General features: G+C 44.0%; 1 protein-coding gene across 5 annotated transcripts; it reads left to right on the top strand.

Annotated features, from left to right (window-relative positions):
* Positions 1 to 27,103: 27,103 nt before the first annotated feature.
* On the top strand, positions 27,104 to 71,871 carry NREP (neuronal regeneration related protein). 5 transcript variants are annotated; one of them, XR_003494543.3, is made up of 6 exons: positions 27,149 to 27,366; positions 27,631 to 27,671; positions 29,050 to 29,112; positions 53,812 to 53,895; positions 62,460 to 62,635; positions 63,540 to 66,757. XR_003494543.3 is itself a non-coding variant. In XM_072030490.1 (5 exons), the coding sequence occupies exons 1-5, from the start codon at positions 27,309 to 27,311 to the stop codon at positions 62,478 to 62,480; spliced, it is 267 nt and encodes an 88-aa protein (XP_071886591.1). In that variant the 5' UTR covers positions 27,156 to 27,308; the 3' UTR covers positions 62,481 to 66,757. The 5 variants fall into 5 exon arrangements, 3 of the variants coding, with proteins under 3 accessions (XP_027304689.3, XP_071886591.1, XP_071886590.1); XM_072030490.1 differs by having other exon boundaries at positions 27,156 to 27,366; positions 62,460 to 66,757; XM_072030489.1 differs by having other exon boundaries at positions 27,163 to 27,366; positions 57,816 to 66,757.
* Positions 71,872 to 72,089: the final 218 nt, after the last annotated feature.

Below are 72,089 nucleotides of genomic sequence, written 5' to 3'. Positions count from 1 at the left end.
TTTTTCCCTTTTTAAAAATGGGGGTTATGTTTCCCCTCTGTACTGAGGGATGCCAGTCTCCTCAGAGATCATCCAAGAGGGACATTCATCACCTTCTGGCTGTCCACCTCCTGCTCCAATATTTCTCCTCTGTCCCCACGTGCAGGAAATGCACAAGTACAATACCTGGATCTTCACCAGGGTCTTCAAATTCCATGGGAACAGGTCGCAATGGCACATCCCCGCCCCTTGGAGATTCCTAAACCCTGCCCTCCCTGACTGTCAGCTCTTTTACAGCCTCATACTAGTACTTCAGCCTTAGTTTTTCCATACCACAGAAACACTAATGACTGCTGGTCAGGACTGCATGTGTTAGGCAACTGATGAATTCTGTTCTCATATCCCAAGAAGTTCACTGGGTGCTTGGATCAAAGAAGTGAGAGAAGAATTTGGCCTGAAGCATGCAACATGCTTTGGGGGTAAGGCCACTGATGTTAAGCAGCATGGCTCTATTAACAAGTAGGCTTTATTGAGTACATAAATATGGCTAGCAGCCTGCAGAAAGGGTCAGACTTCCAATGCCAGCATGCTGCTCCAATGGTTCTGTAAGTCGACAAACTCAACATCCCCTGAGCCACATAGGTTATTGTGCTTCCCATGGTCCTTTCACCCTCACCATTCACGCCCAGGCTCATGCATGACCTTACCTAGTTTGGATTCCTGAGAAACATTCAGGTCCCAGACTCAAATACAAGCAAAATGTTGGACAAAACCTGCACTCTCTTTGGCCATGACCTGTCTCTTCCTGGGCAGTTGGCATACATGTAAATGAGGTCCTTAGACAGCTCAGAAGTTTTCTTGGCTTAAGGGGAGCATTAGCTGAGTTAAGGTGTTAGCTAAGTCAGCCTTAGCAAGCAGGAGGTTGGGAGTCAAACACAGTTTTAAAACTCTTGAGCAGAAATAGATTCTGGATGGTGTTTTTTTTGTTTGGTTTTGGTTTTATTTTTTTCTTTTTAAATTTATACACCCACACAATAACTCAACCAATACTTTACATTTAACCCTTCTGTATTTTATTTTTTTCCCTGTAAGCTCTAATATCAAAAAAGTCCAACAAAGAAGTCCCAGCATTCTTCCCCCCAAAACAGACCCCTCCCTAAATAGGTGCTCTCCACTGAGGAGCACAGAGCATTTCCCAGTTAGAAGAGGGACTCAAAGCCCTTCACCTTGTTCATTTGCTAGTAGCAATGTTTAGAAAAACAAACAAACAAACAAAAACTTTTCTCTCTTGTTTTTTTCTTCTTAAACAGTCTGAGTGGGATCTTTCCATGTGTTAGCACTATGTCTCTAGGCTTCAAACACTGACATTTCTGGAAATAGGTCTTAGCAGCTGACAGCATCTACGTGATGGCAGCTGGCTTCCCATGGCTAGATGAGCTCAGTTTACTTGTTATCAGCAGTTTCCCACAGCTGCTAGGAACCACAGCCAACTGAACAGGTGGCAAGCGGACACACTGAAAGGGCATCAGACCACCTGTGTCTAAACCAGCTTCAAGAGGAGTGATTGTGTCATAGCACCATGTGACACCAGAGATGCTCAGACACCAAGCAGAGGCCAGGCTTGCCTGAGTATCAGGGAGGAGGACAGTACATCCTGGCTGCTGCCAGACATGGCTGCTCCTGGGCACTTCAGCTGATGCAACACTGTATTCTCTGCTCTGCACGTCCTGCCACAAGGCACTCCACATGCCCTTTGCTAGCAAGCTTCAGGGCATGAGAGGAGACAGCTGTATTTAGGCTAGCAACGCTGAAGCTGCTAGCTCAGAGTGAGGAGATGGAGCAGAAGGAAAATAAACCTCACACTTCACATATCAGATAAGGCTTCAGCAAAAACAGAGATACTTTTCAGAACAGCCAAGCAACTTCTAGCAATGTCAGAGGGTGTCAGACTGCCAGAAGCAAGCACTTGAAGTTTCACACCACAGCCTAGATTAAGACATAATCCCACAGACTCCAGCAGTGCTAAGATCCCAGGTTTGGGACTGCTGACAGTGAGACAAAGTGCTACTGAGCCCACATCTGGATTTGAACTGTTTCAAGCATCCCCACAGAGTCAGGGCTCCCCCCAGCAGGTCCAGTTCCCAGAGATGAACAGCCAGGCTCAAGCAGACAGCTCAGCCTCCTCAACCAGGACTGCCACACCAGCAGTGCCAGTTCTCTAATGTTGTGGTGGTTTTACTCAGCTGGGCAGCCAAGCTCCACCATGACCGCTCTCTCACTCCCTCTCCTCAAAGGGAAAGGGGGAGAAAATATGATGAAAAGGGCTCAAGGGTTCAGATAAGGACAGGGAGATAACAATTATTGTCACAGGCAAAATAGACTCAGCATAGGAAGATTAATAAAATGCATTGCCTATTACTAACAAGCTAGAACAGTGAGAAACAAAGAAAACAAACTACAAACACTTTCCCCCCATCCACCCTCTTCCACCTCCTCCCCCTCAGCAGCACAAAGGAATAGGGAATGGGGGCTGCGGTCAGTCCATAACAGTTCGTCTCTGCCGCTACTTCACCATCACTCTCTTCCCCTGCTCCAATGTGGGGTCCCTCCCATGGGATGCTGTCCTTCCCGAACTGATCCCATGAGCTTCCCACAGGCAGCAGCTCTTCAAGAACTGCTCCAAATAGGGGTCTGTACCAAGGGGTCCATCCATCAGGAGCAAACTGCTCCAACATGGGTCCCCCACGGGTGGTAGCTCCTGCCACTTCACCTGCTCCTGCGTCATCCCCTCTCCACAGGCTACAGAATCTGCTCTGGTGCGGGCTCTTCATAGTCTGCAGCCTCCTTCAGGCTAGATCCACCTGCTTCACCCTGGGCTCCTCCATGGGCTGCAGCGTGGAACCCTGCTCCCCCGTGGTACTCCATGGGCTGCAGGGGGACAACCTGCTCCACCATGGTCCTCTCCACAGGCCACAGGGGAACTTCTGCTCCAGTGCCTGGAGCACCTCCTCCCCCTCCTTCTTCACTGACCTTGGTGTCTGCAAGGCTGTTTCTTACTCCTCACTCTCCCAGCTGCTGTTGTGCAGAAGTTTTTTTCCCCTTTCTTAAATATGCTCTCACAGAGGAGCAAGCAACATTGCTTATTGGCTCGGCTTATTGGCAGGAGTGGGTCCCTTTGGAGCCAGCTGAAACTGGCCCTTATCTAACATGGGGCAGCTTCTGGACGCTTCTCACAGAAGCCACCCTTGCAGCCTTCCACTACCAAAACTTTGCTGCGTAAACCCACTACAAATATCCAAATGCAGCCTGAGATGACCAGTTCAAGGTTAGGCCATGAAGATGAAAGTGATGAAGACCACTCTCTCAGCTCTTCCCAACTGCCATAGTGGCTGTAGCTATTCAGCAGGACTCTCCTTGCCTATATTTCAGTTGATGAGTTGGCCAAGCTGTGGACAAGCTTGTAGCAGGCAGAGAGGGGATGTCAATATTCCAGACTGCAAAAAGAAACTCCTCTTTACTGAAGACACTCACTCCCAGCCCAGGAATTTGCCAGGCAGGAGGAACAGGATGGGCCCACGACTCCATCAGTGATAAACATCATCTGCTGATTAAATGTGCAGAAGACATACATGTAGCACAGAAGCTATAAAATCATCTCTCCTCCGATGCCCTTCTGCTCTCCTCTTCCTCATTTAGTGATATTATTGGACAGAGGAAGGTCTTCTAATACACTGCATAGGTCTGACTGTTACCTTGCATGAACCAGGATAGGTGCACTGCAGTCAGGTGGAGTGAATTATATTCATCTGTCACAGACAGCACTCTGCAAGATACCCTGAGGATGGATTCTCTGTGCTGCTTCCCTCTAACTCTCTGATATTTTTCTCTCTGCCTATTAATAAAGCAAATACAGTACAGATAAAATTCCCTTGGCACTTTTTGGTTTACTATTCCCTTTATTGAGCACAAGTAGTTTCAATCCTTGCTCATAGTGGATGTGGTAAACACACCATTAATCAGTTGATTTACAAATTAAGAAATACCCTGGGGATCACAGCAGGAGGGATGCCTCCAGTTAGGCACTGATGAGCAGACCATGTAAGCAGCAAGATATGTTCAGACAGCTATGCAGAGGAGATCCATGCAGACTGCTGCAACCAATAAAATATCAGAACATCTGGATGAGCTTTTCATAATCTTACAGCAGCTGCTCCCTTGGTGTATGCAGACAGGGTAGTTCAATATTTAACTGATCGCCAGATTAAAAATGTTTCAAGATCCAATGTGAAGGCATTTATGCAAAACTTAATTCTGCACCAAGAGAGATTACTGAAGTATTTTATAAGAAGACTGTAAAAGGCAATTACATGAGTCAGCAAGTAGCTCAGCTCAACATCTTGCTAAGCTGCTCTGCACAATCTGGCCTTTGAATGAAGGCTCACACTGAAGGTCCACCAAACCAGGCTATACACTTTTTGGTATCCAAGCAACATGACAAAGCCTGTCAGCACACAAATTATAAGCAGTAGTTTATTTCCAGAGACAGAGAAGGGAACCATAGGTTAACATGTGCACAGATATACACAGCTCAGGCATATGTGAAGGCATCAACTTGACACTCAGTAGAGGGAACAGAGGGTAGAAGCAGTTTTACTGTGCTATGCAGCTGAACTCTACCACAACCGCTCTCTCTCTCCCCCTCCTTAGAAGAGGAGGGGAAGAAGTAAAGGAAAGAACAACTCATGGATTCAGATAAGGATAATTTAATTAAAGGGAAAAAATAATTATTAAGGAAAGATTATTATTACTTAAACAATTTAACTAAAGGGAAAAAAGGGAAAGGGGAAAAGGGAGGGGGGAAAGGGAAAAATGTCTACCATTGTTTTATTATCTTTTTCCCTGGATTTTTTTTTTCACAATTCCTTATCATTTTTTCTGAGGACTGTCTTTAGGCACAGTTCCGGGGTCTCCATCCCCATTCTGCTGTTCCTTGGAGACCTTATTCCCCAACTTTTCCTGATGTGCTGCTGTGGACTTCACTGCCCACAAGGGGTACCACATGCCTGTACATAGGGTAAGGAGAGAGGTGGGTCGTACTGCCAAACACTTTATTATGCCCGGGGTACCATACACCTAGAGTCTCCTAATTCCCTGAGACTCTTTCACTTGTCTATCTTTCGCTTCATCAGTCTCTGGCTGTGCCCCTTGTGGGACTATGGAACTCTGGACTGGGACTCCACACTTCCTTCACACCATAAGTGCGTCTCATTCACACTCCACACCCCCCAAGGTAATACAGTAAAGCTTGTCTTACTTTGGTCCATGCTTGGAATTACCGAGTCCATTTCAGTAATTCTGCCTGTTCCTACTGTTCTCCCTTCTCCCTAGTTCTTCATAGAGCCTGTCTTTAGTTTAACAGTCTCGGTTCTTTGTTGGCCATCCAGAGACAACCCAACACCCCCAACGGGACAGGTGAAATCAGCGGGTTGCACCTTTGTCGCATTAAGGGGTGTAGCCAATTAACCGTTATGGGCCCGGTTGGATTCAGGGTACTGAACTATCACAATCACAGATTCACCAAGAACGCATTAACCGTTAGGGGTCCAGTTGGATTCACCAATAACGCATTAACCGTTAGGGGTCTGGTTGGATTCAGAGCACTGAACTACCACGGTCACGTTTTCACCAATAACGTATAACCACCCTAACTCTAGTCGCATTTAATGAGAACTGTCACGACTAGGAACAATGCAATCAAGTGCAATTTATTACAGCAACAGGTACACAGGTTCTTTGGATTGCCGGCGATAGTGACTGTCTGCAAAAGCAAGCTAGCATGCATGAAATACACAGGTGACACAGGTGCGCAGCCTGGAAATTAACGCGTTAAAAGGCACAAAGACTCTATAGAGATTTCTAAGTTTCCACGGAGACACACAGTATAACCAAGTGTTCAAATCTCACCCAAAGGCGTCCCAATGGGGGGAAAGAGAGGCTCAGCCCGTCGACTGGTCCCAGGAGTCAGGAAGTCCTCGGGATGGTGTATTCCCTTGGGATGGTATCTCCCCTGACGGTGGTATCTTCCCTGACATCCCCTCTCTCTTAGGCCAATTTATATTATTTTCTATCTTTCAGGTGGAGCTTGAGTGACTCTAGTCAAGCACGGCATCGCTAGTAGGTCGAGGGAGGTGATTGTCCCGCTCTACTCTGCGCTGGTGCGGCCTCACCTTGAGTACTGTGTGCAGTTCTGGGCACCACAGTATAAAAAGGACATGAAACTGTTGGAGAGTGTCCAGAGGAGGGCTACGAAGATGGTGAAAGGCCTGGAGGGGAAGACATACGAGGAACGGCTGAGGGCACTGGGCCTGTTCAGCCTGGAGAAGAGGAGGCTGAGGGGAGACCTCATCGCAGTCTACAACTTCCTCGTAAGGGGGTGTCGAGAGGCAGGAGACCTTTTCTCCATTAACATCAGCGACAGGACCCGCGGGAACGGGGTTAAGCTGAGGCAGGGGAAGTTTAGGCTTGACATCAGGAGGGGGTTCTTCACAGAGAGGGTGGTTGCACACTGGAACAGGCTCTCCAGGGAAGCGGTCACTGCACCGAGCCTGTCTAAATTTAAGAAGAGATTGGACTGTGCGCTTAGTCACATGGTCTGAACTTTTGGGTAGACCTGTGCGGTGTCAAGAGTTGGACTTGATGATCCTTAAGGGTCCCTTCCAACTCAGGATATTCTATGATTCTATGATATCTTATGATTGGTGAAAAGTTCTCCCATCTCCGTTTAAAATCAGTGAGGGGTGGTTGCACCTTGGAGGTGGATAGCTTTTGGGGTGGAGGTGTGTTTTGGTATTATAATGATATTATAATGAGCTAAAGTACACTTGGGGACAGCATTTGTCAAAACATGACAGGTCCTTGGCTCAGGGTAGCAAAAAGTGAAGCTTATTGGTCTCGGTGTGCACAAGAACAATCGAGTCCCCACCTGGTCACAGAGCCTAGCCGTGGTGTCTCCACTCCACTCCACGCTCCATACTGTTCCTTAGAGCTAACACACCAGGTTCCCCCAGAGCGATAGCATCTAAGATTGGAAGCCTAGGGAACGCTCAGGTAATGCAACTATGCCCTACCCTGAAAGCCTCTTCAGTGCTGTACATTTTCTCTAAAATGTGAATGTTAGTTTTATTTTCCTAGTTACTTTACGCAATTGCACCACAACCTTCCCATTTGTGGTGGCAAGAACTCTCTGGTAGGTGACAACATCCTGGATGAGCCCCCAAATTGTGAGAAATACCTCAATAATTTTCTCAGACAGGGTCTTCTGTGAAGGTATTTTATTTGCAATTGCAATGGAGGAGTGCCCAGCAAAAGTATATCATCACCTATTACCCAGTGCTCGATTCCTCCCATTTCCTCATTGGCTGAGTACTAAAGATCACAATCTAGTCGACACCTTTCTAAACCATATATGTACAATTTTATTTGACCAACTGTTAATTTCTTCTTTTCCTTTTTTTTCCCTTTTTCTCTTGTGTCTAGAGGGCTTGTAATTTTTTGTTTTTCCTGATTTCGCACTGCTCGTCCTGTTTTTCTTAGCTATTTTCCTTATTCTGAGACAGTGGGACCTTCCCCTTATCTGTTCAACATACTACAGAGTGCTATGCCACTTTTATGCCTGCAGAATCACTTTTGAATACGCAAGGTTGGTGGAATTTAAAAAAAAACAAACACATTGTACTGCAAAAACACAGCTTTGTTTGTCACACTAGGCACCCACAAATCTATGGGCCCTGATGGGATGCATCCAAGGGTGCTGAGGGGTTTGGCAGATGTGATTGCTGCACCGCTTTCCATCATCTACGAACAATTATGGTCATCTGGAAAGGTCCCGGATAATTGGAGACTTGCTAATGTGACACCCATGTGTAAGAAGGGTCATAAGGAGGACCCAGGGAACAACAGGCCTGTCAGCCTGACCTCGGTGCCAGGAAAGGTGATGGAAGAGGTCATCTTGAATGTAATCACGCAGCATATGTGGGACAACCTGGGGATGAAGCCCAGTCAGCATCGGTTCGTGAAAGGCAAGTCCTGCCTGACCAACCTCATCTCCATCTATGACCAGGTAACCTGCCTGGTGGATGAGGGAAAGGCTGTTGACGTAGTCTACCTAGACTTCAGTAAAGCCTTTGACATGGTCTCCCACAGTCTTCTCCTGGAGAAGCTGTCAGCCCATGGTTTGGACAGGTACAATCTTTGCTGGCATAAAAACTGTCTGGATGACCGGGCCCAGGAAGTAATGGTAAACAGAGTGAAATCCAGCTGGTGAGCAGTCATGAGTGGTGCTCCCCAGGGGTCAGTGTTAGGGCCCATCCTCTTTAATATCTTTATTGATAATTCGGATGAGGGAATTGAATGCACCCTCAGTTAGTTTGCAGATGACACCAAGTTGGGGGGACTGGGGGGAAGTGTCAAACTGACGGAGGGTAGGAAGGCCCTGCAGAAGGACCTGGACAGGTTGGATCCATGGCCAGTTGGATGAGGTTCAACACGGCTAAGTGCCGGGTCCTACACTTTGGCCACAACAACCTCATGCAACACTGTAGGCTTGGGGCAGAGTGGCTTGAAAGCTGTGCAGAGGAAAAGGATCTGGGGGTGCTGATTGATGTTCACCTGAACATGGGCCGACAGTGTGCCCAGGTGGCCAAGAAGGCCAATGGCATCTTGGCTTGTATCAGGAATAGTGTAGCCAGCAGGACCAAGGAGGTGATGGTCCCCCTGTTTAGTCTGGAGAAGAGGACGCTCAGTGGAGACCTTATTGCTCTCTACAACTACCTGAAAGGCAATTGTGGGGAGCTGGGGGTTGGCCTCTTCTCACAGATAACCAGCAATTGTACTAGAGGGAATAGCTTCAAGTTGCACCGGGGAGGTTCAGTTTGAAAATTAGGAGACATTTCTTCTCAGAAAGAGTAGTCAGACATTGGAAAGGGTTGCCCGGGGAGGAGGTGGAGTCACCGTACCTGAGGATGTTTAAGGAAAGGTTGGACATGGTGCTTAGGGACATGGTTTAGTGGGTGATATTGTTGGTAGGGGGATGGTTGGACCAGATGATCTTGGAGGTCTTTTCCAACCTTAAATGATTCTATGATTCTAAAATTCTATTCTATGAGTATGTTGATTCCCCACAGCCCTTCAAAATACTCAGAAGTTACTGTAATTAGCCCACAAGGAAAGAAGAAGGAGGTACCATTCCTGATACCATCTGCAAACTGACTTCCAGAGAAGGAAAATATGTGAGTCTAGTTTTGAATAGTCTCAAAAAAAATAGTTTCCAAATTACATAAATGATAACAGTGCAGGGCTTGAGTACCAGAATAGGCTCAAGGCCAGTGCTTTATAGCACAGGGAATTGAAAAACCAAAACACAGCCTTTAGAAAAGTCTCTGACCGGGTATACAGGAGAAGGGAGAAGATGGCACGGATCATATAAAAAAAGATCATGAAGAAAAATATTAACAGCAAAGCAGACAACATGGTGACTATCAAGTATGTTAATTGAAAGCACTTTAATCAAATCTACTGTTATCTCAACCCTTTGAGCCCCATGTTGGGTGCCAAAAAGGACTGTGGTTTACCTTGCTGGGCAGCTGAACTCCACTACAACTGCTCCCTCACTCTCCCTCCTCAGAAGAAGAGAGAGAGAAGAAACTATGCTGGAAAGAAAACAAACAAACAAACAAACAAAAAAAAACCCTCACAGGCTGAGATAAGGATTATTTAATTAAAGGGAAAAAGAAGTGGAAAAGAAAAAAGAAAAGAGAAAAGAAAAGAAAAGAAAAGAAAAGAAAAGAAAAGAAAAGAAAAGAAAAGAAAAGAAAAGAAAAGAAAAGAAAAGAAAAGAAAAGAAAAGAAAAGAAAAGAAAAGAAAAGAAAAGAAAAGAAAAGAAAAAGAAAAGGCCATGCGGAAACCCAGAGAGAGAGGAAAAAATTATTCTCTACTCCCATCAATGAGCAATGTTCAGCCACGTCCCAGTAGACAGGGCCTCAATATGTGTAGCAGTTGTTTGGGAGGACAGACACCTTCATAACAAGAGCCACCACCCCCCTGCCTCCTTCGCCTTTCCTGGGGTTTACGTGGCAAGGTTTGGGTAGCGGAGGGACCATAGTGGTGGCCTCTGCGAGAAGAATCCAGCCGCATGTTAGATAACGGCCCCACCGCTGGCCAGAGCCGTGCCAATAAGTGATATTGTTTGCATCTCTCTGAGAGCATATTTAAGAGGGGGCAAAAAAAAAACTGCTGGGGAACAGCAGCTAAGAGATTGAGGAGTGAGAAACAGCCTTGCAGACACCAGGGTCAGTGAAGAAGGAGGGGGAGAGGTGCTCCAGGCGCCAGAGCTGAAGTCCTGTGGTGAGGACCATGGTGGAGCAGGTTGTCCCCCTGCAGCCCATGGTGTACCATGGTGGAGCAGGGTTCCACACTGCAGCCTGTGGACGAAACCACGGTGCAGCAGGTGGACCTGCCCTGAAGGAGGCTGCGGCCTGTGGAAGACCCCCTGCCAGAGCAGATCCTGGGCCGGACCTGTAGCCCGTGGAGAGGAGCCCACGCAGGAGCAGGTGATCTGGCGTGAGCTGCTGCCCGTGAGGGACCCATGTTGGAGCAGTGTGTTCCTGATGGATGGATCCCATGGCACGGACCAATATCTGGAGGAGTTCTTGAAGAGCTGCTGCCTGTGGGAAGCCCATACAGGATCAGTTCGGGAAGGTCTGCATCTTGTGGGAGGGACCTCACAATGGAGCAGGGGAAGAGAGTGACTGAGAAGGAGTGGTGGAGACTAAGTGCTATAGACTGACCATAACCCCCATTGCCACATTCCCCTGCGCTGCTCGGTGGGAGGAGGTGGAAGAAGGTGGATGGGGGGAAGGCATGGTGTTTTCTTTCGTTTTTTTTTCCCCATTGTTTTTCACTTCTCTAGCTTGTTAGTAATAGGCAATAAATCTTACTATCTCCCTACTCTGAGTCTATTTAGCCTGTCACGATAATTGTTGAGCGATCTCCCCATCCTTATCTCAACCCTTGAGCCTTTTGCATCCTATTTTCTCCCCCTTTCCCTTTGAGGAGGGGGAGTGAGAGAGCGGCTGCGGTGGAACTCAGTTGCCCATATGAGTAAAACCATCACACTGGCTTTTATTGCTGAGTGTGACATCATATGGTATGGAATATCCCTTTGGTCGGTTTAGGTTAGCTGCCCTGAATATGTCCCCTGTCCATGTCTTGCCCACCCCCAGCCTACTGGCTCTCGGGGGGACTGGAGGGAGTCTTGATGCTGTGCCAGTATTGCTCAGCAATAGACAAAACACAGGTATGATACCAATGGTGTTCTAGCTACAAGTGCAGAGCACAACACTATATGGTCCACTGCAGGGAAAGTTAACTCCATCCCAGTCAAATCCAGTCCACCCCCTCCCCCATCCTTGGACCTCCATCCTTGGACCGGTACTGTTTAATATCTTTATCAGCAACATAGACAGTGGGATCAAGTGCACCCTCAGAAAGTTTGCAGATGACACCAAACTGAGTGGTGCAATTGATACCAAAGAAGGAAGGGATGCCATCCAAAAGGACCTGGTCAAGCTTGAGAAGTGGGCCCATATGAACCTAATGAGCTTCAACAAGTCCAAGTGCAAGGTGCTGCATCTGGGTCAGGGCAATCCCAGGTATGGGTACAGACTGGGAGAAGAATTTATTGAGAGCAGCCCTGAAGAGAAAGACTTGGGAGTTCTAGTGGATGAAAAGCTTGATGTGAGCCAGCTGTGAACACTTGCAGCCCAGAAGGCCAACTGCATCCTGGGCTGCATCAACAGAGGAGTGGCCAGCAGGTCAAGGGAGGTGATTGTCCCCCTCTACTCTGCCTTTGTGAGGTGCCACTTGGAGTACTGCATCCAGGTCTGGGATCCCCAGCACAAGAAGGATGTGGATCTGTTAGAGCAAATATAGAGGAGGATCATGAAGATGATCAGAGGGCTGGAGCACCTCTCCTATGAAGACAAAGAGAGCTGTTACTGTTCAGCCTGTGAAGAAGAAAAGGTTCCAGGATGACCTTATTGCTGCTTTTCAATACTTAAAGGGGGGTCTTATAAAAAAGATGGAGAAGGACTCTTTACTCAGGTAGATAATGACAGGACAAGGGTTAATGGTTTTAAACTAAAAGAGGGGAGATTTAGATTAGAGGTTAGGAGGAAATTCTTCATGCAGAGGGTGGCGAGGCACTGAAACAGGTTGCCCAGAGAGGTTGTGGATGCCCATCCCTGGAGGTGTTCAAGACCAGGTTAGATGAGGCCCTGGGCACCCTGATCTAGTGAGTGGCATCCCCACCCAGGGCAGGGGTGTTGGAACTAGATGATTTTTGAGGTCATTTCCAACCTGAGTCATTCTATGATTCTATGATTTTACAAACCCTGTAGCACTTCTTAAGGGCTTTGTTCAGTTCAGTCCAAGTCATCCTGTGATTCTAAGATGCTATGGTTCTATGATTCTATGATAACTGTGCCACTAAGAAAGAATTAGAAGACAAGGAGGCCAAGCAATTTGGATCCTTCTGCAGGGAAGCGGGTATTGACAAAGTGATTGGAAAAGGGGTAAAGGGGTACAAGCCCTCACCCTCTAGAGGCACTCTGGAAGTGTGAAGGAAATGTATCCCTTCGAGTAAGATGATGTTTTTCACCCAGGCAAGTGGTCCAGCATGGAGAGAGGTATCCAGTACCTTAGGGAATTAGCCATAGTGGAGGTGATTTATGATGATCTAGACAACAACCCAACAACCAGTTATCCAAACGTACAGATGAAGTCAAGTGCATGTGACACATATGATGGAGGTTTGTATGGAGCACACCATTGTCGTATGCCAAGTCCTTGGCAGTAATGACCTGAAAGATGGAGAGGAACATATGGTGGATGCATTGGCTAGCCAACTCTGGCACTACAAAGAAAATCTCTCTTCTTCTTTAGGTGACTGCCTATCAGCTATGGAGAAACTTTCCCAGGAGACCCACCAACTCATAGAGGATATGTCCTACTCCCCATGTGTACAAACAGTTGTCTCAGCTATTAGGAGTAAGCGTTCCTCTGCCCAAGAGAGAGGACATTGTGCATACACATCATGTGCCACCCCGTGGATTTACCTGCGCGACCATACGGAGGACATGAGGACATGGGATGGAAAATTTACCTCGACCCTAGAGGCATGGGTATGTGAGTTGCAAGGAAAAACAATGGAAAATGGGGTTCTTCCAGGAAAATGGCTGCTCCAGTTTCTTCTGGGCAGATATCCAGAAAATGTAGATGGGTTGAGTTTACTCCTGGCTTGAATGGAAGAACATTTGATTCACATTTACAAGAAGTGAGTAATTAATTTGAATGCAGTGACCAGGACTAGAGGGGCCCTGACTAAAGCCTGGCAGAGGAAAGGAACAAGCAGGTTTATTGGACTCTGTATGTTCAATGGCCTGATGTACCAGACACACAGAAGCATAAGGCTCTAGAGGACACCAGCTCACTGTGTACCCTAATGCCATCAAGCTATAAAGGGGCAGAATCCATCTTTGTTTCAGGAGTGACAGGGGGATCCCATCAGCTAACTATACTGGAGGCTGAAATGAGCCTAACTGGGAAGGAGTAGCAAAAGCACCCCATTGAGACTGTCTCAGAGGCTCCATGCAATCTTGGCATAGAATACCTCATGAGAGGGTACTTCAAGGACCCAAAAGGGTACCAGTTGGCATTTTGTATAGCTGCCTTGGAGATGGAGAAAATTAAACAGCTATCAACCTTGCTCAGTTTCTCAGAGTATCCTTCTGTTATGGGGTTGCTGAGGGTCAAAGAACAGCAGGTGCCAATCACTACCACAACAGTGTACCTGCAGCAGTACTGCACCAACTGAGACTCCCTGATTTCCATCTGTAAGCTCATTCATCGACTGGAGAGCCAAGGAGTAATCATCAAGACTCACTCACTGTTTAATAGTCCCATATGGCCAGTGCGAAAGTAAAATGGAGAGTGAAATGACATATAGCAGCCATAGCAATGATGACATAAAGCATCATATAACAAATTAGAGAGCTGGGCAATTGACAACAGTATGAAGAGTTGACAAGAGTCAAGTGCCGGGTCCTGCACCTGGGAAGAGGCAACCCTGGTTATATGTACAGGTGGGGGGACAAGATGCTGTAGACTGGCCCCGCAGAAAGGGATCTGGGTTTTTTTTGTCAACAGCGAGCTGAACATGAGCCAGCAGTGTGCCTTGGTGGCCAGGAGGGCCAGCTGTATCCTGGGGTGCATCAAGAACAGCACTGCTAGCCAGAAAAGGGAAGTGATTGTCCAGCTCTACTATGCGCTGGTGCAGCCTCACCTCGAGTACTGTGCACTTTTTGGTGCCACAGTATAAGAAAGTTATAAAACTGTTAGAGTATCCAAAAGAGGGCTACAGAGATGCTGAAGGGCCTGGAGGGCAAGACGTATGAGGAGCAGCTGAAGTCACTTGGTTTGTTCAGCCTGGAGAAGAGAAGACTGAGGGGAGACCTCATCGTGGTCTACAATTTCCTCACAAGGGGGAGTGGAGAGGCAGGCGCTGATCTCTTCTGTTGCCGACGGAAGGAAGACACAGACGCTCAATATGAGTGAACAGTGAACTTCAACTTTAATGGATAGCTCAGTCGCCTTTTATCTAGTTCGAACATAATCAACTCATACATATTGCAGAAACTAAGCTCAGGATTGGCTAACACTTCCCGGGCTTTTCAGTCAGTTCCTCCTTCTTTTAGCTACCTGTCCCGCCTTAGGGACTTTCCCGATCGCCCAAGGGCATCGTGTCCTTGAGCCTGATTGGCTCTCAGCCAGCTACGTACGTGCCCAGGCTCATAGGAGTTGAGTACGGTACTTCACTAGCCCATTGCTTCCTAACTGCTCAACATCCACGTCCTACTTCACTTAACCATTCCTCCACACTCTTCTCTCTGGTGACCAGCAACAGCACCTGACGGAATGACTTGAAGCTGAAAAAGGGGAGATTCAGGCTGGATTTCAAGAAAAGATTTTCCCCAAGAGGGTGGTCGGGCACTGGAACAGGCTCCCCAGGGAAATGGTCATGTCAATGAGCCTGCCAGAGTTCAAGAATCATTTGTACAATGCTCTCAGACAAATGGTCTGATTTTTTTAATATTTATATTTATATATATATATATTTTTTTTCTGGTGGTCCTTTGGGGACCAAGGAGTTGGACTTTATGATCCTTGTGGGTCCCTTCAGATTTGGATATTCTATGATTCTATGATTCTTTGGTATCACACCAGTGTTTTGTCTATTGCTGAGCAATACTAGCACAGCAACAAGACCCCCCCCAAAAGCCAGCAGGCTGGAGGTGTGCAAGACATGAGTGTGCAACTAGAGTAAGGGTGGTTATACGTTATTGGTGAATCTGTGACCGTGGTAGTTCAGTGCTCTGAATTCAACCAGACCCCTAACGGTTAATGCGTTCTTGGTGAATCTGTGATTGTGATAGTTCAGTACCCTGAATCCGACCGGACCCATAACGGTTAATCGGCTACACCCCTTAGCACGACACAGGTCCACATCCTTGTTGTGCTGGGGCCCCAGTGCTGGATGCACTACTCCATGTGAGGTCTAACAAGAACAAAGTAGAGGGGGAAAATCGCCTCCCTCAGCCTGCTGGTCATGCTTCTTTTGATGCAGCCCAGGATACAGGAGGGTAGGGGAGAGGACAAGAGGTCATGAAGGACAAGAAATTCATCAGGAGTAGTCAGTATGGATTCACCAAGGGGAAGTCATGCTTGATCAACCTGATAAGCTTCTACAAATGAAATGGTGACCCTGATGGATGAAGGGAGAGCAGCAGATATAGTCTTCCTGTACTTCAGTAAGGCCTTTGACACTGTCCCTCATAAGATCCTCATAGACAAGCTAGATGGTTAGATGGGCAGTGAGGTGGATTAAAAACTGGATGAATGACCTGGCCCAGAGGGTGGTTGTCAGTGACACAAAGTCTAGTTGGAGGCCAGCAACTAGTGGAGTACCCCAGGGGTCAAAATTCAGTCCAGTCCCATTCAACAACGTTAATGATCTGGATGATGGCGCAGAGAATACCTGAGATGGTGTGCTGGGCCTGGCTGAGATGGAGTTAACTTTCCCTGAAGCAGCCCATACAGTGCTGTGCTCTGCACTTGTAGCTAGAACAGCACTGGTATCATACCAGTGTTGTGTCTATTGCTGCACAATACTGGTACCACATCAGGACTCCCTCCAAGCCTCCAAGAGCCAGCAGGCTGGGGGTGTGCAAGACATGGGGAGGGGACATCACCAGGGCAGCAGACCTAAACCGACCAAAGGGATATTCCTTACCATATGATGTCACACTCAGCAATAAAGTGGGAAAGGGGAAGGGGGGGGGGGCTCTCCTTGTGGAAGCATCTGTCCTCCCAAACAACCGCTATGTGTATTGAGGTCCTGCTTCCCAGGATGTGGCCGAACATCGCTCATTGATGGGAAGTAGAGATTTTTTTTTCTCTCTCTGTGCTTCTACTTGTTTTTTCCTCTTCTTTTTTTCTCTTTAAATAAATTATCCTTATCTCAACCCGTGAGTATTTTTTCTTTCCAGCATACTTTCTTCTCCTCCTTTTCTTCTGAGCAGGGGAAGTGAGAGCGGTGGATCCCATCAGACCCCAGTAGAGCTCATCTGATTCCAGTACTATATGATGCCAGTTGTTATATGATGCATTATGTCACCAGTACTATGGCTGCTATATGTCGCGTCAATGGTATTACAGTAGGGGTCACCCAAACCAATGAAGAATGAATATTGTAAAGATCTGGGTAAGTGCAGCAGTGATGCAACCTGATCTGGCTTCAGCATGCAACAATCCAACACAACACACCACCTGTCCTGTCCTGAAGAACCATTACAAAAGTTACGAGCCCCAAGTCATAGACTAAATGAACTTAAAGGAGATTTTAGAGGAATGGCCCATAGACTAAGGGAATTATGTGATTCAAAGATCGAAGCCGAAATTTCTTTAAGTGGTATATTCTTTATTGCAGGGCTGGATGCACGGGGGAACTCTCTGCCTATCATGCCTACCCAAAGCAGAGAGCAGTCTTGAACTTATACAATCAAGCTATTAATGTTCTATAAGCGCCTATACATATTCATCATCTATCCCCACCTTCCCTCGCTTCTCATGCTAATTAGCTCTTTGGCGCCTTGCGCCTGCACAAAGCCTCCCAAGAATTGCAGGCAGGGGTCTTCCGGACGTGGGCAGTGGTCTTTGGGAGGAAGACCCTGAGTCTTCCTCACAGTGTACTTTTCACCTTTGATCAGGATTCTGCTGAGTTGGCCTTCCTAACCGCAAGAACTGGCTTTTGTTGATTCTTCTGCTTGCTGTCTCCTTATTATGAGTTCCAATGTCCTGTTTTGAGATATATAGTCCTTACATCTGTTTCTCTGTCTGTTTGCTGTTTTCTTATCATGAGTTCCAATGTCCTGTTTCGAGATATATAGTCCGTATCTGGAAATTGTCCTTGCCTTCTCAATGTCTCCTTAATCATATGTGCTTTATATACACTATAAATCAAAGGACCTGAAGAGTGGTGGTGATTCATGAGGATGTATTGTATAGTGTGGGACCTGGGCATGACATAAATTGTACGGAATAAGGGGCAGATATTGTGCTGGTTTTTGGTTGGGATGGAGTTAATTTTCTTCATGGTGTCTTGTATGGTGCTATGTTTTGTATTTGTGATGAAAACAGTGCTGATAACACACTGATATTTTAGTTGTTACTGAGCAGTGCTTCCACTGAATCAAGGAATTTTCTTCTTCGCATACTGCCCTGACAGTAGGCTGAGGGTGTAAGTTTAAATTTATGATCTCTGATGTGATAGAGACCTAATGTTTGATCAGTGATTACATGTGGAAGGGCCAGGAAGCAGGAGAAAAGTAACTATGTATTTCTGATTTTTTTCATTTGTGTAATAAAAAACTGTTCACAAGAGTGCCTGGATTGCTTTCTCCTACTTGCTGCTGTCTTGCATGCAATCATTCTGCAGCAAAAGGCAAGCTGCAAGAAAGGTGAAAATGACCAAAGCTGCTTGGGAGACTGGGATCTGTGGGTTAAACTTATGCTGGCACTCTGTGGGCTTGGACAGTTGGTGTGTCAGGTGTTGCCACAAACATCAGACTGCCTGCATCCTCTCGGGAAACATGAGGAAGCATGGAACATGAGCTGGGGAAAGTCAGAGGGCATATGATGTGTGTTGCATGCATCACAGTACATGCAGAGTTGTTAGTAAGGACCTTGGGAGTTGGCAGTATCCCCAGATAACATACAAATGATAAAAGATGTGTAACTGAAATGGGTGGAGGGGATGCAGATTGTGCTGAGCAGTGGTAGCATGCTGTCAGGAAGGTGGTGGCTGAGCTCAGTTACCTGGTGTCAATCTGATTGTGATCAAAGGGAAGAGTCCGGTCAGTCTCCTGAGGGAGGGTGGGGGTAGAGGATACTTGCTTGGACTCCGACTGGAGAGAGTGGGTAGAGTCCACACAGAAAAACTGGCAACAGGAAAGAAGAGGTCCAAGTGTAGCATGTGTGCAAATAAAAAAGGTAGAACATGGCCCTAAGCCTCCATATAAGCAAGAGACATCACATCTACCTTTGAGCACAAAGATATGGAAGGGAGCAAGAAAGGACTGGTGAAAAGGTCTCAGGGGTGGCTATGTCTGAATTTCAGTCATGTGTGCCAACAGAGTGGTGCCAGCAGCTGATATGAAATTCAGCAGAAAGAAGAACAGATAAAAGATATTCCTTAATTTATTAAAGAAAATTTGTTCCAAGAAATGGAATAATTACACTGTGCAGCAACATGCCTAAGCAGCTAATGATCAGATTCTAATGCATTAAAGCTGGAGTTACTATGATAGCTTATCATGGGTTTAAATATCAGGGGCTGAGTGAGCACCACATTTCTCTTCCAGTTGCCTAATTTCCTCTGAGCTGACAGGCTTGCAAAGCATTCCCGGAGACATGGTAACTAAGCAGAAAGGTGCAGAGAGATGCTAGATATTTGATCCCATTCAACAAATGGAAATCTTATGTGGACCACTATAGTGATCCTGACCAAGAGACCACTGTACAGCCAGGATTTAGTGATCCTTAATACAGTTAACCTATGTAGGCCCAAGCCTGAGCTGTGCTGCACTGCACTGCATGTGCAGCTTGGCCTACAGGCCTGTGTTGTGGTGCACAAATCCCTTGACTAAAGGGTTAAATTTAGCCAGCTCATTGTAACAGAGAAGCCTGCAGGCAGCTCCTTCTTGGGACTGGCAATTACTCCACCTAAATGGCCTTATCATTATATAAAAGTGCAGCAAAAAAAGTTCTTATGAGAACATCCTTTCTGTTTGACAGTAGAAATGATGGATATTTTTTTTCTCGTAAGAAAATCATGTAAGAGCTCAAATAACCAAAATGGGGCAACCCATATGGATGAGATCTGCATGACGTGCTGAGCCCTGATCGGCGGCCTGTTTAATGATGCACAACATAGTGTTCACAGCATTTAAAGAGCCAAAAGATTATCTATATTAATCTCTCTATCTATATTATATCTATATTATTATCCATATTAATCTAATATTAGGGAGAGGAGAGGAGGACTCTCATTATGAAGACATCTGTCTTCCCAAACAACGGCTACTCCTATTGAGGTCCCGCTACACAGGATGTGGCTGAACGTTGCTTGATGATGGGAAGTAGAGTATAATTTTTTTTCCTCTCTCTCTGGGCTTCTGCGTGGCCTTTGCTTTTTTTTTTTTTTTCTTTCCACTTCCTTTTCCTTTAATTAAATTATCCTTACCTCAACCCGTGATTTTTTTCTTCTTTCCAGCATACTTTCTTCTCTCCCTCTTTTTCTGAGGAGGGGGAGTGAGGGAGCAGTTATGCTAGAGTTCAGCTGCCCAGAAAGGTAAACCACAGCCCTTTTTGGTGCCCAACATGGAGCTCAAGGAATTTGAGATAAGGTTGATAGTTGAGAGAAGTAATGGGCAAAACATGGACTGGATGTTGTTTATGAATGCAATTGTGAATAATTTAAAAAAGTAATAATTGTGAGGAATATGCTTTGTAGCTATGTGGTGAAGGGACAAAGGTTGGAGTGCGCATAAATTGTCCACTTCATTGGTGTTGTGATGATGTTACTTTTAATTTGGTGTGGGGAATGCTTTTTCTTTTTGATGTAAGTGAACTTTGTGAAAATTGTGATGTAAGAGCAAATTGTGATAATTCTTAAATATGCTTTTAACAGAATGTGGAATGTGGTGGGTTTATGTGGCAAGGATTTGGTAGTGGAGGGCTGCAGTGGTGGCCTCTGTGAGAAGAGTCCAGAAGCTGCCCCATGTTAGATAAGGGCCAGTTTCAGCCGGCTCCAAAGGAACCTGCTGCTGCCCAGAGCCAAGCCAGTAAGTGATGTTGCTTGCACCTCTGTGAGAGTGTATTCAAAAAAAAACACAAACACACAAAACAAACAAACAAACAAACAAAAAACTGCTGCACAACAGCATCTGAGAGATCGAGGAGTAAGAAACAGCTTAGCAGACACCAAGATCAGTGAAGAAGGAGGGGGAGGAGGTGCTCCAGGCACCAGAGCCAAAGTTCCCCTGTGGTCTGCGGAGAGGACTATGGTGGAGCAGGCTGTCCCCCTGCAGCCCATGGTGTACCATGGTGGAGCAGGTTCATGCTGCAACCCATGGAGGAGACCACGATAGAACAGGTGGACCTGCCCTGAAGGAGGCTGCGGCCTGCGGAGACCCCCTGCTGGAGCAGATTCCAGGCCAGACCTGTAGCCCATGGAGAGGAGACCACACAGGAGAAGGTGATCTGGCAGGAGCTGCTGCCTGTGGGGTTCCCATGCGCCAACCCCTTTAAATAGCTGGAAGTTCGCTCTTTGGAAGTTCAGGGTCCTGACTTTGCTCTTAGCCAGGCCCATATTCCTCAAGATCACAAACTCAACCAGGGCATGGTGACTGCAGCCCAGACTGCCTCCAGTCTTGAGTCTTCCCAGCAGACATCCAGGTGGTTGAAGGGCTCCATCAGGATGAGAGTGTGCGAGCACAATGCGTCTTGTAGTTGGAGCAACAAGGCCTCATCTACAGGCTTCCCTTGATCGGGTGGCCTGTAGTAGACCTGTGGGAATATAAATTTTGTTTTTGCAGAGTTACATTGTTTAGAAGGAAGGAATGTGGTACTGAGATATGCTTACAGTGATAAGAAAGCTTAAGCAGGCGACCTTGTAAAATGCAGACAAACAGACTCCTTAGGACAATTAGGTGAAAATCACGGTGTCAAGTCAAGTCAGATAAGTGAAGAAACATTACCACTTCAAGCAGTAAAAATGTCAAAAGAAATTTGAAATTTAACAGGCCGGCAACTGAAGGCCATGCATTGTTTGTGAAGCATCAGATAGATAGTGAACCTGGATTACTCACTCAGTGGGGAAACAGGGGAGGGTCCTGTCATCAAAAAGTATATAAACTGTGTTTTGGAACTAGTAGATGCGCTCTCCTGCTTTTGGGGTGCCCGCCATTGCAATTGCGAATAAATTACTACTTCACTGAGATCCTCGCCTGAGCCTAAGTTATTGGCTACGGAGTGTTTCTCACAGACCCCAACCACAAGCTGTCCTTTATTGGTGTGGTCGTTAACTTTCACCCACAAGCTCTCAACCTGTCTGTGTTTGTTTCTCAGAGGCATTTCTTCGCAATCGATCCCTTCCCTAATGTAGAAGGCAACACCCCCTCCCTTCCTTTTCTGCCTATCTCTTCTGAAGAGCTTGTAGCCCTCTATTCCAATGTTCCAGTTATGTGATCCATCCCACCATGTTTCTGTGATAGCAATCAGGTCGTATACGATCAGGTTACATTTCTGTGATAGCAATCAGGTTTCCAGCCATGGTGCAATTGTTTCCTGCTTGGTTTCCTGCTTGTTTCCTGCAAGGTTTCCTGCTTTTATCCCCATGTTGCATGCATTGGTTTAGAGGTACTTCAGCTGGGCACATCACCTTGTCAGAGGAACCCTTCCTAATTGCTTTGTGACAGTTCACAAGTATTTCCCTGTGTATTGGGTTTATGTGGCAAGGTTTTGGTAGCAGGGGGCTTCAGGGGTGGCCTCTGTGAGAAGAATCCATAAGCTGCTACATGTTAGATAAGGGCCATTTTCTGCTGTCTCCAAAGGGACCTGCCACTGGCCAGAGCCGAGCCAGTACGCAATGTTGTTTGTGTCTCTATGAGAGGCACAAGAAAGGGGAAAAAAATGCTGTGCAACGTCAGCTGGGAGAGGGAGGAGTAAGAAACAGCCCTGCAGACACTAATGTCATTGAAGAAGGAGGAGGAGGAGGAGGTGCTCCAGGCGCCGGAGCTCAGTTGCCCATCTGGGTAAAACCACCACAATACCTATGCCTAATAGAGAAGTCTTAATTTTCTATTAGTGTACAACATATATTGTATACCATTTTAATCTCCTTTGCCTCATCCATTTTGCGTTTTATAACTACACATGATGAACAATAAGAGGCATTCCGTTTCTTAGTACTTGTATCTCTATTCTTTTATCTTATATCTCTGTATAGCATTTTATGGAGTGACACTGTGTGGCAGTGTATTGTCTCTGTCTCTCTTTATCAGTGTGCTGCATCTACATGGCTGCACTTCTCCTGTAGTGGTAGTCTTTGTAGTTTTAGCCTTTGTATAGTCTTTTGTGTCACAACATTTTACATCTTCTACAGTAAGTAACAGTTTTAATTGGGCAGGTCTGGCTCAGTTGGCAGACCCCTAGTGTTGACTAACCAGGTGGTCTTTGCCAAATGTGTTTCCCAATGTTTGAATGTCCCAGCACCCACTGCCTTCAGTGTAGTCTTTAACAGTCCATTATATTGCTCGATTTTCCCAGAGGCTGGTGCATGATAGGGGATGTGATATACCCACGCAATACTTTGCTTTTTGGCTCAGGTATTTAAGAGGTTTCAGAAATGAGTCCCATTGTCTGATTCAAATCTTTCTGTGGTTAAATGTCGCCATGAGACTTGTTTCTCAAGGCCCAGGATAGTGCTCCAGGTGGCTGCATTGGCACAGGATGTTTCCAGCCCATCTATATGTTGCATCTCTTCCTTAATGGCTTGCGGTATCACAGGCCAATCGAGCTATAAATAATTCACCCTTATGTTGCTAATCCAGATCCACTTGAGCCACTTCAGTCTTAGCAGCCTGATTGTTAGCTGGTTGTTTTGATGTTCTTCAGTGGCCTGATTCTTGGGCACATTAGCATCTACATGGTGTACCTTTACAACCAAGTTCTGAATATCTTTCCAAAACGCAGCAGCCCAGATGAGTTTGCCTCTGTGCTGACAGTTGCTCTGCTTCCACTGCTGCAGCCACCCCCACAGGGCATTTGCCATCATCCAGGAGTCAGTATAAAGATAGAGAACTGACCACTTTTCTCATTCAGCAATATCTAAAGCCAGCTGGATGTCCTTCACTCCTGCAAATTGGCTCAATTCACTTTCTCCTTCATCAGTTTCTGCAACTTGTCATGTAGGACTCCATACAGCAGCCTTAGGTAAAGTTAAAGAGTGAGATTATTAATAGTTTCCGAGAGATGACTGATGAAGTACTGAGGTGATGGCAATGCTGAGTACCAGCAGCTAAACAAAACAAGGACATTATTATTTCTCTTCCTTTTCTGTTCTATTAAGCTGTCTATCTCAACCCACGAGCTTTTACTTTTTTTCTTTTTTTTTTTCCCCTCAAGATTCTTTCCTTCATACCAATGGGAGCAGTAGAGGGTGAGCAAATGGCTGTGTAGAGCTTAACTGCCTGCTGGATTAAACCATACTTACACCACACCAATCCTTTTGGCATCCAATATGGGGCCCAAAGGGTTAAGATAACGACAGATCTGAACAGAGTGTGTTAAAACAAAATTGTTATAAGCATTAGATCAATTTAATAGTTGCTAATCACAATGCTGATTGTTTTTTTTGATCTCAAGTCTGCTGTGCTTGTTTTCTGAATTAAGTTACATTACTTACTGTATGTGTTCCCTCTCGTGCTGTTTATCATTTCCAGGGGCTGGTTTAACATTATTATTTTGCTGTACTGTGTAACACTGGCTTATGATATGATAAAATTACTGGTCATGAGACTAATTTGGTATTTGTACTCAGTGTTGCCATCAACTCCACACTTTGGAAACCATATTTCAGAAACTATTAATAAGTACACCTTTTACCTTTTCTCCTCAGAAAGCCAGTCTGTGGAGGGGATGGGGGAAATATTTTTTCCCACTTGTTCATTCTCCCTTTCTCCTTCACCTCCCTCTTCTCCTCCAGGCTAGTTACGATAGCTCTTCAAAACTTTGAATATCCTTGGAATGTTCAGACCAGCATGTTGCTATTGTTATGTCTCCTGAATAGGCTTCAGATTTTATTTAAGGTTAAACAACTACTTAGGAATGCCATCCAGAGGTCTGTCCTGAGGCAGGATAGTTATGAGTGGCAGGGAGTGTGGGAGGATATGGATAGGCACCTAGAATCATGGGCACCTCCAGCGCTTTGGAAATTCACCCCTGAAAAACTGCAAAATCCTAAAAAACTGGCAGAATGCTTGAAAAAGGCGTCATCACCCTGTCAATTCCAAAGAGACACAAATCACTGCAACGTGCTGGGGCTTGGCCTATGCTTACCAAGCAGCAATCAACGCTGCTATGAGCCCTGTGATGGGCCCTGCAGCCATTCCAACCCCTGTGATGGGCCTTGCACTTGTTCCACCCCCTGTGACAGGCCCCAAGGCTTAGCCAGGGAAACAGACTGTACCAGTTGCCCCTGTGTCAGTTGCTCCTGTATCCAAGATGAAACAATGGATGAGAATGTCAGGTCATTTAGAAAGCAGAGGAACTCCTATTCAGACTGGGGAAGAAGAAGGCGATGAGGCAGGCTACTCTGAAATGGCTGAGGAACAGGAAGGTGAAGAGGAAGAGATCATAAGAGCATCAATAACTACCTGAGGCCTATACCAGCGTGAGCTACGAGATATGCAAAAAGATTTCAGAGCCGCCGTCAGCGCCACTACAACCCCTGCAACAGACCCTGAGGCCACTCCAACTCCTGAAATGGGCGCTGTAGTCACTCCAACCCCTGCGACATCACTTGGCTGTTTCTGTCTTTTGTTCTATATGCCACTGTGCTCAGATTTTGTGCCACTTCCTATAATATGTCCCCATGGACTGTCTGACCAAGCCTCTTGTGCACCTATCCTTCTGCACCCTGTGTGCCAGCAGCCTCAGGCCCTGTCTCCAGTGGTTAAAATGGAAAGAAAGATGTGGGGACAGAGGGACCACCAAACAGGTTACAGTATTTGAGAGGAATCTGATATTGTATAAACTCACTTTAGGATAGAATAAATCTTGTAGTTAAAATATAATGAGAACAAAATATACGACATCTTATTATCTGTCGACCTTCTGTTATGTTGAAGCATCTTGTTAATTGAAACATCCCATTATCTGTCGACCTTCAGTTATGCTGAAACTTGAGCTAACTTGAGCCAACTCGGCATTCCTGCGGCTTGGAAAACAACTGATTCAGCCAACTTGGCATTCTTTAGCAAAAGGTGAAAAGTACATCATGAGGAAGACCTATGGTCTTCCTCCCAAAGACCACTGCCCACGTCCCGAAGACCCCTGCCCACAATTCTTGGGAGGCTTTGCGCAAGCGCAAGGACTGATAAGCTAATTAGCATACGAAGCGAGAGTAGGCGGGTTTAGGCAATGAATATGTATAGGTGTTAATTAAATATTCATTGTTTTGCTGTATAAATATGAGATAGTTTGTTACTTCGAACATGCATGTTAGGTGGAAGGATCCCCTGTGCATCCAGCACTGACAATAAAGGATACTTCGTCACTTAGAAATTTCAGCTTCGATCTTTGAATCAAATAACAGAGGAGAGCAGGAACTGGGCTCTCTCACAGCAAAGGGGCCATGTTCACCCCAGCAGGCTCTTCTTCCCAATGTTCCCAGCTGTTCCTGTGTCACCTTACGGTGTGTGTTATAAGTTAGACCACACAATTTACTGGTCTATTGAAATTATTTTATTAATCAAGTAAGCAGACACAAGCAAAACAGCGCTGGGTGGCTGGGGAGTCTCTGCTCCGCCATGGCATGCAACTTCCCTTTCCAGTGTCGCTGTTTTATAGTATTCAAGTTCTGGCTTGTCGAGACTTGTCGACTTGTCGAGACTTGTTCTGAGGCTGCGCAGTCTGTTGTTGGGGGTCGTTATTCTTCCTCCGGTGCTTGTGTTCAGGTGGGGGCAAAACAGGATGTCTTGCGGTGGGCGGATGGTATCTTACAGAATTTTAATTACATCCTTTAACAAGGATGTTTACCCAACCCCCTTTCCCCATTTGTCCCCATGTTACAATGACGTGAGTTGTGAAACCTTATCTCCTCAGTAGATTCTCCAAATTCCTCAAAGACAATGAACAAACCCCCACTAATTTATCACAGTGTGGGGATGTCTCAGTCCTTGGCTTTTAGGCCATTTTGTGTGGAGCTCACTGTACCTGTGTAACTGTGTGCTGTGCATCCCTCTGAGCTTTTCAGGGCTGCAAGCACTGCTGCATGGGCACTTTCTGCTCACCTCTATGTGCACTTGACCTATACCTTTGGGTGGCCACAGGCCTCTCTGGTCTCTCTCCCTGGTTTCATTGAATTTTTCCATGCCTGAATGCATGCTTTTTCCTAGCTGGTGTTGTGGCCTGGTGCACACCTAGGCTGATTTGGCCCAGTATGTCTATGCCATGATGTGACACCTAGTTCTTCCTGCCCACCATTTTCTTTCCTCTCAGGCAAGGTGAGGAACAGGAATGGGCAGCTGCCTCTGTCTCCCTCCCGTTCTCCTCAAATGCTTTTTGCTGCCGCTGCTGCAGGATTATTATTACAGTATATAGCTGCCCTTCCCTCCCCCCTCCCCCCCGTGGGCTGCTCTGCGTCGCTGGCACGGCTATGCAGCGCCTTGGCCCTGCTCCGTGCCTGGCCGCCGCCCAAATCCCTGCTGTGAGGGGAGCACCAGGGCCCGCGGGCGTGGGGTGGCGCGGGGGGGACATCAACGGCCGGCACACCAACAGACAGGCGCGTCAACGACTCTCCCCCGCCTTTCAGTGTCGGTGGTGGGGTGCCTTGGCGGGGCTGGCTCTGTCCTGGCACACAGACAGTGGGAGGATGTCGGGCTGCGGATTATTAAAGACTAAACAGCCTGGCTCCGCAGCAGAGGGAGGGTGTAAGTAAGAGGAGTGTATATGTGTAAGGAGGGGACGGGAGGAGGGTGGGGAGAACTGACAGCTAGACAGCTACCATCAGAATTAGCAGCCAAAACCCATGGGGAGGGGGACTTTCCCCTGCTCACCCCCCCCCCCCCCCAAGGCTGCACTTTGGAATAGGTGCAGTCATTTTTCTCACATCCCCTACTCTCTTTCCACTCCCCCACCTATAAATTCCCTTCTGTAGCATGCTGCCCTTTTCTTAATTCACATTTGTGTTTCAGATCATGTAGAAAGGACAGAAAGTGAGCAGGGACTTTTGTCTGTAAGTATACGCAATTACAATCTATAGTTGTGTGGGCTTTGTTGTTGTTGTTGTTGTGTTGTTTTAAAATTATTTCTCTCTCTTTCTTTGTTTCTTTTTCTTTTGTCCTTAGCTGGACTTTGCAGCAGCTTGCCCCCTCTCCCTTCAGTGCACATTTGCAAATAGGCTTTCTTCAAGAAGATGAGAAATGCACAGTACATATATTTAACTCTGTATCATTTAAAGATGGTTTTCTAGACAGGATTTTTCTGCACATGTTCAAGGGGGTATGTGAACTGTTTTTCTAAATCTGTGCTCTTGCACTCCAAAAACACCAAAACACATTTTGGAACATAATTTACATTGCTTTGTTAGCCTCTCAGATATTTTTTTGTCTCTTTTTTTCTGTCTTGTAAAACAAATTTCTTTCTCCATCCTTACACTGGATTCCTCTCAGGCTGCTGGGTTTTATTTTTAGAAAGCAGTCATTCTTGCAACAGACTTCTTCATTTTTTTGCATATGCAGAAGTTAAATTTTTGGTGGTTCTTTTGAAACAAAATGAATGCATTTTGGTGTACATTTCTTCCAAATGTTTATGTGAACATCTACAGATATGAATTTGCAATTTTATATCCAATATATATGTGTTTGTATGTAAATATATGACTCATGCCTAATTGCATTTCATACATACACACTATAGGTAAGAAATATATAAGCAATTGAAGAGGACTTTAATTTTTCTCACTATATGAAAACTGATAAAAGACGTATACTACAAATAGAGTCAATTAAGAGAGTAGGAATTTAAGACACCATGAGATAAATAGCACCTACTCTTATCCTCCCCCCCGCCCCCCCATTTAAAATAGGGGTATGTATGTGTGGAATAGAGGGAGAGAAAACTGTAGGTTATGTAATACAGTATTATTTCAAAAAATGCCTACTCTCTTAGCCATTGCATTGTGAAAACCTGACACTGTTATACTTGTTTCTTAATTAAAATTAAAAAAAAAAAAAACACTTTGTAGAATGCCTGGGAACAATGAATCACCTTTACGGTAAACATAGGATGTTTTTTTTGTCCACTTGGCTGATTTTCAAGTGTGTTAACCATTAGGTATAGTGTTCTTCATAGATGTTCAAACTGCTAAGAATATCGTAGGGATTTGCGAATCCAGGTAACAGGGATTCCTTTGTCCTATATTTAAGCCTACAGACCACTGAAATGCAGTTAAGCATGATAGAAGATATGGTTAGAATATTTTTTCATGAATTTAATCTTAACCACTGAAGCTTATACTTGGCTCATTCAATATTATACCAGAAAAAAAAAAAAGCCTTTATAATGTTGTGATAGTTGGAATTACATGTTTGTTTGGTTTTAATTATTTTCAGATTGTTCTTCTTGTGCTACTTCAGAGAAACTGCAATCCAAAGACTTCACAGAATCTAAAAATGGTAAGTGTTAGCAAATAAACTTTTTTTAATGTAGGTACAAACCTTCTTTCCCCATTCCCAACACCTGTTTATAAATGTGACCCACATAAATCATACTTTCTGAAATTATGGGGATTTGCCATACAATGATTGATGTACTCTGGAACCCTCTGTATGCTGGATCTTTGATTTTCATGATTTTTTTTGAATAGAAAACTGAAATCCTTCTTTGTGCAATAAGGCTTATTTAATTGAAAGAAAATTATTAAGCATAATATGAAAAATACACATAACACATAGGAATACATACAAAGTAATGTCTAATAATTTCACCCTCCCCCCCACCAAAAAAAGAAGAAATAAATCATTGCATTTAGTAAACGAAATAGATTTAACATTGTTCTGTCAGGGAAGTACATAGGAAGCCAATTAATTTTTCTTATTATTTGATAAATTCTCAAGAAGGATAGATGTTCTTCAAGAGGTAAAAAAAAAAAAGGCTTGGCCTCAGCCCAACTGAACTTATAAGCACTTAGTTGGAATGTATTTATTGAACCATATTGTAACAGTCATTCATTTCCTCCATTATTAATTATGTTTATATTTTTACTGGTTTCTTGGCACGTTTGTTATACTGTGAGATTCTACTGCTGATGAATACCTACTTTTAATGATGAAACGTATTATACATCTAAACATTCTTTATATGTGATATTTTTTGAGAAAGTTTGTATGTCTCAGCAAAACAAAGAAAATCATTTTTTGCTAAAAGGTTATGCAAAGACAGAATTAGATTAGATGCTTTGTAGTCATATAACATTCTTCATTGAAGATGCAGCTATTACTGAAGTATGTCTGAATACATTTCTATACATAAATGTGATATATTTTGGGTGCTATATCATCCTACATCCTATATCCAGGCTCTCTACAGCTGCCTGGAAATAGATTGCAGCAAGGAGGGTTCTGGTCTCTTTTCTCAGGAGGCAAGTGATAGGACACTAGGTAATGGCCTCAAGTTGCACAGGGGAAGGTTTAGATTGGACATCAGGAAGAATTTTGTCACGGAGAAGGTGGTTAGACATTGGAACAGGCTGCCCAGGGAAGTGGTAGAGTCATTATCACTGGAGGTATTTAAAAGACATGTGGATATGGCACACTTAGGGACATAGCTTAGCAGTGGACTTCTAGTGTTAGATGATGGTTGGACTTGATGATCTTGAAGGGTAAATGATTATGAAAAAAGTGGAATTAGTGAATTTCACAATAAATATAAAACATTTCAGAAACAGCCAAATGAGATTTTACTTTGTTACACTGCAGAATTAACAATAGGAAAAGTAAATAAATGGGTAATTGCATTTGATTTTCTGCATTTGGATACTTTTAAATTGTGTATTATATTCTGGCCTTGATGCTGACTTTACAAAACTGATTTCACTGACTGCTACAGGAACCTTGCTTTTGTACAGCCAGCCTCCAGTCCATAACATAAAATACAACTTATAACTATCCAAATGTGATTGTTGATGAGAATTTAAATCAAAGAAAGATTAGTTTTTGCCTTAGTTTACAAGGTTGCTTAAAATGTGACACTTAGCAGACTATCTTCTCCATCACCATTTTCAGCACAGTAGCACTGAATATAATGAAGTCAGACCACTGACATACTTTCCTTGCAGTAGTGAACACACTTGTCTTTGACATAGTTATTGTATTTATTCCAAGTGTCTCCTTAACCATTCTAATTTGCAGGAAAAAAATCTTCTTTGCATAGTAATCAATACTTTCTACACTGAAATACATGATTGTTGAAGTTTTTACATTTTTTTAATATAACAGCATATGCAAAGACTCTGTTCTGCTTTCACTGATCATTGAGAATTTAGCTGTTACATTTCACTAAGCTGAACTAAACTTTAAAAACAGGAAAAATCAAACTATTTCCTTTGCAGAAGGTACATTAATTATTTAGTTAAGCTTACAATAAAATTAAAAGTGACTAGAATAAGCTTGTTGACTAAGAACAAAGTAACTCTTGGTTTAACTCCACCGTTTTAACTTCTAAGTTTTTTAATGTTCTTATTCCATAAAGTATTTCTTAAGCTCCTTACAATTAAAAACAAACAACTTAGAAGATTATTTTTCAATGCTGCTTCTCCTTTTCCTAGACTTGGAATTATGATTTGCTCATACCTTGTGAATAAATCTTTCTTGGAGCTGTATACTGTTAACATTGTCAATAATTTAAGGATAAATAAAAAGGCAAAAGACTGTACTTTGTATTCTTCTGACAATTTTAACTCATGGATATTTTGGATATATCTTGGATATATCATGGATACATCTTACACAAGAACAACTGACATTTAAGGATCTGTCCTTACTTGTGCAAAATTTATTTGCTTACAAAGCAACCACTGAAGAAAGAAGGAATCTTTTATATTCCTTTGCAATGTATAAAGTCCTGACATGATTTTTTTTTAACTTTTTTTTTTTTTAATGTTAGAATTTCAGTATAACACCTTCCTGGAAAGTGCTATATGTCATAACATACAAAGTTTTCCATGACCTCCACTCAGTTTTCTGAGACCTCTGAGAAAGGAGACTTTTTTTTTTAATACGGTAAACACTTTCTGAAATGTATAAAAGGCCTGTTTGATTTCTCTCTTTTAAAAAGAAAATGATCCGTTTTCTTTTAAAGCACTTTAGTGTGTCCTTTTCCCCCTGTTCCCATGGCAGTTCAGTTTGCATTGTAGATGCTAAGGAATTTAAATGGCAGGCTTATCACTAACTAATAAAAAAAAGCATGTATCAGTAAACAGATACATCTGTCATAGTTTAATTTTAATCTACCTTTTAAAAGAAAAAAAAAATCTAAACAGCTCATTATTTTACTTCTGACTCACCACGATTAGATGGCTTTCTTCTAAAGCACTAGTGCTGTGGAATTTCAGGGGATAGGTGTTGTACAGTATATCTAAGTCATCCTGTGTGCATCAGCACAGACAGGCAGCAGGAACAACCACAGACCCACATCTGAAACACAAAGAAAAAATATTTTTGCTACCTCATCAGCCAGGGGATCTTTAAAGCAGCACCCAGGCAGAGGCACACAAGCAAACACTGCTAAGCTTGGTCCATGCTAGAGGATTGCAGACCTGCTGTTTACACCTGTTTATCAGGGGTTCACACAGTCAAAGTTTACCACCATGCTTTAATCTTCACTGTGCTTCTCCCTACCAAAGCAGGGAGCTCAAGCATGTCCAATACTGCGCCTCTAAATCTACCAAACACCTATGTTATCTATATGCAGATGTGCTACTTGTCAAACACGTAGAAGATAAACAGCAATAGGTATGATATACATGCTTTCCTATATGACTACTCTTCAGCCTTTTATATCATCCCAGCTGCAAGGTCACTTGAGCAGGTTTACAATCCCCCTCACCAGTCTTCTGTTCTCATCCCATCCTCCTCACGAGTATTCCACTTTTAATCCATTCATCCTAAAACACCCCAAAGCAAAAGACCCCAAAAGGAGATCAGTTAAACTGAACATTTCCTGAAGTTTATCCTTGTCTGAACTGGATCAGGTATGAAGTTATTTTATCATTTGCATTCTCTGCATTTTTATTCTTAGTTAAGAGCTGTATAGGAGCTTAAGGAATACGTCAGATCCTGTTTTGTTTATGTGTAGCCATGGGCAGAATTTGGTCAAGAGATGTTACTGAGAGATATGACAGCTAAGCAGTTTTGGCCATCTGAATGTATATATTGATCTTTTTTAACATGCTTATGTAATTGCACATGAAGAATATATTTGATGCAATTTGTCCTACAATACTTGATTACTGAAAGCTTAGGGACAATTAAGGCCTTCACAACTTAGAAAATAAATAAGCAGAAATAAAAGCTCACTTTTTGCAATAGTTTTGCTAATTAGATGTTCAACTGTGTAAAAAAAAAAAAAAAAAAAAAGAAAAAGCACCTTTACTTGTTTATGGCTAGAACAATTTGAAGTAAAGTTTTTAAAAAAGTCATTTTTGTCCAAAGCAGACACTGAATATATCTGGAGTACCATTCATATGCACATTAAAAAGCAAGTGGTCTATGTATATGGGTGTCTATACAGTCGCAAACATGCACACTCCATATACTAAAATTTTATAATTATGCACTAGCATACCATATCTGAACAGGACAGTGTTGATACACGGAATTGGAGTTTTAAGTAATGCTTTGTCTTTTTTCAGGACAAATCTTTATTGAACCTTTCTTTTTCACAAAGGCTGAATCATAGCATGGCTCAGGTTGGAAGGGACCTTGAAGATCATCTAGTTCCAACACCCCTGCCCTGGGCAGGAATGCCACTCACTAGATTAGGGTGCCCAGGGCCTCGTCTAAACTGGACTTGAACACCTCCAGGGATGGGCATCCACAACCTCTCTGGGCAACCTGTTTCAGTGCCTCACCACCCTCTGAGTGAAGAATTTCCTCCTAACCTCTAATCTAAATCTCCCCTCTTTTAGTTTAAAGACCTTCCCTCGTCTTGTCATTATCTGACTGAGCAAAAAGTTTCTCTGTATCTTTTTTTATAATTCCCCTCTAAGTACTGAAAAGCTGCAATAAGGTCACCCCTGAGCCTTCTCTTCTTCACAGGCTGAACAGCCCCAGCTCACTCAGTCTGTCTTCATAGGAGAGGTGCATAGACAAGGATGCAGTTGGCCTCGATGCACTTCTGGCTCACATCAAGCTTTTCATCCACTAGAACTCCCAAGTCTTTCTCTTCAGGGCTGCTCTCAATAAATTCTTCTCCCAGTCTGTACCCATACCTGGGATTGCCCTGACCCAGATGCAGCACCTTGCACTTGGACTTGTTGAACCTCATTAGGTTCATGTGGGCCCACTTCTCAAGCTTGACCAGGTCCCTTTTGGATGGTATCCCTTCCTTCTTTGGTATCAATTGCACCACTCAGTTTGGTGTCATCTGCAAACTTGCTGAGGGTGCACTCAATCCCACTGTCTATGTTGCTGATAAAGATATTAAACAGTACCGGTCCAAGGATAGACCCCTGAGGGACAACCCTCGTCACCGGCCTCCACCTGGACATAGAGCCATTGACCACTACTCTCTGGGTGCAACCTTCAAGCCAATTCCTTATCCACTGAATGGTCCACCAAATCCATCTCTCTCCGCTTTGGAGATAAGGATGTCATGTGGAAAATCTTGAAAAATCTGAAGATCTCGTAAAAACAGAAATAAGAATTCATATACAGCTTGTAATAGTACATACTCATGACACTGCTTTTCAGGTGTTGGGATCAAAAACTTTCATCAACAAATACTTTTTTTTTTGTATCATAATACTGCTGCCCCACACCTGAGCCCTGCATATTGTTGGTTTGCCTGAAGAGAGGGATACTACACCTAACAGACCTAGAACAACCTCATAAAAATAATTCAGTTTGTATCATTGACCAGGACAGGATATTTGAAAAATATTTTTAAATATTTGTGTTTTTTCTTTTATTTCAAAGATTTTTTCACTCTGCTGCTATGTTGAACAATAGTGGTTGAGCATGCAATTTGGTAAGGTACAAAAATGTTCTTTTCAAATGTTTAATTTGGAATGATACCATGAATCACTGTTTGAATATTACATTAAATTCAGTTTAGGCTTCTGGCCTGGCAAATTCACTGTAGCACTACTAAATGAATCCCTATGTAGATGTTCCTGTGAGGGTTGCTGATGTTTCTTTCTGTAAATACTGCATAAAAAATCACCCTCAAAATATGTACAATTTTTCATCCTGCAAGAAGAAATATTTCTGGATCAGCTTTGCTAGCTGTAACCTTCTTGTCTGTCTACTTGCATAACATAACTTTTAAAAAAAAAAAGCTTAAAAGAAATTTGTATATTTTCCCTGAAGGTAGTATAAGCCTTGGCTTAATATGCACATTATCAGGTAGAATTCTTACATTCTTAAAGCACTGATGTTTAGAAAGTACACATTACCATCATGCAGATACTCAAAAAGATTACGTTAGAAAGGAAGAACATTTTTTTTTAAATGAATGTATCTGTGGTACAAGTTTAAATAACTCTATTGCTGATAGCAGGAAAAAGTCCCATGGAAATATTCATAAATTTTCTTACACTAAATTTCTCAACTTAGTAATTAAATAAAGCAACAAGAACAGAAGAACAGTACTTGCCAGGCAATGTTATTTTCCTTTATGTCTCCTGATTAAAGAAATACCCATATCCATAAGTATTATTTATGACATACATAATTTATATGATACTCTAGATTGTGCGTTTATATTTGGAGTAACAGTAAAACAGTATACATTAAATTATGGTATGGGAAATAAAACAAAATAAAAAACATGGTTTGGGATTCAACTTGGTGTATACCTTATATATACCCCAAAATTCGAAGTACGGAACTGGGAGAGCCTACAAGAGAAGTGTTAGTCTGGGTTTTCCCTTTTCTTTCTACTATTTCTTTGGGATTCTACTATAGGCCACTGTTCTTGGTGGTCTTTCCCTTAGGTACAAAACTTGATGGAGTGAGGATACTGGGCTAAATGGACTTTTGGACAGCCTGTGGTTACTCTGAGAGTGTTTTTTCTTCCTCCTCTATTGCTCCAGTAATTTCACAGTGTTGAGTATGAAACTACCAAAGAACTTGAGCATGCAGACTTTGGTCCTGAATTTTGCTGTCATACTCTGTGTTCACCTAAATTTGTAACAAGAGACTTGGTTCTGCATCTGCAGTTGCCATTAAGTGTGGATACAAATAGTTACTAATTAATCATTTCATTACCTGATTGTGCTTAAAGAGCAAATGATGAACTCACAAGAAATTGACTGAAAACTTAAATACTGTTTTAATGCTGAGATCTGTTATAATTCTCTTTCTGTATGTGCATGTTAACATCTTAAGTAAAATAAGAAAAGTTGCCATTGTAGTATACATGTGTCGTGGTTCCGCTCGAGTGGGCAGCCGAGCTCCACCACAGCCGCTCTCTCACTCCCCCTCCTCAAAAAGGAATGGGGAGAAAATATGTGAAAAGGGCTCAAAGGTTGAGATAAGGACGAGAAGATCACGCAATAATTATTGTAACGGGCAAAACAGACTCAGCATAAGAAGATAGTAAGATTTATTGCTCATTACTAACAAGCTAGAGAAGTGAGAAACAAAGGAAAGAAACCAAAAGCACCTTCCCCCCCCCATCCACTCTCTTCCACCTCCTCCCCCCGAGCGGCGCAGGGGAACGGGGGAATGGGGGTTATGGTCAGTCTACAGTGCTTCTTCTCTGCCGCTCCTTCTCAGTCACTCTCGTCCCCTGTGCTGTGGGGTCCCACCCACGGGATACAGTCCTTGGTGTGGGCTTCCGACAGGCAGCAGCTCTTCCAGAGCTGCTCCAGATATGGGTCCATACCACGGGGTCCATCCCTCAGGAGAAAACTGCTCCAACCTGGCTCCCCCACAGGCAGCAGCTCCTGCCAGGTCACCTGCTCCTGCGTGGTCTCCTCTCCACGGGCTACAGGTCCGGCCCAGAATCTGCTCCGGCAGGGGTCTTCCACAGGCGGCAGTCTTTGTCAGTGCAGGTCCACCTGCTCCACCGTGGTCTCCTCCACGGGCTGCAGCATGGAACCCTGCTCCCCCGTGGTACTCCATGGGCTGCAGGGGGACATCCTGCTTCACCATGGTCCTCACCACAGGCCGCAGGGGACTTCTGCTCCGGCGCCTGGAGCACCTCTCCCCCTCCTTCTTCACTGACCTTGGTGCCTGCAAGGCTGTTCCTCACTCCTCTCACTCTCCCAGCTACTGTGTGGCGCAGCGTTTTTTTTTCCCTGTCTTAAATATGCTCTCACAGAGGTGCAAAACAACATCACTTATTGGCTCGGCTCTGTTCAGCAGTGGGGCCCTTCCCAAATATGGGGCAGCTTCTAGATCCTTCTCACAGAAACAACCCCTATGGCCCCCTGCTACCAAAAACTTGCCACGTAAACCCACTACAACATGCAAGCAAAATTAAAAGAGAAAGGTGATGGTTTGCAGTGGTTTTCGAGTTTGGCTTATTTGTATTTTAATTTTTGTAATGTTTTATAGTTTCAGACTCCATGCAGTAAAATTTATTGGGGGAATAAAGTAGTTCACAGTTTTTTTTATTGGTTAATGGAACTTTCAATATAATATATTTTTTATTGTGGTTTAACTCAGCAGGCAGCTAAGCACCAAAGAGATGTTTGCACACCACCACCCCGCTCACAGTGGGATGGGGGAGAGTATCAGAAAAAAGTGCAAGCCTGTGGGTTGAGATAAAGACAGTTTAATAGGTCAGAAAAGGAAGAGAAATAATAATAATAATAGTAGTAATAAAAGTAATAATAATGTGTAAAAAAAACCACAAATGATGCACAATGCAATTGCTCACAATCTGCTGACTGATGCCCAGACTGTCCCCAAGCAGTGGTCCCCGCCAACCCTGGCCAGCCACCCCATATTAATTGTTCAGCATGAAGTCATATGGTATCAACCCACAAGCTTTTACTTTCGTTTCTTGATTCTCTCCCCCATCCCAGTGGGGGGGCGAGGGTGAATGAACAGCTGTGTGGTGCTTTGCTGCCTGACAGGGTAAACCACAAGAACTCACATGGAGGAAAGTGTGTGCTTGTTAATTGTTTCTGTAGTAAGGTTCCTGAAGTGCAAAAATGATGGCCATACTGAGTACAAATACAGCATTAAGGTCACAGTCAGTGTAATATGAGCACATATTCTATGAGCACTGCAAACAAACTGGCAAAACCAGAAACAAGCTTAGGCCAGACCCGAGAGATTATAAGCAATAAGAAAGGAATTAAGAAAAACAACCTTGAAAGTACATAACACAACATTGCAAATGAAAAAATCTACATTGTGACCAGCAACAATTAAACTAATGTAGTGCTTATAACAAATCTTGTTTTAACATTCTCTGATCATATCTGTCATTATCTCAACCCTTCATGCCCCACGCTGGGTGCCAAAAGGACTGTTGTGGTTTTATCCAGCAGGTAGCTAAGCACTACACAGCTGTTCACTCACTCTCCCCCCACCCACAGTGGGATGGGGGAGAGAAAAGGAAGAAAAAAACCACAAAAACATGTGGGTTGAGATAGAGAGTTTAATAAGAAAGAAAAGGAAGGGAAAATAATAATAATGACATATATATATATATATATATATATATATAAAAAAACAAATGATGCACAATGTGGTTGCTCACCATCTGACAGCCAATGCCCAGCCAGTCCCTGAGCAGAGGTTCCCCCTGGCCAACCCTCCCAGTTTTTATTGTCCCACATGATGTCATATGGTATGTAATATCCCTTTGGCCAGTTTGGGTCAGCTGTCCTGATTCTGTCCCCTCCCAGCTTCTTATGACTTACATCGGTTCACCATGCAAAGAACCATGGATAAAACTACAGCCACGATTATTGTGATAAACAATTGCTTCACCCATGTTATGTTTGGCAACCAGGAAGTCAATTTTTCTACCAAATCTGTAAATCCCCAGGATGTATCATCCTGAGCTACTGCAGTCTCAATCTGTTTTTGTTTGTTAACATATACACAGCAAGTTAGTATCTGGTGTATACGTTAACATTTTTGCATGGGAGTAGTTCAAATCTCTGCCCTAGATGTTCATGATCATCCTTGTCAAATGGACACGTTCCATTTCTTAGATACTGTGCTCCCACTGTTCAGCTTCCTTGACCAATGATACTATTAAGACCATGAAAAATGTTACCTTCCAGGTTGCACCTGGGTAACCTTCCATGGTGTCTTAGGTGTCTTTTTCACTCCGGTGTGATGGATCCAGGTGTTCTGCTCCTTGATTCTGATCGCTGTGACCTGGAACGGTCCTTCCCACTGAGGTTCCAAGGTCTTCTCTGCAAGAAACTTTACATACACATAATCTGCAGGTTGTCTATTGTGCACTGGTCCATCTAACCCTCTAGCTGGAGTCCCACTCACATGCTTTCCAATTTCATTGAGCTGTTTACCTAAGGCCACAATATAGGAGGTCATAATTTCATCCCCAGCTTGCATGGATATGACTCTTTGTATTCCATAGGGTCGTCCATATAAGATTTCAAAGGAGCTTAGTCCTTCTTTTGCCCTTGGTATAGGCAAAAGGGCTTGTCCTGGTTTCAGTTAGAACAGAACAGTTAGAACGACAGGGCTAAAGGAAGAGACTGAGGCCAGACCAAATTTGCTTCTTGTCCCAATTTCACAATTTGCTGTTTGATTAAGTGGTTCTTTTTTTTTTTTTTTCTACTTATCAACTCGACTGAGGGCAATACGGGGTATGAAGTTACCAGTCTATACCCAAATGGTGGTTAATTTGTTGTACCACTTTTGAGATAAAGTGTGGTCCCCTGTCAGAGGATATAGTTGCTGGAACTCCAAAAAGAGGTATTATTTCTTGTAGTAATAGTTACCTCCCGAGCCTTGGCTGTTCTGGTGGGGAATGTTTTTGGCCATCCTGAAAAGGTGTCAGTTAATACCAATAAATATCGATTCCCTCCTTTTCTTGGGAGTTCGAAAAAATAATTTACCACTGTTTGGAGCTTGATACCTGTCTGTGGTTTACTTTTATACCTGTCTAACAATGGTATACCAGTTAGGTCCTATCCATTTTCTATTTAAACACTGTTATACCACTTCAGCTCCCCAGCATGCTTTATTATGTTCTCCAATTACCATTCAATTTAATATGGTATCACAATTCTCCCACCATTTATTTACATTAAACCTGTAGGTAACATTTTCTGTTTATATCTTAGAATATTCTACTTCATTTTCTAAAGCTTTTGTTAATGCCTGGTTTTCTGTTCCTGGTACTAGTGCCAAAATTTGACTCTCAGTTGCCCATTCTGCCACTCCTTTGTCTCCTGCATCAGTCAGTCTATTTTCCCTTTCAATATCAGTATTTTCTGCTTGATGTAGGCAGGTATACCGCTCAGAGTAATTTCAGTATCTCTTCTGCATGTTTAATTGAGGAAGATAAAAGTCCTCTCTCCTTCCAAACTGCCCCATGTGTATGCACCACACCAAAGGAATATTTCAAATCTGTCTGTTATAAATGAAGATACAACTCAATCTGAATTTAGTAATATTTATAAAAGGCAAGTAAACAGCACTGGGTGCGCGGGGAGTCTACGCTCTACCAACACGCACACACAACTGTTGAACTTTCTAAATATATAGAACATCGCTTTTACACATTCATAAGAAACCCTAGTACACCTATACATATGTATGACCTATCCCCGCTTTGAATTATAATTAGCATTTTCACAAACTCCTCCTTTTGGTGCCTGCACTGTGTCTCTTGGTGGTGGTCGTGGGGGGTCGTGGGGATGAAGGCTCACGGTTCCCCCCCCATCACCGCTAGCAACCTTTTGTTCCTGTGCAGACCCTGTGGGTTCCTGGACCTCATCCAGACCGCAGGGGCGGCCCCAACCGGCTCCCTCTTCTTCTGCGCATTCTCTGCCCTCCACAAGGTTCCCAAAAGCAACAAAACGTGATTGACACCAACCTATGTGAGGCCGTCTTTTCCCGTGTTTTGTTAACCCTTGAAACCACACTAATAATATGATTATCATATAACATTAAACAACAAATATCATAATCCCTCCTCTTCTTTTGAATGTCATTAATTCATGTCTTGGCTTCGAATTTGGCCAAGGCCAATTGAACCATAAGACACACTCTGTCTTCTTGAGGACTTTCCACCGAGATCGTGGTAAACTGCATTCCTTGGATTATTCTCCATACAAAGAATGTAATACAAGGAATTAAGCACGGGATTGTTAGTAGTCCCAGGAACAACCCTCTGATTATAATTCCCAGTCTTTCTCCTTGAGCAATGGGTAATAGGAAGAAACTGGGCCTAATTGTTCCAAAATATGCATGATCCCGTCCAATTTTTAGGTAATTTAGTATATGCTAGTTTACCACAGATACAATAATGCCCATCGGGCGCTGGCCACCCATTCGGTATTTGGTTACCATCTGTCCAATTTTTCAGTTTTTCCGGGATTTCTTGAGGACTTCCCCAGGAGGTCCAATTTAATATTGTCTTATTCCATTCATATCCTCCTTCACAGACTAAATCCCCTACTGATTGTTTCCCATTCTGGTTTTGCCAGCAGGTTCGCCCAATTATGCTTGTTTGTAATACCCATTGTGTATTACCCTTTGCCGGTTTCCAAATTTCTGGGTCCGAAATGTTTGCTTCCATCAACTCCCAAAGCCAGCGTTCCCCTTGATTTGTTCCTCCACAGACAAAATAGCTTGTTACATTTAATGCCTTCACAATATTCTCTTCAAGATTTATAAACAAGTTTTTAGCAATGGTTGGGATACCATATTTAGCTCCTGTTTCAATTTCATGGTAAAATGCAACCTTGTTCTATTTTTTGGACATACATGTATATATTTTTCTTGTTCACTGTAATATTTCATCCAACTCATTGTTCCACAGGGTGTATAATAATTGCCACTAACAGCATCACACATCAAAATCGATTGATAAGGGCTTACTAAGATTTGTGGTGATGCGACTTTTCCCAATTAACTTTCCTTATTAGTTCTTTTTCCTATTTCCTTTCCTATTAGTTCTTACCTCTATCTACCATTGATAGGGAACCTCTTTGGGATCATAACAGGTTATCTTATTGCTTTCATTACATCGAGCATACTCTGTTTGGTTTACATAGCATGGGTTTAATTCTTCCCCTTTACAGGCATAGATAGCATGATATACTAGTGTTTGTTCCTGAATTCTTCCTCTCTGGGTGTTAACAATACATTCACTACAATTCTGAGAATGTCCCTGGACCAATAGAATTATGCATGTAGTTAGGAGAGGTCCGGTAAAGGCCATGTTACCCGGCGGTTATTACCCTAAGGGGTTGCAGCCCTTGGTAAACCTTCTTGAGCTGGGGTTCTGGTCCCTTCTCCGGTCTTTCCCTCTCCCTGGTGCTTCTTAGGAAATGGTCCAGGCTTACACACCCAATGGCTCTCCTACCTGCATTCAACTTTTCCACGAGTTAGTGGGGGCTCGATTCAAAGTACATAACCAATCCTCTAGGTATATTTCCCATCTATTATTTTAAATTTTCGGGACCAGAGTAATTCAAGATGTTTCGGGTACTAGCTTATCTCTACTGGAGGTGGCACTCCCTCATGGGGTTTTCGGGTCCCCAAATCCTTCTATTAGGGCCTTTATATGAGTTTCCAACAATCACTAATATTCTAATCAATAAATACAAGTTTTAATATACATACAATTAGCATCCAAAGGGGAGCTATGCCCCGATATACTTCAAGTTCTTTTAAGCTTAACTTTCAGATCTCCAGGAGTAGACTCAACCTTCCAGGTTCCTGTTATGGGTCCTTTTACTCCCGACCCATCCTGGAACCTTCAAAGAAGTTCCAAATCCCTGGAACTCTTAAAGAGGTTCCAAATAATCCCTGGAACCCTTAAAGAGGTTCTGAATCCCTGGAACCCTTAAAGACGTTCCAAATCCCTTGCACCATCTTCTTGACACGAATTATTACTCCATATATCATATGTCCAAATGTTAATTCTTTTCCCTTTTGTCAGCTCAAAAGCTCTTATCAAGGTGATGATTTCCACCTTTTGGGCTGATGTTTGTTATCGCATATCCTGTGAGGCGAACTCCCTGGTGGATGAAGCTGCTGCCATCTACATACTAATCCTCCGTGTAATAAACGACTGAGTCCCAAATAGGATTGCAATTAAAGTTTACAATTTATTAAATGAATAGAGGCAAGCAAACAGTGCTGGGTTCGCTGGGCGTCTCTGCTCTACCAAGACGCACACTTATTACATCAGGTGGCTGTTTTTTATGCTCCTAGGCTAATACATATTCATCACCACTTCTAGAAAAGGCAGGGTTATTATAATTAGTTTTCTGGGATCCGAACCATCCCACGGACGCATGCGTATCGGTCTCCGGTGGTCCTTCTGGGGGGGGTCGCTCGTACTGAAGGCTTGTAGTCTTCCTCCCAGGCTTTGTCCTTCGGTCATCCTTCAGCTTCCCCTTTCTCCTTATTTGGTAATCTCTTGGCCGGATATCAGAGACTTGTCCCATGCAAAAGTCAGCAGTTTTTGAAAACTCCTTTGTTCTCTTATCTCCTAGACCCGAGTCTCAAGGTTTACCCTTCAAACCCTCTATTGACACGAATTGCTAGACCATTACTTTGCAAGATACAAGAACTATATACATAAACCACTCTGTTTTTCTTAGACTTGTGGTTATACAAGGGAATGTAAGACAGAAGGTCACATTTCATCATGCAGCCCTAGCATTGTTCCATATTGACATAAATCAGATGAACACATTTCACACTCCGCATCTTCTAGGGGTGTATCCTTTAAGTCTGGTCAGCTGGAGTATACCGTGTCCATGGTCTTGATGCAATCATGACTAAAGAAAGAGGCTGAGTTCACAGTATTAGTGCCAAAAAAAATTTAGTAAACTAATAGTCCAATCTACACATTCCTTTTCTTCTATAGTAGCTATCATTTCCGTATTGCAACAGTGTCCCCTTTTCCTGAAGGGGTCTTTCAAGCTCACAGGCTAGTTGGTTCCCGAATATGGTGGGGCTATTCTGGAATCCCTGTGGTAACACAGTCCAAGTAAGCTGAGTTTTTTGTCCTTTATTAGGATTTTCCCATTCAAAGGCAAAGAGTTTCTGGCTTTCAGTTGCCATGGGCAGGCAGAAAAAGGCATCCTTTAAATCTAGTACTGTGAACCAAACTTGACTGTCATCCAATTTTTCCAGCATGTAAGTCCCTTCCTAATAAGGGCCTTGGCAAATTGGGTAAGTATAAAAATCTTTTCCCCAATTTAAACTTCAAGCATTGCAAAAAGAATGAATTTTCCTGTTGGCCAGTTGCTCCTATTACATTTACAGACTCAGCGCTTTTCCAGAATCAATTTTTGAATTAACAGAGAGAAAGAAGATCCCATAACCAACAAAAAATTCAAGCCTCTCTCTTCGTTCCCTAGCTTTATTTCAACCAGTGGACCTGCTGACTACGCCAATTTCTCTGTCGTGTTAAAGGGCGTAGCCGATTAATCGTTATGGGCCCAGTCGGATTCAGGGTACTGAACTATCACAATCACAGATTCACCAATAACACATTAACCGTTAGGGGTCTGGTTGGATTCAGAGCACTGAACTACCACGGTCACGTTTTCACCAATAATGTATAACCACCCTTACTCTAGTCGTGTTTAATGAGAACCGTCACGACTAAGAACAATGCAATCAAGTGCAATTTATTATAGCAACAGGTACACAGGTTCTTTAGATTGCCGGCGATAGTGACTGTCTGCAAAAGCAAGCTAGCATGCATGAAATACACAGGTGACACAGGTGCGTAGCCTGGAAATTATCGCGTTAAAAGGCACAAAGACTCTAGAGAGATTTATAAGCAAGTGTTCAAATCTCACCCAAAGGCGTCCCAATGGGGGGGAAGAGAGGCTCAGCCCGTCGACTGGTCCCAGGATTCAGGAGGTCCTCAGGATGTTGTATTCCCTCGGGATGGTATCTCCCCTGACAGTGGTATCTTCCCTGACATCCCCTCTCTCTTAGGCCAATTTATATTATTTTCTATCTTTTAGGTGGAGCTTGAGTGACTCTAGTCAAGCATATCTTAGTTATGATTGGTGAAAAGTTCTTCCGTCTCCATTTAAAGTAATAGGGTCCAAGAAATTCAGAGCGCATGCTCAGTGAGGGGTGGTCGAACCATGGAGGAGGGTAGCTTTTGGGATGGAGGTGTGTTTTGGTATTATATCACAGAATCACAGAATTTCTAGGTTGGAAGACACCTCAAGATCATTGAGTCCAACCTCTGACCTAACACTAACAAGTCCTCCACTAAACCATATCCCTAAGCTCTACATCTAAACGTCTTTTAAAGACCTCCAGGGATGATGACTCCACCACTTCCCTGGGCAGCCCGTTCCAATGCCTAAATTTCGGTAAAGAAGTTCTTCCTAACATCCAACCTAAAACTCTCTTGGCGCAACTTTAGCCCATTCCCCCTCGTCCTGTCACCAGGCACGTGGGAGAACAGACCAACCCCCACGTCACTACAGCCTCCTTTAAGGTACTTATAAAGAGCGATAAGGTCGCCCCTGAGCTTCCTCTTCTCCAGGCTGAACAAACCCAGCTCCCTCAGCCGCTCCTCGTAGGATTTGTTCTCCAGAACCCTTGTAATAAATATTGTATAATAAGTTTGTTAATCAAACCGGTGGGGAAGCTTGTGGGGGCTGTGACAACCCTGTATAGCTGGAAAGTATCCAGCCGTCCACTGTGGTGTTTATGGTCTACTGAGGGAGGCAACCCCTATGGGTATTGACCGCCAAGTGAGAGGGCCTCGACCGGACTTCTCCCACACTAAGATCGGGTTGTCCCAAGAAAATAACGTAAGAACCTTTTTTAAACCCATTTAGAATTGTGATTTGTTTTCCAGGAGCTGGATCACCCTGACAGACTGAACGGTAATGTGAACCCAAATCGACCCTGAAAGCGGCCCAAACCCTTGATTGAAGGCGTTTGCCTATTATGATTCCAGCTCTGTGGGCAGAAGATGGATCCTGGGGCTATAGGACCCCAATATATATGCTTAATAGAATAATTAGGTTACAAGCTGTAGTAGAAATGGTAGTAAATAAAACCAAAGATGCACTTGGATCAATTGCAAAGCAAAATACCAAGATGAGAACTGCTTTGTATCAAAATCGCTTAGCTTTGGATTATTTACCAGCACAAGAAGGAGGAGGGCAGGACTGCTCAGGGTTAGGCTGGGCATCGGTCAAGCAGGTGGTGAGCAATTGCATTATGTATCACTTGTTTCGTACACATTATTAGTAGTAGTACTATTATCATCATTTTTGACATTATTATTGTTATTATTATTTACCCGTCTTTATCTCAACTCACAGGCTTCACTTTTACATTTCTCTCCCCATCCCAGAGAGGGAGGGGGGAGGGTAAGCGAATGGCTGTGTGGTGTTTAGCTGCCAGCCGAGTTAAACCACAACAGAAGGAAAAGCTGTAAATGAGCTTGTAAAAGAAATGAAGAAAATTGTACATGCCCCAGTTCAAACTCGGAATGGAATCGACCTGGGAGGATTATCAGGGGGGACTTTATGGATGTTGATTGGCTTACTAAAATTGGGATGGTTGTACTGGGGATATGTGGAGGATTCTTAATAATTCCATGTTTAATACCTTGTTTTACCAGACTAATACTCTCCGTTATACAAGGAATGCAAATATCTGTGGTACCTGTTGTGGGAACAGAAGGTTGTTTTTGCAGAGTTACATTGTTTAGAGGGAAGGAATGTGGTACTGAGATATGCTTACAGTGATAAGAAAGCTTAAGCAGGCGACCTTGTAAAATGCAGACAACCAGACTCCTTAGGACAATCAGGTGAAAATCACGGTATCAAGTCAAGTCAGATAAGTGAAGAAACATTACCACTTCAAGCAGTAAAAATGTCAAAAGAAATTTGAAATTTAACAGGCCGGCAACTGAAGGCCATGCTTGTCTGTGAAGCATCAGATAGATAGTGAACCTGGATTACCCACTCAGTGGGGAAACAGGGGAGGGTCCTGTCATCAAAAAGTATATAAACTGTGTTTTGGAACTAGTAGATGCGCTCTCCTGCTTTTGGGGTGCCCGCCATTGCAATTGCGAATAAATTACTACTTCACTGAGATCCTCGCCTGAGCCTAAGTTGTTGGCTACGGAGTGTTTTTCACACTGTTGACCCAGAACCAGGGAAAGAGAAAAACCATTCCCTGATGATGATAAAAACAAAAGAATATCCAAAATTGATACCACTTCAGCAAGTATTGACTCGATTGGAAAGGAAAACATGAATCAATACCATGAAAAAGGAGATGGGGGATTGTGAAATATGTTCATCTGATTCGTGTCAGTATGGAACAATGCTAGGGACGCATGATGAAATGTGACCTTCTGTCTTACATACCCTTGTATAACCACAAGTCCAAGAGAAACAGAGTGGTTATCTTGCAAAAGAATGGTCTAGCAGTTTGTGTTGATAGAGGGTTTGAAGGGTAAACCTTGAGACTCGGGTACTGAATAAAGTGATTGGGTTAGTAAAGAATAGATTGGAGGCAGCACACCTAATTTTAATAAGAAATCAATATGAACACTTAGAGGGAGACCAGGTTATTAGTAAAGAAACTCCCATCCTCCCACTCGCGCGAGAAGCTCTTGCCCAGTTTGATGAACAAAACGGTAAAAACAAAAAGGGGGGATTGTAATAAATATTGTATAATAAGTTTGTTAATCAAACCGGTGGGGAAGCTTGTGGGGGCTGTGACAACCCTGTATAGCTGTAAAGTATCCAGCTGCCCATCCTGATAAGAACATGTATAGTGCTTGCTCAGCAAGATCTCAACCTGCAACGCAGAGGAAGACTACGGCCTTCATCCTCACGACCACCAGGAGGTCCGAGACGAACCCCTAGCAACAGTACGCGCAACCGCAGGACATACCAGGATATGCCACGTACACCCAGAACAACCAAGCTATAAAAAGGGGGACTCTGGATGAGGTGTGAGTCTTGGTGGAGCAGAAACTCCAGGCGCACCCAGTGCTGTTTGCTTACCTCTACTCATTTAATAAATTGTAAACTTTGATTGTAACCCTATTTGGGTTACAAATAGGGTTACAGCAGATCGACACACAGCAGATCGACACACGCACCTAACTTGGTGTCATCTGCAAACTTACTGAGGGTGCACTCAATGCCCTCATCCAGATCATCGATAAAGATATTAAAGAGGACTGGCCCCAGTACCGAGCCCTGGGGAATGCCACTAGTGACCGGCCTCCAACTGAATTTGACTCCATTCACCGCAACTCTTTGGGCCTGGTTATTCAGCCAGTTTTTAACCCAACAAAGCATACGCCAGTCCAAGCCACGAGCAGACAGTTTCTTGAGGAGAATGCTATGGGAAACGGTGTCAAAAGCCTTGTTGAAGTCAAGGTAGACCACATCCACAGCCTTTCCCTCATCCACCAAGTGCATCACTTTGTCATAGAAGGAGATCAGGTTCATCAAGCAGGACTTGCCTTTCATAAACCCATGCTGACTGGGCCTGATCACCTGCTTGCCCTGTAAGTGCCACGTGATGACACAAGATAATCTGCTCCATGAGCTTCCCAGGCACTGAGGTTAAACTGACAGGCCTATAGTTCCCCAGGTCTACCCTCTGGCCCTTCTTGTAGATGGGCGTCACATTTGCTAGCCGCCAATCGACTGGGACCTCCCCTGATAGCCAGGACTGCCGATAAATGATGGCCAGCTCCTCCGCCGGTTCTCTCAGTATCCTTGGGTGGATCCCATCTGGCCCCATCGACTTGCGTACATCCAAGTGCCGTAGCAGGTTGCCAGCCATTTCCTCATGGATAGTGAGGGCCACATCCTGCTCCCCATCCCCTTCCACCAGCTCAGGGTACTGGGTATCCAGAGAACAACTGGTTTTGCCGCTAAAGACTGAGGCAAAGAAGGCATTAAACACCTCCGCCTTTTCCTCATCTTTTGTAACTGTTGCCCCCCGCATCCAGTAAAGGATGGAGATTCTCCTTAGTCCTCCGTTTTGCGTTGATGTATTTGTAAACACATTTTTTCTTGTTTTTAACGGCAGTAGCCAGATTGAGCTCCAGATGAGCTTTGGCCTTTCTAATTTTGTCCCTGCACAGCCTCGCAACATCCTCATAGTCCTCCCGAGTGGCCCTCCCTCTTTTCCAAAGATTGTAAACCCTCTTTTTTCTCCTAAACTCAAGCCACAATTCTCAGCCAGGCCGGTCTTCTTCCACGCCGGCTCGTCTTTGGGCACGTGGGAATAGACCGCTCCTGCGCCATTAAGATTACCTTCTTGAAGAGTGCCTAGCCTTCTTGGACTCCTCTGCCCTTCAGAACCACCTTCCAAGGGACTCTGCCAACCAGTGTCCTGAACAGCTCAATGTCAGCCTTCCTGGGTTCTCCAAGAATGGAGAACTCTATCATTTCGTGACAGTTCTACCAAATTCACAGAGTTCTCAATTTCATAGATTTCTACCAAACTGACAGGCCTATAGTTTCCTAGGTCTGCCCTCCGGCCCTTCTTGTAGATGGGCATCACGTTTGCTAGCTGGATTCAGAAGATTCAGAAGTTAAACACTGATCGAGAGGAGATTGCCATCCAATTCAACTCTGAGAAGCAGCAACTATTCAGCTGACAGTTGCTATTATTAAATCTTACACATGGATTGGAGCAAAGTGGGTGTTAATCATGCAGTTTCACAACATTCCTCTTACTATGCTAAAAGTAAAGTATGGCATATGGGAACTCTGGTATACTTCTTCCACTAAGTTAATGAGAAAACGTGCATTTATATTGTGTTTACCTGATGAGGTTTTGGTAGCAGGGAGGCTGCATTGGGGGGCTCTGTGAGAAGAGACCAGAATCTGCCTCATGTTAGTTAAGGGCCGGTTCCAGCCAGCTCCAAAAAGAACCCACTGCTGGCCAAAGCTGAGTGAAAGAGCGACACTGTGCCTCTGTGAGAACATATTTAATAAAGAAAAAAAAGTCTGCTCAATATCAGCTTGGACAGAAGAGTGAAAAAATATTGAGAGAAACAACCCTGCAGACACCAAAGTCAGTGAAGAAGGAGGGGGAGGAGGTGCTCCAGGCGCTTAAGCATAAGTTCCCCTGCAGCCTGTGGAGGGGACCATGGTGGAGCAGGCTGTCCCCCTGCAGCCCATGGAGGACCACACCAGAACAAATATCCATGTTGCAGCCTATGGAGGAGCTCACAGTGGAGCAGGTGGTCTGGCAGGAGCTGCTGCTCATGGGGGTCCCATTCTGGAGCAGGAAGGACTGCACTCCATGGTACAGACCCATATTGGAGCAGTTATTGAAGAGCTGCAGTCTGGGAAGGACCCTTGTTAGAACAGTTTGGAAAGGACTTCATCCTGTGGGAGGCACCTCACACTGGAGCAAGGGAAGAGCATGATGAAGAAGGAATTCGTTGGGTTGGAAACTGGCTGGATGGCCGGGCCCAAAGAGTCATGGTAAATGGAGTCAAGTCCAGTTGGAGGCCGGTCACTAGTGGCGTTCCCCAGGGCTCGGTGCTGGGGCCGGTCCTCTTTAATATCTTCATCGATGATCTGGACGAGGGCATTGAGTGCACCCTCAGTAAGTTTGCAGATGACACCAAGCTAGGTGCGTGTGTCGATCTGCTTGAGGGTAGGAAGGCTCTGCAGGAGGATCTGGATAGGCTGCACCGATGGGCTGAGGTCAACTGCATGAAGTTTAACAAGGCCAAGTGCTGGGTCCTGCACCTGGGGCGCAATAATGCCAAGCAGAGCCACAGGCTGGGAGATGAGTGGTTGGAGAGCTGCCAGGCAGAGAAGGACCTGGGAGTGATGGTTGATAGTTGGCTGAATATGAGCCAGCAGTGTGCTCAGGTGGCCAAGAAGGCCAAGAGCATCCTGGCTTGTATCAGAAACAGTCTGACCAGCAGGGCTAGGTGATCGTTCCCCTGTACTCGGCTCTGGTGAGGCTGCACCTCGAGTACTGTGTTCGGTTTTGGGCCCCTTGCTACAAGAAGGACATGGAGGTGCTTGAGCGGGTCCAGAGAAGGGCGACGAAGCTGGTGAGGGGCCTGGAGAACAAGTCCTACGAGGAGCGGCTGAGGGAGCTGGGCTTGTTCAGCCTGGAGAAAAGGAGGCTCAGGGGCGACCTTATTGCTCTTTACAGATACCTCAAAGGAGGCTGTAGTGAGGTGGGGGTTGGTTTGTTCTCCCACGTGCCTGGTGACAGGACGAGGGGGAATGGGCTAAAGTTGCGCCAGGGGAGTTTTAGGTTAGATGTTAGGAAGAACTTCTTTACCGAAAGGGTTGTTAGACATTGGAACAGGCTGCCCAGGGAAGTGGTGGAGTCACCATCCCTGGAGGTCTTTAAAAGACGTTTAGATGTAGAGCTTAGGGATATGGTTTAATGGGGACTGTTTGTGTTTGGTTAGAGGTTGGACTCGATGATCTTGAGGTCTCTTCCAACCTAGAAATTCTGTGATTCTGTGATTCTGTGAATGTCACAGACAAAGGACTGACTGCAATCCCCATTCCCCACCCTCCTGCACTGCTGAGCAGGGGGGAGGGGGGGGAGGAGGTAGAAGAGGGTAGATGGGGGTAAGGTGTTTTTAGTTTGTTTTTGGTTTGTTTTTAGTTTCTCACTGCTCTAGTCTGTTATCAGTAGGCAATAAATTACATTAATCTCCCTATGCTCAGTCTGTTTTGCCCATGACAGTAATTGTTGAGTGATCTCCCTGTCCTTATCTTAATCCATCAGCCTTTTTTCATCATATTTTCTCCCCGTCCTTTTGAGGAGGGGGAGTGAGAGAGTGGCATGGTGGAGCTTAGCTGCCCATTAATATGAAACCATCACAGCATTGATCCTAGCACAAGCTTTTCTTCCAAATTTGCTTAAAAAGAATTAGTTTTTTATCAGAATGATTTAACTGTGTGGTGGGTTGACCTTGGCTAGCTGCCAGATGCCCACCAAGCTGTTCTCTCATTCCCCCTCCTCACCAATTACCATCATGGGCAAAACAAACTCTGCTTGGGGAAGATAGCAGCGCAGGGGGCTGGGGAATGGGGGTTGGGGTCAGTTTATAATCTTTGTCTCTGCTGCTTCTTCCTCCTCGCACTTTTCCCCTGCTCCAGCATTGGGTCCTTCCCATGGGATAAAGTCCTTCACAAAATGCTCCAGCGTTGGTCTTTCCCACAGACTGCAGTTTTTCAAGAACTGCTCCAGCATGAGTCCTTTCCACTGGGGTCCTTCAGGAATGCACAGATCCAGTGTGGGCTCCTCTCCATTGACTGCCAGGAGCCTACTGCAGCATGGGCTCTCCATGGGCTGCAGCTTTCCTTCAGGGCATACATACCTGCTGTGGCATGGGGTCATCCCTGGGCTGCAGCATGGATATCTGTTCTGGTGTGGTCTTCCATAGGCTGCAGGGCTATAACCTGCTCCACCATGGTCCTTTCCACAGGCTGCAGGGGAATCTCTGCTCTGGTACCTGGAGCACCTCCTCCCCCTCCTTCTTCACTGACCTTTTATGACTAGCAATTGTCAACATACAACTTCATGAAAATGAAAACATTTCTCTGGTTTCAGTGTAGATACAATGGCAAGTACATGAATAAAAGCCGGTTAATCAGAAATTTAAGTGACACGGTAAATTTTGAGTCCCAAAGTACAAACAAGTTTGAAGGGTGCAAGGTAGTTCAGCTCGCAACAGTTTGACATTCAGCCACTGTGCAGAAAGTTTAATTCACAAACCAAAGACCTAGTAGGCAGACCTAGCAGGAAAATAAATTTAAGCTCTTCAGTGTCATATACAACTTGTGTTGTATATGCACTGTGTTTAATGAGAGTGAGATGGAGAAATGCACCAATTCCCATCCTAAAGTTGAGAAACTGAACTGCAGGAGGTCTGCAGCTCAGATTTTTGTAACTGGCATTTATTCACTATAGGTTTCCACTGTAGCCAGTGGCCTGCTTTGGATCTTACCCATTTTTCTGATGGATAAGTCTCTCTTGATTGCAGAGCATGCCTAGGGAAAGTGGGCTCTTCCCTTAGTGTCGCAGTAGAATGTGTCCACCCAAATCATCTCTCCTATGGTTGAATAGCAAGTTTTGACACAAAAGAGTCATAGGCCAATACCATAACCATTTAATCCTGCTGCCAGCTATTTTATCATGTCCTTTATGTGTTGCAATTCCTTTCATATCTAAAAATAAGGTGCTAGTACAGGATTATAGCTATGTTCAATGACCTCAGAAAGTAGCAAGGTCCAGTTCACAGTTCATTTTGAAAGGATTATCAAAGGTGCATTCGTCTTGTCTCTTGCAGTCATCAGCAAAGATAATAATCTTCATTAGTCTTGCCAGTGAGTTATTGCTGCTAGTGGTGCTGTGCAGAGCTGTAATACAGGAATGTATTGTGGGAGTTGTTCATTCTAGTTTTTCTTCCTCCAGATCCTAAATAAAACATTAGTCTAATATTCTTTACCAGGGATTTTGTGTTACAGGAGTTGGAGGCAGAAGAGAGGGGGCATGTATGTGGTCTCACAAAATCCTAAATAAGTTTAATAGTACCAGACATCCTTTTATATGTGTAAATCCTGCCATATTACAGATTTTCTTAAAGAGATTCTAAAAGTAATTTAAAAAGTACATCCTATGCTATTGAGTTCAGATTGTCATATACAGTATAGTTGAAATATTCCAGGGACAGATCCTGTTGCCATGGGTACTCAAAAAATTTGTACTGAGCATAAAGTCATAGAATCATAGAATATCCCAAGCTGGAAGGGACATACAAGGATCATCAAGTCCAAATCCTGGCTCCACACAGGTCTACCCAAAAATCAGAATTCAACACAGCTCTAGGTCTCTGGGCCAAACTCAACTGACATTAGACTTGGTTTCAGTAATGTAGTCTGTCATATGAATATCATTTGACTGTATTTAATGGATCTCCTTTTTGTTAGTAAGAAATCATATGTATTTATGTCACTACAGATTTATCAACCAAGCTTAACAATTTGGGTTAGCCAGAAACTCTTTCCAACCAGCCCAAGAAATGGGGGATTTCCAAAGATAAAGGTATGTAATTTCTTTAATCTAATAAACAATTTATTAGTATGCAAATTTCTTTAAAAAACCCACAACACTGTGAAAGTTCATTAGATTTATCTTATGTTTACTTCAAAAGAGTAGCCAGCATTCACAATTTCATCACAAGTTTAATGATATTGATTTTTCTTAAAGCCTTGACTCCTTGAGCCAAGCAGTTAAGCGAGGATTTCAGCTTTCATTTAAAAATGATGTGGTAGCCTTCAAGCTTGCAGAAAACCGGGAGTCTTTCTGGCTCACATGCCAGAAAGTAAACATAGGAATTTTTAAAGGTTCATGTTTTGTAAGCCTGTCTCATGATTTTACAAACTTGACATCTCAATTTTGAATACTTGATTTTGGTATTTTTTACATAGCAATATAGAGGAAAAAGTCAATGATAATGCAGTGTGAGGAAAGGGGGGATTCTCTCTTTCTCTTTCTCTTTCTCTTTCTCTTTCTCTTTCTCTTTCTCTTTCTCTTTCTCTTTCTCTTTCTTTCTCTCTTTCTTCTTCTTCTTCTTCTTTTCTTTCTTTCCCTTTCACTTTTTTAAGTTGTTTGTTTCTACTTGAGTAATAAACATACAAAGACAGCAGTCTTCATTTGAGATTGACAGGGAGTAAGTATAATGTTAACATAAATGCAGAAGATGTGGCATATCATACAAGGTTGATAAGGTTTTGCTCTGTTACCGTAACTGTTTTCATAAACCCTGAACTGGACGTGGAATTTGAGAAGGAAAATAAAACAGTTACTCAGAACCATAGAACGTGTGTGTTTTATTCTCATATTGTTCATTAATGACTCAAAATCTGCCCCCCCCAAAAAATAATAAAGGCAGGTAAGAAAAGGAGAGTACACGGAAAACTCCTTTGATTAAATTTCAGTTACTATCTAGACTGCTAACAAAACCCTGTTAACAAAACTTTGCTATTCCATCTGGATAACGTTATATTTCCCACACTTTATAAAGGAAGTTCTAAAATTCATAGCTGTGCAATATTTGTGTGTATCAGATTTACAGACTTGTGTGAGCATGATTATTTTTAAATTAACATATGGCAGTACTGTCATTGTTTACATTTAAGACGTCAGACTGAAGCTTTATTAACTATGATCATAGTGAGAACATTCAGACAGCAACTCCCTATCTGCTCCCCCATTCTCTGCCATATGATTGCAGTGACACAACTTATATACTGTTTCAAAGAAATGAAAGAAGTGAGGAAAAATAATTTCTATGTTAACAAAACCAGGTATCCATCCTTGAGAAGAATAGACTCCAGACAATCATTTATGTTAATAAAGCCAAGTACCCATGCCTGGGAGAGATGGACTCCCTAAGTAGCTTAACTGCCACAACTGACAGTATAGAATAATAGAATCTTTAAGGTTGGAAAAGACCTCCAAGATCATCTAGTCCAATCATCCCCCTACCACCAATATTATCCACTAAAACATGTCCCTAAGTACAAGATCCAGCAACTCCTTAAACACTCCCAGGGACAGTTATTCCACCACCTCTCTGGGGAACCCGTCCCAATGCCTAACCACTCTTTCTGAAAAAATGTCTCTGAATTTCCAACCTGAACCTCCTCTGGTGCAAGTTGAGGACATTCCCTCTTGTCCTATCGGTGGTTATCTGCAAGAAGAGGCTGACTCCCAGCTCCCCACAACTGCTTTTCAGGTAGTTGTAGAGAGCAATAACGTCTCCCCTGAGCCTCCTCCAGACCAAACAACCCCAGTTCCCACAGCTGCTCCTCATAGGACTTGTGTTCCAGGACCTTCACCAGCTTTGTAGCCCTTCTCTGGACACACTCCAGGGCCTCGATGTCCTTCTTGTAGTGAGGGGCCCAAAAGTGAACACAGTACTCAAGGTGTGTCCTCATAAGAGCAGGGTACAGGGGGACGATCCCCTCCCTGGTCCTGCTGGCTACACTATTCCTGACACTAGCCAGGATGCCATTGGCCTTCTTGGCCACCTGGGCACACTTCTGGCTCATGTTCAGGCGAGCATCTACCAACACCCCCAGATCCTTTTCCTCTGCACAGCTTTCCAGCCACTCTGTCCCAAGCCCATAGCATTGCATGGGGTTGAGGTGGCCAAAGTGCAGGACCTGGCACTTAGCCATGTTGAACCTCATCCCATTGGCCTCTGCCCTTTGATCCAACCTGTCCAGGTCCCTCTGCAGGGCCTTTCTACCCTCTGGCAGACTGACATTTCCCCCCAACTTGGTGTCGTCTGCAAACTAACTGAGGGTGCATTCAATTCCCTTGTCCAAATCATCGGTAAAGGGTATTAAAGAGGATGGGGCCCAACACCGACCCCTGGGGAACACCACTTGTGACTGCTCACCAGCTAGATTTTACTCCGTTCACCACCACTCTCTGGGCCTGGCCATCCAGCTAGTTTTTAACCCATCAAAGAGTGTAACTGTTCAAGCCATGGGCTGCCAGCTTCTCCAGGAGAATCAATGGAATATGATCAAAGAGAATATGGAGAGATGGCTCTTGGTGGAGACTGTAGTAGTGGCACATCCAGTATTATCTTAGCTCAGTAGTGGAGGTTGGAAAAAAATCACTGACTGCTAGCTTTTACCCAAAAGGAATGTTCCTTTTGTTAGATTAAACTTCTTACCCAGACCTCTCAAAACTTAAATATTAATAATTTTACCACCACACTAGTTAAACACAATTATTTTAAGATCCCATTGTGACATATCATCAGCAAAGTATTGTAGTCACACATTTAATCTTTAGCCTCCTACTGATGTTTAAGCTGTTACATATATTTAAGTGCTTTGCTAAATAGGCATAGACTTCAGCCAATGGGACAGAATGTTTAAGTATGTTTAATATAAAGCTATCTCAAACAGCTGATTAACAAGTCACCATTTCTTTACTTGTCCAGAGACCATGATAATACACTACAGCACCTTTAAAGTGCTAATAGGAAAAGGATAAATGCTCTTTTCAGTGAGGCATTATAAGAAAATTACTAATAAGTGCACATTAGTTGCTTAAAGTGTAAGGTGTTTAAAAAGTGAGAGGTCTAAGCTCTGAAAAGTTCTCTTAATAATGAAGTGGTCTTTCATAACTAAGACATGTTTTCCCTGTTGGAGGCCAGGTGGAGCCATAAAATGGACCTTGAGATATATTAAAAAGCAATTAGGCAAAATAATTCATTAATGGATAATATCATTAATATTAGTTTTTTGGCTAACCACATTAGTACTGAGTTATATAGTCAAAGGGGCTCAATGACATCTATAGATTTTTGGCCATGAGTTTTGCATTGATGTTATTGAGACACTGTGACTGAGTTTTGTGCTTCATGTGTGCAAAATGGATAATTGCTAGTTATTATCCATATTTGTATCACAAAATAGCTGCACATTCAACATGTGCAGGTGCAGTCTTAGGCCTGAGCTGTCCCAGCTCTTGTGAAGGACACAGAAATTGCTTGGTTTGTTGGTAGCAAGAGACATCATTTTGAGGAACAGTGTAGCATGTACAGTTGATGGTGACCTGTGGAAAGGGTTGTCACTCCATAGCTTCTTCCTCTGTAGCTTTGGTAGGATCATTGGTGTCTTCCCCAGCTGCAACAAATGGCTGAATTCCCCAGCTCAGCTGTGGAGGGGGGTTGTTGTCTTAAGTCTTGTGCATTTCAGCTGCTAGGGCACACTTGTTCAGCTCAAAGTAAAGATATTTCCTCAGATGTTCCAAGGCTTTCCTAGTTTTTAAACATTTTTTCCTCCCTGTGGCCATAATATTTACAGTTGATAAAGCCATGTTTAGTAGGTGTTTGCATCTAAACTACAGTTAGAAGACTTAGGATGGGAAAAAGGAAGGAGGATCCCATCAATCAGACTTTGTAGAAGCACAGCTAATATTACTTTTCCTCTCTGCAGGGATATTTTCCTATCTCAAAGGAAGTAAATTGTAAGAAGAAAAGTGAGGCTGAAGTGGCATTCCTGACTTCAGTAAATGGCTACTGACACCATTTCACCCAAATCAATTACCTCTACTCTTTTCAGTCATAATTCCTCCATTTGTATTACATATGGTGTATAGATTTGATGAGATCATGGTTTCATATATCAGGAATTGTTTCTGTGTAAATCAAGTGTAAGAAGAAAGTATGGGGCTCTGAGCCTTGCTTTAGAGAATACAAGTGGAATAAATGTGTATCATAAAAACGTCTTTCACTACTCAAACTCCACTGCTCATGTGCAACTGGTAAACTACATGCTATCTCTATTTCCACCACCCCTAATTGCTTCTTGCAGAGTCTGAGTTCCCCTTTTTTTCGCATTTAGATGTAATAAGCCTAGTAGTTTATTTTCATCCATTGTCTGTATATTGAAATTCTTTATTCATGTACTCTTTTGATATGTATAGATATAGTATAAAACTCATGGTTTCCTTGTGGTAAGTGATTGTGATGCTGCCACAGGATTTGAGACACTGATGAATGGTGCTATTTTGGACTTAATGCTCCTTGGCAAGGTAGCTCTGATGGATTTTTTTTTTTCCATGTTCTGAGAAGGTGTTGGTTCTTTGTTTTTCTGAATGTTGTTCCTCAGACTGAACTGACTTGTTTAATAGTGTCTTCAGTCTTGCTTTCTTATTCAGTGCTGTAGATGAGTAACTACTTATAGCGTACAAGCAAGGAACTGATTCCCTATCAAGGTCCACTCACAAACATGCAGTTATAGTGGGAGCAATCACAAAAACTGTAATTTACTTAAAATGTCCTTTCTGATTCCTATCCACCTAACCTGGAGAAAGGCAAGCAATAATTTTTCATCAGTCTTTCAAAAAAATTTGTTTGAATCTTGATGTGGTTTAAACCCAGCAGACAGCTAAGTACCACAGACACTCCCTCACTCTCCCTAGGTGGGGTGGGAGAGAGAATCAGAGAGGTCATATGGTATGGAATATATTTTTGTCAGCCTGGGTGACCTGTCCTGGCTCTGTCCCCTCACAGCTTCTGGTGCACCCCCAGCCTCCTTGCTTGCAGGGCAGTACGAGAAGCAGAAAAGTCCTTGGCTCCGTGTAAGCACTGCTCTGCAACAACTAAAACATTGGTGTGTTATCACTACTATTTTCATCAACATCCCAAGATACAGCATTGTGTAAGCGTTTGTGATTAAAATTAACTCTATCTCAGCCAAAATCATGACAGGTCTTTAAAGCCTTTTTGAAAGAAAGGACAAGTTTTAATGTCTTCTACAAATCCATAAAATAGTTGAACAATACAGTAAATTTCTGGAAGGAGAACTTCTAAAGAGGGAAAGGGTACCTTTCCACAGTACTGTCAACATGTGGATTTTACGTTTTTGTTCTTGCTCCCAGAGAACTAACAATACAAAGCAATACAAAGCACAAAACTAAATGGTATCATCTACTCATGGAATGTTGTGCTAGACACAGTCTGAAAGCTCACCTTAATTTTTTATATAACTCTTCCTTTTACAGGACAGGCTTTGTTCTGAACTAGTTTAGCTTCTGACTGTTAAATACTAATGTATGCGCTGCACTTCCTAGATTTCTTAGCTTTCCTTTCCCCACTTTCTGTATCCCTCTTGTATATTTTAATTTCTGTGAGAATCAAAGTTGTGTTTTCGCAGTGGCAAATTCCACTAACCTTGCATATTCAAAAGTGATTGTACAGGCATAACAGTGGGGAGTCTGTTAAGCAGAAAAGGGGACAGTGGAAGGTCCCACTGTCCCAAAATAAGGAGAAAGGCTAAGAAAAAACAAGACGAGCAGTTGCGGAATCAGCAAAAACAAAAAATCACGGGCTCCTCCAGGCACAAGAGAAGAAGAAAAAAGGGGGAAATGGAGAAATTAAGGGTTGGTCATATAAAATTATACTTATATGGTACAGTGATAAGCATCAAGTAGGTTGTGAACCTGTAGTACTCAGCCAATGAGGAAACAGGGGAGGAATCAAGTACTGGGTAATAGGGGATATAAGGTTATGATACACTTTTACTGTGTGCTCCTGCTTGCAGGATGCCCACCATTGCAATCATGAATAAAAATGCTACTTCACTGAGATCCTTGCCTGAGCCTGTGTTATTGGCTGCAGATTGTTTCTCACATTCCAGTATTCTAGATACTTCTACTGTGCTGTATATAGAACAGGAAATAATATTAAGCAGTTGTGATATTTATGTATAGTTGTAGTTACGTACTGCTGAAAATGCAGACTTTTGTAACAATGTGATCTTTAATAATTCACTACAAGTACCCAATGTATTTCAGTTATTTGAATATGATTTGTTCAATAAATATTCGGGCTCTAAGGGTAGCCACGATGTCTCTGTTTTCTTTGCCTTTTCACCTGTTCTTTACGTGATTTCTGAGTTTATTTCAGAAATATATGGCAATGTAAAATGTGATTCCTTCTGAATTGTTGTCTGATAAACAATAGCTGTTAAGATAAACTAAATACAAAATCTGTATCTGGGAAACGATATCTTCCAGACAGTTGCGGAATATATGTCTCTTTTAAGATTCATGAGTAGCTGGATCAGATGTGATACTTGATGCCATTTTTAGTAATCCTAGGAGGAGGCTGTGGGGTTGTATGCATAGCAAGAACAATGCATTTCATTATTCATGCCTGATAAAAGAAACTGAATTAACAGGCCTGTTTTCTATCGTGTAAGTTAGTTTTAGAGAATGTTGATATACTCATCTGTCTTAAAAGCAGTTTTATCAGAGAAGTGATATCTGCATTTGTAAGGTTTAGAATGTATAGTGCTTTCATTTTAGCATAGAACACAAATTTAGCAGCATTTTTTTAAAACACAAGCAGAGATCTACTAATTAACAGCAGATGTAGGTCATGACTGAAATTTTCCAGTCATGAGACCAAATGAGTGCAATTACACATGCCATGACTATTTATCCCACTAAGTGAATTTACACAGGGATTGAGTTTGGCTTGATGACTTTGTGTCATAAAAAACTGACCATGCATGCAAGGCACCACCACTTACTGATCCAAATGGCTACCTGTCTAACAGTAAGAAACACAGCAGACTACCATGGATTTGGACTAGAGCTGGCTCTGTGGTTAGAAAGCAATTTTATCTATCTACCTATCTATCTATCAATCATATATGTATGCATACAAATACATTATATATACATATATATTATATAAGTATATACATACATGTATGTAAATGTTCATTTAATGGTGAGAAACAACTAATAGTATTAGTGCACTAATAGAACAATTTATTTATTTATTTTAACCTGTGTCCACTGGCTTTGGGAAATAAGTTAAATGTTTCTGAAAGAGATATGTAAACTGATTAAAAAAAAACAAAACACAAACAGTCCTGTTATTAGCAAAATTTAAATTTGCTACACGAGAAAAGCTTTTAAAGCTTTTTAAAAATCTAAAAGGACTTCACACTATCCTTTTAGAACCTACAGCTGCTACAATGACTGCTTCACCTTTAGCACTGTTTTAATCTTCACAGCAACATGCCACATATTAATAAAAGCATAAAGATCTGTGTATTAGAATCTTTGTTCAAACTACAACACAACTGAAAATGACTCTTGAATACCACAAGTAATGTCTTCTTTGTTTTAGCAATAAGATTCCTTAGTATATACAACAACTTTTCCCATAATAACATTCTAGAGACTGAATTTTGCCAAGGACGATTTCAAACACATTATGACTGATAGAGGTTTCCTAACCATTCAAAGGTCACCTATACTATTGAATCAGCAATAGTGGACGTAGTGTGTATGAATTGTCAGCTTCATAAGATGTGGCGGGAAAAAAGAATTATAGAGTGGGCATACCTCAAAAAAAACACACAGTAAGGTCATTTTAAGGAATGCACATAAGATTTCATATTTGTCTTCTTCCTTGTAGTGATCTATGAATCATAATTATTAGACAGGGTTGCAAAAAATCCTGTCCAGCTTCGACATTTTGGAATATTATCTACATGCATCATGTTTGATCCAGTTTGTTGTACAAAAATTACTCTGAGTTCAAAAATATGCTTAAGTCATACTTTTTTGCAAGGGGCACGTAGATGGTGCTATGGCATGGGGCCTGGGCCAATGGCACCTCCTTTGCAGCTACTGTCCCAAGGGACAGGCTCTTATCTCTTACAGGTTTAGTGGAGAAAGGAGAGCTCTACATGCAACACCTACCTATCTCACAGCTTTCCCAAAAGCCTGCTCGAATCTTCTTCCTGCTCCCTTGTTAAGGCTTCGCACCAGTGGCTAGCTAAGCTCCACCACACTGCTCTCTCACTCCCCCTTCTCAAAAGAACAGGATGATATGATGAAAAAAGGCTCATGGGTTGAGATAAGGACAGGGAGATCCCTCACCAAATACCATCACAGACAAAAAAGACTCGGCATAAGGAAATTAACATAATGTTTAATGTTTTCCTTAGACCTCCTCTTTCTGTTGCCATACTTGAAAAAGCCTTTTTTTGTTTGACACCACACTGGCCAATGTCAACTCAAGTTGAGCTTTAGCTTTTTTTGTTTTCTCCCTACAGATGCAAATTGCAGCTCTGTAATCTCCCTGTGAATCCTGACCTTGTTTCCAGAGATCGTACATTGTCTTTTTCTGCCCAAGTTCCAGGAGGAGTTCCCTGTTCAGCCAAGCTGGTCTTCTGCCCCACTAGCTTGATTTGTGACACAATGGAATGGCCTGCTCCTGGGCTTTTAAAAGGTAGTTCTTGAAAAGCGAACAGCTCTCATGGAACCCTACAACCTCTAGAGCCAATTCCCCAGGGACACTGCTAACTCACTCCCTGAGTAGCTAAAATTTGCTCTCTTAAAGTACAGGGCGGCAACTCTGCTGACCTTTTTGCTCCTTACACCAGTGTCCTGGTTTCAGTTAGAACAGAGTTAATTTTCTTCCTAGTAGCTGGTAGAATGCTATGTTTTGGCTTAGGATGAGAAGAGTGCTGATATCACCCCGATGTTTTAATTGTTGCAGAGCAGTGCTTATACCAAGCCAAGGACATCTCAGCCTTTTGCTCTGTCCTGCCAACGGGCAGGCTGGGGGTGCAGTAAGAGCTGGGAGGGGACAGACCCAGGACAGGTGACCCAAACTAGACAAAGGGGTATTCCATACCATCTGACGTCATGCTAAACAATATATAGGGGTGGCTAGCCGGGGGGAGGGGGCCGGACTGCTCGGGGTTAGGCTGGGCATCGGTCAGCGAGTGGTGAGCAATTGCATTATGCATCACTTGTTTGTACATATTATTATTACTTTCCTATTATCACCATTGTATTATTATTATTATTATTGTTATTATTTTTGTTATTATTATTTTCCTGTCTTATTCAACTGTCTTTATCTTAACTCATGGGTTTCACTTTCCATTTCTCTCCCCCGTCCCAGAGAGGGAGGGGGGAGGGTGAGCGAACGGCTGCGTGGTGTTTAGCTGCCAGCCGGGTTAAACCAGGACAGTGGCTCTCCTCTGGACTCATTCTAACAGGTCCACATCCTTGTTGTGCTGGGGCCCCAGTGCTGGATGCACTACTCCATGTGAGGTCTAACAAGAGCAGAGTAGAGGGGGAGAATCACTTCTGTCAGCCTGCTGGTCATGCTTCTTTTGATGCAGCCCAGGATACAGGAGGAGGGAAGGGAAAGGACAAGAGGTCACGAAGGACAAGAAAGTCATCAGGAGTAGCCAGTATGGATTCACCAAGGGGAAGTCATGCTTGACCAACCTGATAAGCAACTACAATGAAATGGTGAGCCTGATGGATGAGGGGAGAGCAGCGGATATAGTCTTCCTGTACTTCAGTAAGGCCTTTGACACTGTCCCTCATAAGATCCTCATAGGCAAGCCATTCATGTTCAGGTTAGATGGGCAGTGAGGTGGATTAAAAACTGGATGAATGGCCTGGCCCAGAGGGTGGTTGTCAGTGACACAAAGTTTAGTTGGAGGCCAGCAACTAGTGGAGTACCCCAGGGATAAAAATTCAGTCTAGTCCTGTTCAACATCGTTAATAATCTGTATGATGGTGCAGGGAATACCTTAGGCGGTTGTCCTGATTTCAGTTAGGATAGAGTTAATTTTCCTTCTATTAGCTGGTAGGGTGCTGTGTTTGCGATTTAGGATGAGAATAATGTTGATAACACACTGATGTTTTAGTTGTTGCAGAGCAGTGCTTACACTAAGCCAAGGACTTTTCAGTTTCTTGCACTATCCTGCAAGCGGGCAGGCTGGGGGTGCAGCAGGAGATGGGAGGGGACAGACCCAGGACAGCTGATCCAAACTGGCCAAAGGGGTATTTCATACCATCTGATGTCATGCTGAACAATTATTATGGGGGGACTGGCTGGGGTGGGGGGGACCGGCTGCTTGGGGATAGGTTGGGCATTGGTCAGCGGGTGAGCAATTGCATTGTGCATCCCTTGTTTTGTACACATTATTATTAATAGTACTATTATCATTATTATTTTCCTTTATTTTCTGTCCTAATAAACTGTCTATCTCAATCCACAAGCTTTCACTTTTTTTTGATTCTCTCCCCCATCCCAGAGAGAGAGGGGGGAGGGTGAGTGAACGGCTGTGTGGTGCTTAGCTGCCAGCTGGGTTAAACCACAACAGCAGTGTACTCCTCGTGCCCCTCCCTAAGTTGACCTTTCACCCGTATCCCTGGTAGGGCACTAACCATCAGTGGTGACTGTGATGAATGCATCGGGCTGTGATAGTTGAACCAGGATCAAGGTGGATTCGGGGGAGATAGACCCAAAGGCTAATGGATCATGCACCAACAAAATATGGCTGGCATGCAAATATGACTAGTAGTCAGTCATCTTACCCCATAGATAGGGGAAAGCCCAGAGCCCATTGAGCTCTCCTGTACTACAGCAGGCTGCATGCCAGGATCTTCCCCTTGAGCAGAGACACCTCCCAAGGTTACTTCTCAAGGTCAAGAGATTCCTTACCTGCGACAGATATGTGGTGACTAAACTTCAAGTTTAGTCAACTTCAAGTTCCACACAGTCAACTTCAACTTTCGCCAACTTGAACTTCCACACAGTCCAGCCCCTCCTTCACGTACATCGCCACTCTCCCCCCCATCTTGCCTGCCCTGCCTGTCCCTCCTGAAGAGCCTGTAACCATCTATTGCAACACACCAGCCACAGGACTCATCCCACCAGGTTTCGCTTATGCTGATGATGTCATAGCTGTGGTACTGGGCCAAGACTTCTAGCTCGTCCATTTTATTCCTCATACTGCGTGCATTTGTGTAGAAGCACTTCAAATGCACCTCATTGCATGCAGCACCTCGTGGAGCAGACCGAAGGACCTCACTGGCACACAGTCCCTCTGATTCTAGTGCACCATCCCTTAGCTCATCACCATTGGGCCTGATTTTATCCCTTTCGCGCTTCGACTCTAGTTTAAAGCCCTATCGATCAGCCATGCTAACTCTGGGCAAAAATCCTTACCCCTCTCTGAGAGAGGCACATCACATCTGGTGCCAGCAGGCCTAATGTTGTATAGACCTTCCCATGATCAACAAACCCAAAGTTCTGCCAGTTGCACCAGTCCTGAAGCCACGTATTAATAAAATGAGTCTGCTTGTCAACATTGATCCCTCCTCTCGGAAGGACAGAGGCAAACACAACCTGTGCCCCTGATCCTTTAACTAGTTGCCCCAAAGCCCTAAAGTCCCTTTTGATAGCTGTGAGAAAAATCTCAAATAATTTTCTTCAGACAGGATCTTCTGTGAAGCTATTTTATTCGCAATTGCAATGGCGGGTGTCCTGTCAATCAGGAGCGCATTTTGGTAAACAAATCATAACCTTTTATTCCCTATTACCTGACACCTGATCACCTCCCCTGTTTCCTCATTGGCTGAGTACTACAGGTTCACAAGCTACTTGACACTCCTCTATACCATATATGTACAATTTTTTTTTTGATCAACCCTTTAATTTCTCCTTTTTCCTTTTTTTTCCCCCTGTTATAAATGGCTCAGTCTTCAAAATAGGACTATAATCAAAGTTTACAATTTATTAAAGGAATAGAGGTAAGCAAACAGTGCTGGGTGCACCGGGAGTCTCTGTTCCACCAAGATGCACACCAGTTACATCAAGCAGCTGATTTTTATGCTCCTAGGCTAATACATATTCATTACTACTTCTAGAAAAAACAGGCTTATCTTAATTAGTTTCCGGAATCAAAACCCTCCTACTGGAGCATGCGTATCAGTCTCTGGGGGTCTCTCTGGGGGTTTCTCGTGCTGAAGGCTCATAGTCTTCCTCCCAGGCTTTTTCCTTGTCGTCTCCTTTGTCCATCTTGGCCGGATGTCAGAGACTTGCGCAGTGTCCCCTGCAAGCTTTGTCTTCTAGTTGTCCTTCAGCTTTCTTAATCTCCTGGTCAGATATCCGAGACATGCATAGTGCCCCATGCAATAGTCATAATAGTTAGCAGTCGTTCTGAAAACTCCCAGATATCAGAGACTTCAAGGAAAAGTCTATAAATACATTTCCCTTCAAGTTCTCTATTGACACGAATTGCTAAAACATTCCTCACATCCCTTTCTTATATTTTGAGAGCTTGTGATCTTTGTTTTTTACTGTTCTCACGCTGCTCATCCTGTTTTTCTCAAGCTTCTACCTTATTGGGGAACAGTGAGGCCTTCTACTGTCCACTTATCTACTTGGCATTTCTCTTTGTTCTGACTACACAACTACTTTTGAATACGGAAGGTTAGTTTCTACTGAAAAAAACAAACAAACAACAACAAAAAAACAACAAACAAAAAGAAAAAAAAAAACACTCTACTTCAAAAACACGTTCAACTGCAAAAACACAACTTAGTTTCTCACAGGACTGATATAGGGAATATCAACGGGAGGACCCTGAAGATAAGGGAGGAGAAGACTCCATACCAGCAAGATAAGGGAGGAAAAGACCCCATACACACAGATAATAGAACCAGCAAGAACTGACTTGGACTGCTGAAGTCTTTAAATGAGTGAAAGGGTCAAAAGTTTAGCAGCGAGGAAGACTTTTGGCCCTATCGTCATTCGATACCCCCCAATAACGCAGAACAGAGCCGCAGCCCCAGCCTCCCCCCCCCCCCCCCCCGAACAGGCAGGAGCTGTGCTTGTGCCGCTGTGGGTGCTGACGTGCTGAGGCTGGAGCCAGGGGTGACAACAGCCCACCCACCCCCCGGCACTATAAAAGTAGTCCCTAGGGAGCACCGTGACCCAGGAGCACCACTAACAGGATGCGCTAACAGGACCAGTTTGGCAGTTAGCACAGGCAGTTCAAGCGGGGCAGGGAGGAGAACCTAGACCTCGCCATGGTGGGCACCTGTTACAGCGGTCAGTCCGAGGTGGCAACCCAAACGGAGGAGATGCTGCCTCTCTGGGCTCATGTGGGCACCCAGGTGGATCCCCTGAGGGGGGAGGTGGCAGTCCAGACAGGTGACTGTGGGGAACTCCGGAATCTGGAGGTCCATCTGGGCCATGAGGGAGGAGAGTGCTGTCACGGGTGCAGGTGTGCCCTGCTTCAGGGACTCCTCAAGCAGGTGGCTGGGCTGCAGCGAGAAATCGGCAGCCTGAGGGAGTCTCTGAGGGTGACAGATAGGAGGGGCCTCCCTGCCCCTGCTGTTGCTCGGCAGCCCTCTCCTATGTCCCGACAAGGGATAGAGGCTGCCCCCGTTGAACACATGCGGAACAGAGGGCTAAACTGTCCGCAAGAGACAAGGGGCTGGACCCTTGTCTCGGCTCGGAGCAAAATGAGACGTCTGCCCCTGACACCCACAATGCCACCTACCCCCATGGTGTCCCTGGGAAATAGTCCCTGGGTGACTGGGATGCAGATAGAAGGAGCAAAACAGGACAGGTAAATGACTGGCTGAGGGGGTGGTGTCTGGACCAGGGATTTGGGTATTTTGATCTTGGGCCGTCCTTTGAGAGTCCGGGTATGTGGGCTACGGACAGACACCAACTGAGCAAGTGGGGCGCAAGTGTGTTGGGGAACAAGCTCTCTGGGCTGATTTCCAGGGCTTTAAACTAGGTTTGATGGGGGAAGGGAGGGGAGCTAAAGGTGACAGAGAAGGGCTGGGGGAAGTTGTCACTGCTGACCCTGTTGAAGACAGGGAAAAACTTCTGAGCTCTCCCATAGGATTGTCTGAGGGCTTCTCAGAGAAGGTAGCGTTCCCGATCCCCTGTCCAGTATCATCTTCTTGCATCCCCCCAGGGGTAACTGCACCTGCTCCTTCCCTAAAGTGCCCTTTATGTGAGGGAGCAATTAGAGTGTACCCAGCTCCACCTGGGGGAGGGTGAAGGACAAGTGGAGAGCTTGTGGGTAAGAATTAAGGGGTGGGCTGGTATGGGAGACACGGTGGTAGGGGTCTACTACAGGTCTCCAGATCAGGAGGAGGAAGTCGATGAGGCCTTCTATGAGTAGCTGCTAGTAGCCTCACGATCACGAGCACTGGGTACGTCCGTTCCCTGAGCAGGCGGATTCAAAGGAACAGCTGCTCCCTGAGCTGGCGGACTCAAAGGAACAGGAAATGAGTAAGTCATTTTCTCCCCTTTACAGCGACTCCTGCTTGTCCTTGCCTTGTGCCCTGCAGTGTACGGGAAAGTCCTGCTTGACTAACTTAATTTCTTTTCATGACAAGGTTACCCATCTTGCTTTAGTTTACCCATCTCCCAGAGAGGGAGGGGGGAGGGTGAGCGAACAGCTGTGTGGTGCTTAGCTGCCGGCTGGGTTAAACCATAACAACAACCCAACAAGCTGTGTCAGATGGACGTCACAGAATATGCGCCTTTCGGACGTTTCCGGTTTCTCCACGTCGCAGTGGATACCTGTAGTGGTATGATGTGGGCTACTGCTCTCACAGCACAGAAAGCTCGAGAGTGCATTCATGCCCTGCGCATTGCAGTAGCGGTCATGGGCATTCCGCACACTCTAAAAACAGATAATGGTCCAGGCTACACTAGTCGGCTCTTTGGCCAATGGTGTTGCAGCTGGGGCATCACTCATATCTTGGGTATTCCGCATAATTCTACTGGGCAAGCCATTATTGAGCGTACTCATCTGACTTTGAAAGCTCGCCTCAATGCCCTTAAAGAGGGGGGAATGGAGGCGACTGGCTATGGAGATTCCTGTCCACATGCTTTGTTATTAAAGGCCCTTTTTAGTTTAAATCATTTGGAAGGTCGATCCGCAGACCATGCTATGACAGAACGCGCACCTTTAGGGGTTGTTCAGGTACGCCTGGATGGTGGGCCGTGGAATCGGGATCCGGTACCCCTGTTAGTTATGGGTCGGGGTTACACCTGTGTACAACTACCATCGGGGGTTCGATGGGTTCCAGCACGATGGGTACGTCCGTTCCCTGAGCTGGCGGACTCAAAGGAACAGGAAATGAGTAAGTCATTTTCTCCCCTTTACAGCGACTCCTGCTTGTCCTTGCCTTGTGCCCTGCAGTGTACAGGGGCTACTGGCAGGAGTATGCTGTGGGCTACTGGACCGCTCCGCTGTTTCCAACGCCATACGCTTACAACCTACGGTCTGCTGAGCCAGTACCCAACGGGACACTTCATGGACTGTTCCCGCCTGTTACTTGCCAGGGAAGGAAGCTGACTACCATCCATATCGATGCCACCGTGCAGGCAGGTATCAATCTGACACATGAAACACTCTTGTCATCAGACAGCACCACGCATGCGACGGAGGACGGAAAAGAAACCGTTCTGCCGGTGGCGCAATTGTGCGGCTCCATTGACATTTGGGACAATGGGACAATAGCGGATGTGACCGTTCCGCCGTGGACAGTTAAGACCATGGTGCGCAATCAGTCGGTGGCCTGGTTGTGGGTGGGGCCACTGGGCCAAGCTCCTGCACCGGTGGACTTTTTCCCTGGGGATGTTTGGACTGTAAATAGCCATGCGACGGCCCCTTATCAATCGGTCCGCATCGTACAAGTTTCGAACTCTGCTCATTGGCGTTTACCTAACCCCTATTGGTTGCTCTGTTCTCAGAAACGTGCTTGGAAGGTGATCCCAGCTAACAGGACACTTGGTTTGTGCTCTATGGGTCTGCTATTGTGGCCGCATCGCACTGCTCGCAGCCCACGAGCAACCCGAAGAGTCTCTAAAATTCCGGTGTTGTTATAAATGAGAGATAAAAGGTCAGCTCAGTACACACAGCAAGCAAGGAGCAATCAAGAGGAAAATTTAATGATAGGGTTAATTAGAGATTTCGCAAAAATGCAGAATGTGAGTCAAGTGACCGCTTGTTTACCTATACCTAAATCCGCAGGTGGTCCTATACCCTGGGGCATAATCACATCATCGATACCCCAGATTGAGAAAAACAAAACAGTCCAATGTGAATCGGAAACAATCATAGAGACAGAAATGCTGGGAGGGTTTTATAGAAAGTGTAAGATTCGCCTTTATCCTTGGTGTAAAAAGGAAAGAAATTACATATTTACGGACCTAGACAACGAGGATGGACGACTAGGGATGTGTGGGTATGATGCACCATGCACACGACAAAAGGAAAAGGTTATATGGAAGTGCAAAGAAGGTAATGAGATAGGTGGATTAGAGGGTTGGGAGTCAGCATGGGCATTAAGTATACTGCAGAAATACCAATATGGGGGGAATACTTCTTGGTGTTTGCAATGGGTAGGAAGGACGAATAGTGACCAGAGTTTACTATATGAGACAGCTCAGAGGGAAACTAGTAGTCGGGAGAGGGTAAAGGCAGTCCCGTGGTGGAATTGTACACAAATATTCAATTGTGACACTGCTTTAGAAACAATATCTCTGCTCCCGGTAAAGATAGCCTTAGCCACCGGATGTGCATGCAGAGGTCTACAAGTTAACATGAGTATCACCAATCTGAATATAGCCAGCCAGACTGGTAGGGAAAAGATCTTAGTGAATTGTAAATCTTCAACTATACGAAGCATGGGACATTTTGTGTGGGCCGCCAGTGATGGAACTTGGACAACTCATTTAAGTTTGGATGGCCCAGTAAAAGAAATAACTTTAGGATTGCCCACTCTTTTCCCACTTTGGAAGAAATCCTCTCTCATAAGGAGAAGGACAAAAAGAGAAGTAAGTGAAGAAAATGATGGGTGGCAGGAACCGTCCACTGGGATTAAATTTGGATGGATGGCAGAATCGTTGTTTGCCCCGATAGCTTCCTACCACAACATAGAGCTGATTTACAATTTGATGGGGCAAGTACATAGATTGGCCAGCATTACCAGAAAGGGGTTTAAGGACTTGAATATACAGTTACAAACCACAACAAGAATGACCCTGCAGAATAGGTTGGCCCTGGATATGCTTTTGTTAAAAGAACATGGTGTCTGTGGATACCTGAAAGAAAAGGCTGACCATTGCTGTATACACATTCCGAATGTAACTGCCAATGTAGAACGTGACATATCCCAACTAGCCCAGGTAGAATCCAAAATAAAAGAAGAGCAGCGTGACGCAGAACAGAATTGGCTGGGGGCAACTCTCGAGGGGCTAGGCCTTCATCTAGAAGGATGGCTTAAATCGCTTTTGCAAACAATATTGCTACTAGTAATAGTATTCATTGTGATAGGGCTAGTATATTCATGTATAAAAGCAAAAATAGCTAGAAGCAGTATAATGAATTGCAGCATGCTGACCATTCTCGCCAAAAATCACGAGGAGTTCCCATTATCACCACTTGCTCCTGGGATGGATACTCGTCCCTAAGTAGTTATGATTAAATCACGCTTAGCGTAATGGGTTAAAGGGGGTACGTGCATAAAGAGGGGGGAGATGTGGGGTTATTCTGGGTCGTGCCTGCGTGCACGAGGGGAAGGGTCTGGGGTGCCTGCGAGCACAATGGGAGGGGTCCTGGGTTCCTGGGTGGGACGCTTTGGCACTATATAAGATACTGTCACACAGCAATAAATGGGCTTACGGCACAGAACACTGGTCGTTGTGTCCGTTTGTCCCAGGGCCTTTTGGTCGGGTTATCCGACAGCATCATTTCTTAACTTCTTTCCAAAACAACCTTATAGACACTTGGGCCAAAGAGCATGGTATTGAGTGGGTGTATCACATCCCCTATCATGCACCAGCCTCTGGGAAAGTTGAACGATACAATGGACTGTTAAAGACTACATTGAAAGCA

The sequence above is a fragment of the Anas platyrhynchos genome, chromosome W (assembly GCF_047663525.1).
Source record: "Anas platyrhynchos isolate ZD024472 breed Pekin duck chromosome W, IASCAAS_PekinDuck_T2T, whole genome shotgun sequence".
Lineage (NCBI taxonomy): Eukaryota > Metazoa > Chordata > Aves > Anseriformes > Anatidae > Anas > Anas platyrhynchos.
The sequence above is the reverse complement of the archived record's forward strand: the minus strand, read 5'-3'. Positions and strand labels throughout refer to the sequence as shown.

Bases quoted from the DNA above. Each gene is read 5' to 3' on its own strand.
- NREP (XM_027448888.3), top strand. From the start codon at position 27,309: ATGTCGGGCTGCGGATTATTAAAGACTAAACAGCCTGGCTCCGCAGCA. The intron at 27,367-27,630 runs GTAAGTAAGAGG...TTTGTGTTTCAG, and splicing joins CTCCGCAGCAGAGGGAGGGT to ATCATGTAGAAAGGACAGAA. The intron at 27,672-29,049 runs GTAAGTATACGC...AATTATTTTCAG, and splicing joins GTGAGCAGGGACTTTTGTCT to ATTGTTCTTCTTGTGCTACT.